General features: G+C 43.4%; 1 protein-coding gene across 1 annotated transcript; it reads right to left on the bottom strand.

The window, feature by feature from the left end:
* Positions 1 to 27,372: 27,372 nt before the first annotated feature.
* On the bottom strand, positions 27,373 to 71,596 carry LOC121531894 (multiple C2 and transmembrane domain-containing protein 2). The gene is made up of 23 exons (XM_041837437.1): positions 71,493 to 71,596; positions 66,734 to 67,835; positions 64,331 to 64,390; positions 64,137 to 64,233; positions 59,685 to 59,827; positions 59,376 to 59,452; positions 59,172 to 59,283; positions 59,045 to 59,065; positions 55,754 to 55,954; positions 54,908 to 55,038; positions 54,489 to 54,675; positions 54,219 to 54,312; positions 53,980 to 54,082; positions 53,778 to 53,880; positions 53,553 to 53,654; positions 53,320 to 53,394; positions 52,857 to 52,976; positions 39,531 to 39,650; positions 38,424 to 38,465; positions 33,393 to 33,502; positions 33,095 to 33,204; positions 30,530 to 30,627; positions 27,373 to 28,275 (listed from the first exon to the last, which is right to left on the bottom strand). The coding sequence occupies exons 2-23, from the start codon at positions 67,790 to 67,792 to the stop codon at positions 28,216 to 28,218; spliced, it is 3,225 nt and encodes a 1,074-aa protein (XP_041693371.1). The 5' UTR covers positions 67,793 to 67,835; positions 71,493 to 71,596; the 3' UTR covers positions 27,373 to 28,215.
* Positions 71,597 to 72,089: the final 493 nt, after the last annotated feature.

The following is a 72,089-nucleotide window of genomic DNA, read 5'->3' as shown; positions in this document are numbered from 1 at the left end:
TATTATCTCTAGAGGGCAATCATATATCCACATCAGCTCTATTAGACTCAGGAGCAGCCGGGAACTTTATGTCTCACGAGTTTGCCCAACAACAACAACTCCCATTAATCTCCTGTAACTCTCAATTGGCAGTGGAGGCGCTAGATGGACGGCCTCTCGGCGATGGGAGGGTCCTGCACACCACCGTGGACCTTCAACTACAGACCGGTACCCTTCACACTGAGGTAATTCGTTTCTACGTCATCTCATCACCTCATAACCCGGTTATTCTTGGACTCCCCTGGCTACGTCAACATAATCCCCTCTTCTCATGGAGGGAGGGTCGTATCATCAAATGGGACCCGTCATGTCACTCCAACTGCTTAACTGGCAGCCCTTCACTCTCCATTCAGACCGTCACGCTAAAGGACGAGCCGGTCCTTTTCCCCACTCTTCCCATTGAATACTCTGACCTCATCGAAGCTTTTAGCAAGACCAAGGCGATGGAACTTCCCCCCCACCGATCAAGCGACTGTTCCATCGAACTATTACCAGGCACAACACCACCTAAGGGCCGAATCTTCCCCCTATCACAACCCGAATCAGAAGCCATGAACAACTACATCGAGGAGGAACTTTCAAGGGGGTTCATTAGAACGTCGACATCACCTGCAGCCTCTGGCTTCTTCTTTGTTAAAAAAAAAGACGGTGGCCTACGCCCTTGTATCGACTACCGGGGTCTCAACGACATCACCGTCAAGTTTCGATATCCTTTACCGCTGGTACCAGCTGCCCTAGAACAACTCCGCAAAGCCAAGTACTTCTCCAAACTGGACCTCCGCAGCGCCTACAATCTCATTCGCATCCGGGACGGTGATGAATGGAAGACAGCCTTCTCTACCAGCACTGGGCACTATGAGTATTTGGTGATGCCTTTCGGGCTGTCCAATAGTCCGTCCGTATTTCAGTCGTTTATCAATGACGTCTTTCGGGACATGCTTAATCGTTGGGTAATTGTTTACATCGATGACATTCTCGTCTATTCCAACACCTATGAGGAACACGTGCAACACGTGAGAACAGTATTACAACGACTCATTGATCACCAATTATACGCCAAAGCAGAGAAGTGCGAATTTCACCAGACTTCCACGTCTTTCTTGGGCTACATCATCAACCAGGAGGGAGTCGCCATGGACGAGAAGAAGGTCAAGGCCGTTCTAGACTGGCCACTGCCAGTAACCTTAAAGGAGTTACAACGCTTCTTGGGATTTGCGAACTTCTACCGACGCTTCATCAGGAATTTCAGCTCGGTAGCCTCTCCCTTAACCTCTATGACTAAGAGAAATGCACCACACCTCACCTGGTCAACTACAGCACAGGAGGCTTTCGCAGAACTCAAGTCACGTTTCACATCTGCCCCCATCCTCCACCACCCTAATCCTGAAATCCCGTTTACAGTTGAGGTGGACGCTTCTAATACGGGCATTGGAGCCATCCTCTCACAGCGGCACGGATCCCCACTCAAGCTCTATCCGTGCGCCTATTACTCCCGCAAACTTAGTCCAGCCGAACAGAACTACGACGTCGGGAACCGAGAACTGTTGGCCATGAAAGCAGCGATGGAGGAGTGGCGTCATTGGCTGGAGGGAGCTAAACACCCGTTTGTGATTCTAACTGACCACAAGAATCTGGAATACTTGCGATCTGCCAAGAGACTGAATCCCAGACAAGCGAGGTGGGCTCTCTTCTTTACACGATTTGACTTCACCGTTACCTATCGTCCCGGTTCAAAGAACACCAAAGCAGACGCATTATCACGCCAACACGACGGTGTAGTTCCCACTGAATCCAAGGAAACCCTGCTTCCTGAGTCATTAATCGTGGCCCCTATTCAGTGGGACATCATGACAGAGCTCACCCAGGCCAATTCACAAAAGACCCCTCCTCCCGAATGCCCCCCTAACAAAACTTTTGTACCTCAGGATCTCTGTCAGAAAGTACTACAGCAAGTTCACTCCGTACTCAGCTCCGGTCATCCTGGAATCGCTGCCACTGTTCACCTGCTTCAGAACAGCTTTTGGTGGCCAACCTTGCCGGGCAGACACAATAAAATTCATTAACGAATGCACCACCTGTAACACAAGCAAACATCTCAGACAACTACCATCGGGCCTACTGCAACCACTGCCAGTTCCCCACCGACCATGGTCCCATCTTGCCATAGACTTTATTACCGATCTTCCCAAGTCCAATGGGAACACCACAATACTCACTGTCATAGATCGCTTCTCCAAGGCCTGCCGGTTGATTCCACTTCCCAAACTGCCCACAGCATTGGAAACAGCCGAACTCATGTGCAACCTTGTGTTTCGCTTCTATGGCCTGCCTGAGGACATCGTGTCGGACCGGGGGCCCCAATTCACATCCAGAGTATGGTCAGCATTCTTCCAACAACTCAACATCAACATTAGCCTCACTTCAGGATATCACCCACAATCTAATGGTCAGACAGAACGCCTCAATCAGGAGATTTCTCAGAGCCTACTGTCATCAGAACCAAGCAGACTGGAGTCGATTCCTCATGTGGGCGGAGTATGCACAGAACTCACTCCAGAAACCCTCCACCGGTCTAACTCCATTCCAATGTGTAATGGGCTTCCAACCTCCCCTATTTCCATGGTCAGGGGAACCCACCGAGGTACCCTCTGTCAACGACTGGCTCCAGAGAAGCGAGGACATCTGGAGTCAGGCTCACACCCACTTGCTACGTGCTGTCAGGAGACAGAAGTTGCAGGCCAATCGTCACCGTCGCCCCAATCCCGAATATACTCCAGGTCAATGGGTCTGGCTATCCACTCGAGACCTACGCCTCAGACTTCCTTGCAAGAAACTCAGTCCCAGGTATGTAGGTCCCTTCCAAATTGTTAAACAGATTACACCAGTTTCCTTCCGTTTGGCATTACCCTCTAATTATCGTATCTCTCCCACTTTTCATGTATCACTTCTCAAACCCGCTGGTGGTCCGAGAGCGGAGGAGGAGGAGCAGACCAGTGATCAGGGCCCCCCACCCATCTTGGTGGACGGCGAGGAGGCATATCAGGTTCGAGATCTACTCGATTCCAGACGCCGGGGCAGGCTCCTCCAATATCTGGTGGATTGGGAGGGGTACGGACCGGAAGAGCGATCCTGGGTTAATACAGAGGACATACTCGACCCCGCACTCATGACTGAGTTCCATAGGACGCACCCGGAGAAACCGGGCCCCCGACCTCGAGGAAGACCCCGGCGTCGTTCGCCTCTTCGCGTCAGGAGCCGCTCGCAGGGGGGGGGCTCTGTCACAAACGAGACTCCCGCTGTTCCTCCTGCTCACCACCAGAGGGAACCCTCTCCTGAGTATTAAACCCCTGAACTACATTTCCCACATACCTGGCTCTGATTACCGTTGCACCTGACTCCCATCAGTAGACTATTTAGGTGCTCTCAAACTCTCTCCCCTTGCGAAGTCTTGTTTACCCTGGTGATCATTTCTGTGCGTTTTCGCCTGTGTCTGTCTGCCCGTGGATTTACTCTGGACTGTTTTTCTCTCCTTGATTCTTTGCTGCCTGCCCTGGACTATATTCTTTACTGGACTGATTTTGGTAAGCTTGCTGCCTGCCCTGACCTTATGCCTGTACCTGGATTACGAGTTGCCTTATCCCTACTGTTGTGTCTGCTGGCGATTGACCCTGTTTGTACGACCCAGATTGTAATAAAACTGCAAATGGATCCTCACTCTCCTGGAGCGTCATTACAAATGTGAAGCAGATGAACATTTGCCAACATTTGTCAAGTTTCAACTGTAGGTCTGATTTGCCACTCTTGACCTCCGTGGGAATTTGATTAACCATAAAATGGTGCATTATGTCACCCCTATTAGGGCCATTTAGTATTGCCAGAAGGTCAGAGCAAAAAATACCTCTTTTTCACTTTTATTGAGATGTCTCAGCAATAAGGGCACTGTTTCAGTACAGCTGTATGCCAAGAAGACACAATCAACTACAATGAACTCCTCTGTGCCATCACATTTCAGATGTTTCACTGTGTCCAAAAGAATATGTGATGCGATATTATAAAATAATACAAAATAAAATAGGAAGGAAGGCAGAAGAAGAAGAAAAAAGGAATGTTGGCCCATGTTGCCAGTCGATAATCTCAAATAAATTATGTTTAGTTTGAGTAACATGATTATAAATTAATTTGGGTTCATCATGTTTACGTATGCTGTATATTTTTGGGGGTAAATGAAAAATTATCCAATTTTAAGGCTGGAAGAAAAACATTGTTTTCCTTTCTTTAGTGTCTCTGATTTGGAGTGTTTGTGAGAACCTGATAAACTATTTATTTTTCCCACTTACAGCGGTACTGTTGAACTAAGACTTCAGAGGCTTGCGACAATGCATTATCTATTAGGCTGAGATTATAGTTGTGTATAGATTTACTGCGGTGTGTCTGTATGTGTGGGGTAGTCCAAATAATGTGTTGTATTTCCTGCTAGACCAGGGTCCTGACCTTACTCTCATATGCTGCCGGTGTGCACCAATGTCCCAGGTCTTAGGGAACACTATATGATTATGATCCCTATGCTTTTTAGAGCCGTTTGGAGAACAGAGATCTGAGCTGACCCTGTGTAAATGCAGTTGTTGCAGAGGGGACCTGCTTGCAAATGAGGGTCATGGTTCAGGTGCTAGAGGTCACAGGGGTTGGACCTCTTTGTACATGAGGGTGCCTCTGTGCCTGCCTCCTCTTCAACCCCTTTTTGCTGAACGTGCATTTGATTGTGTTAGGGCCGATAACGTATGGCGCTCAATGGCAACAGAGTCACCTCTGGGCCCAGTGAGATGTGAAAGGTGACAGGCAGCAGGATCTAAGCCAATAGACCTCAAAGAGCATCTGTCAGATGTCAGAAGTGTGTGCTCAGCAGTAAAAAAGCACTCTTTAAAAGAGACATGGAGATTGTATGGATGGACAGGTGGTACCTCACTATTGTTTAGCTCTGAGTTTTGTTTACTTTTACTACATTCCATGTTACTTTGTTCTTTACTTTTCCCTCATTAAGTTTGGGAGATCTTTCAAACACTCATTTATTCTTACTCTAAAGTTTCAGCTTACACATTTCCATGTCATTTATCTATTGTTTCCTTCGTATACCTACCTACCGGTCCAGGCGTTCGGTAGGAAGAGCTTGAAGGAATTGCCAAAGGACGTGTGAAAGTACTGCACCTCTGGCCGCACAAGAGAATTTCAGAGCAAAGCGTCAGGACTCACAGCACTTAGGCCCAGTCCCAAAGGCCGTGACTGGTGCAGTGGGGCCCACATTAGCTCAGCCACAGCTCTCTGAAATGGACTCGCCTGAGCGGGATGAAGCACATAAGGCACCTTGCACACCATGCCAAGGGCTTTATCAGGCACAGATCAATGGACGCCTGCATTCTCTCAGAGCGCCCGAGCCACAAGGGCAAATACAGTATCTTGGGGGGTGGCGGAAGTCATACTGTATTTAGACTTAGGGCTGTGTGTGTGTGTCTCACCTGCTTTAATCAGGTGGTCCAACAGCAAACACTGGGCTGTCAAGTGAAGCGTTTCAGGCGTCAAGGCCTTTCAGTCAGGACAAAAGGTGGGAGAAGCTATGGGACTGCATGGCCCAACCCTCTCATTCGCTGAATGCTCCTCAGTTCTCCAGTGGAGCTTTGCCCTTCCAGCTGTAAAATTGGCTGACAGGGAGCCTCTAAAGCCCCCCACTCATAGATGAGTCCACACAAACTGCAGCATTTACTCAGGCTGATTGAGTCCTAAAGCAACCAAGCTTTTCATCAGGATGATATTTCACACAGGTAGCGACCATTTTTATTTGGCAAATGTTGTGATGATCATGATTAGATTATAGTGGCATTGTAACCAAAGCTATCCATTGTTACATAGTTTATGCTATTAATTAAATCGCACTAATTGAGGTGATGTATCTACAGGACCAAAGATTAGTGATACATTTCCCTGGAAAACACATTGCAAACATATTGATTTCCAGTTTTTATTAGAGCAGAAGGAAAATATGTATCTCTGAAACCATCGGGATGGCCTATTCACAGAATGAAGAGGAAAGAAAAATCAATGGTAATGTCCAAGTAGATTCCGTCTTCTAGCTAGCTATTATAATAGTGTGGAGCCTGCAAACTCTCTCAGCCTGGCATGTTGGTGGCTATGTGAAAGCAAACACAGCCATTAGTTTCTCATAATGTTGATATTTGGTAGCATCTTGTTAGCATGTAGTTCCTAGAAGGCCTTTAATTCTGTGATTTAGAATCTGTGTGTGAAAATACACTAAAGTGCATCCTTTGGAAATTGACACTGTTAAGAAAGATTACAACAAAAGGACTGCTGATTAGAATAGGAGGTGGCCTCCTCGAGCCATTTGCAAATGTATGAAATTAGATAACGACAAGGTTGTGGCCGTGGGCTCCAGGACACGGAGCAGTACAGAGGAGGAGATCTGCAGTCGGCACAGAGCACCAACAGTCAGGGCCTCGCCATGTTGTAGACATGATTCCTAGGACTCTCCTTTCATCACGGCCGCTGCCACTCTCTGTCAGGAGGAAAGAGAAAGGATTGTAACTTTGGCCCTATTGTTTAACAGCTCCCAAAGACGGAGGACACAGAAATTATTCTGAAGAGCAGAAGACACACGGTGGAAAATGACCTTTAACTGCACTTCCTTAGCTGAATCTCATCCAATTAGAGCACTGTATATTTTCCCTAATAGTGGCTGATGAGGCAGGGCCTATGAGCAAGCACGCCCGACCGGTGTTGCTATGCAGCGAGATGGCTGCTTAGCACCGGAGGAGCGCTGGGGAATAAGTGAGCAGAGAGCTTTAATTTGATAGGGTTAGAATCCTGCAGGCTCCAGGGTCGTGGGTCATCAGGAGCTCGTCTCACACTGAATATGAAGAAATCACAAGTAAATTGCTTACATCTGCTGCCGGTGGCTGGGAGGGCTATGATTGGTTCCCAGAGGTGTGCACCATCTCACGCGGGCAGCGGAGGGGGGCCTTGGTGCAAAGAAGGCTTGTAATTGGAGTAATTCTGCATTAATAGATGTAAAAAAAATCATTGGAGCAGCTGGTTTGAAAAGCAGAGCCTTTATGAAATGCTTGTGGATCACAGGGGTGTTTTTTCCCCTTCTTCTTTAAATGTCTCTGCTATTATCACTACAGCCTCCTGCAAGTGCTCGCTCTCTCTCTCTCTCTCTGATGGAGGAGATGATGTGGTGCATGTGCAATATGTCAGACAGGAGAGTAGATAAATAAGGCAAACAAAACCGCCTTGTGAAAAGGACTATCCATCAACATTGTCCAAGGCCTGGAATGAAGAAAAACAGCTTGTAATATTACTACTCATGAATAATGCTACTGGGGTTTGAAGTTCAAGATGCAGCATATTGTACTCACCACGTTTGTCTTTTCCACGTATAGAATGTATAGGTACCCAACCCAACCACCTCCTCCGTAATTTCTAACCTATTAAATGTGTTTTGTTTGTGTTAGTAACTTTGATAGATACAGGCATGCATTTAGTGAGGAGTAGTTACTTTAAAAATTGAATTTGGATTCAATCACAATCAAGATATTTTGTGGAGCTACAAATGTTTTTTCTCTAGCCAATATAACACTCGCCGGGCGTTCATATTTCTCATCATAGCCTTTACTTTGGGATTGTGTCCAACAGAAAATTAGACAGGCTGTGAATGATCACAAATGCTCTGGCAAATGACACTCCATTGGAAGGTCTTTGTCACCAATTATGTGTCTATTAAGAAACAGTCAATCAGTCAATGTGCAAATAGCCAACCCTCCAATGGCTCAGCCATAGACAGGATGCTGTCAATAAACCATCTGATATGATTTAACTGTGGAGGAACTAGGTGCTCACCTTAGTGGCTTCACAATCCCATTCACCATTGGGAAACCATCCTCTACTATTACTGATTTATCGACCTTAAACAAAGATTTTTTATGAGGAAATTGAGAATGAGAATATATTATTTACATCAGACTCGTAGAGCCTCTCTCCTTATTTGGTCATTATGACTGCCTGATCACCACTTTGTAATATTCTGGAGAATGGATATGGGATTGAATTGCTTCTCTCTCTCTTTTTGCCCAGCCTGGTCTCATAGACATAGCAAACAAAAATCCAGGACACTCAAATTAGTATGATATGTTACGTTTGGTTTGGTTACATAAGACAGAAGATTACTTAAGGCAAAAACGAAAGGAGGGTGGATGGGCGGGTGTATAACGCGAACGTCTACAATCCAAATGTTGCATGTTAGAATCTCATCACGGACAACTTTAGCATTTGCAACTTCTTAGTACTATTTTTAACTACTTTGCAACTACTTAGCATGGTTGCTAACCCTTCCTCTAACCCTAATCTTAACCCTTTAACCTAACTCCTGATCCTGACTTTAACCTCAACCCTAACCTTAACCCTAACCCCTTACCCTAACCCCTAGCCCCTAGCCTAGGTAATGTTAGCCACCTAGCTAACATTAGCGTTAGTCACCTAGCTAACGTTAGCCACAACAATTTGTAATTCGTAACATATCATACGAATTGTAATTCGTAACATACACTACATAAAAAGTATGTGGACACTGGCTCATCGAACATCTCATTCCAAAATCATGGGCATTAATATGGACTTGGTCCCCCCTTTGCTGCTATAATAGCCTCCACTCTTCTGGGAAGGGTTTCCACTAGATGTTGGAACATTGCTGCTGGGACTTGCTTCCATTCAGCCACAAGAGCATTAGTGAGGTCGGGCACTGATGTTGGGCGATTAGGCCTGGCTCGCAGTTGGTGTTCCAATTCCTCCCAAAAGTGTTCGATGGGGTTGAGGTCAGGGCTCTGTGAGGCCCAGTCAAGTTCTTCCACACCGATCTCGACAAACCATTTCTGTGTGGACCTCGCTTTGTGCACAGGGGCATTGTGATGCTGAAACAGGAAAGGGCTTTCCCCAAACTGTTGCCACAAAGTTGGAAGCACACAGTCGTCTAGAATGTCATTGTATGCTGTAGATTTCCCTTCACTGGCACTATGGGGCCTAGCTCGAACCATGAAAAACAGCCCCAGACCATTATTCCTCCTCCACCAAACATTACAGTTGGCACTATGCATTCGGGCAGGTAGCGTTCTTCTGATATCCGCCAAACCCAGATTAGTCTGTCAGACTGCCAGATGGTGAAGCGTGATTCATCACTCCAGAGAACACGTTTCCACTGCTCCAGAGTTCAATGGCGGCGAGCTTTACACCACTCCAGCCGAGGCTTGGCATTGCCCATGGTGATCTTAGGTTTGTGTGCGGCAGCTCGGCCATGGAAATCCATTTCATGAAGCTGCCGACAAACACTCATTGTGCTGACGTTGCTTCCAGAGGCAGTGGTTTGGAACTCGGTAGTGAGTGTTGCAACCGAAGACAGATTATTTTTACGCGTTACGCGCTTCAGCACTCGGCGGTCCCGTTCTGTGGGCTTGTGTGGCCTACCACTTCCCGGCTGAGCCGTTGTTGCTCCTAGATGTTTCCACTTCACAATAACAGCACTTACAGTTGACCAGGGCAGCTCTAGCAGGGCAGAAGTTTAACAAACTGACATGTTGGAAATGATGGTGCCACGCTGAAAGTCACTGAGCTCTTCAGTGAGGTCATTCCACTGCCAATGTTTGTCTATGGAGATGTCATGCCTGTGTGCTCTATTATATACACCTGTCAGCAACTTATTTGAAGTGGTGTCCTCATACTTTTGTATATATAGTGTATCATACGAAATGGATGATGGACATCCACAAATCAATACATACTATACCAAACGTAGCATATCATACTAATTTGAGTGTCCCAGATTTTCGTTTACTATGTTACGTCTATCCCTGAGTCCAGGTTGTTCTGCCCTATAGCATTTGAAGCAGCAGCAGCAGTACATTTGACTAAATAAAAATGCAAATTGGATGTCTGGCGGACTAATTTGATTTCCGAAAAGCTGAAACCGAAACCCTGTTAGCTACCTCAAATGATGGACACTAATATTATGTTCTCACTTTGTAACTGCAGTTTTAGTGGGTATCCCTTCCCAATCAAAACAACTGCCTCCAAAACATTATTGCATTATGTTACCATTTTGAACCAAATGACTGTGAACTGGCTCCGCTTCATCGGAGAAGTCCATGCACAAACACATTACAATTACTGCTGCCTGACTCCTGTTTCATTGAGTCCAACTGTCTGTGTTAGGTAACTCACAAACTCTAGATAATGGACTGTGTTGGAATATCATCTTCATACCTGTCACGTCCATTACTAAAGATTATTGACAGTGACATGGAGTTAGACATTTTTATGCCTATTTAAACTAGAATGCAAATGATTTCAACCCAGTCTAATTCTTCTCTCATAGTCATAACTCATAACTCAGAAGTGAAAGGTGCTATTTATACATTTCACAATTATTTGTTGTATTTTTAGAAAGCATTATTCTGCTGCGACATTTGTCAACAGTGGCACGGAAATGAGAGAAGAAAAGAAGTCTGGCTCCTTCATAAGAGTGCTGATGGGTATTAGCTGCAGCTTTCACATCTTCTCCCTGTCAACAACAATATATTTGCCTTATTAACCACTGAGCTGGTAGCCTTTATTCAGGTTCTGACATAAACCAACTAGATTATCAAATATGGCAACTCAATTTGACCATAGGTCACACTGATAATGTGTTTTGTAATACATGATTTCATGACGTACAATGCATTTGGTTTTCCTCAGCTAAAGCGCTTAGGTAGATAAAGTACTGTATGCATTTTCAATATTCCAGTGCTCAGGAGACTCTTTACGTCCAGTATATAGATTAGTGTGCCTCTGCGCGAGCTGAAGGAAGACCTGATAGTCTTCACTGTTCTCCATAATTGCTATGACAGACTCACTTAGGCTGCTCCTCCGTCCAACTGCATTATTGACATGGATATATCTCAGCATCTTTGTGGTGGGGAGAGAGAGCCTTCCAGTCCACCATAATGGCTGGATGTGTACAGTGTGGAAAGGAAACCATCTTTTTATAATGACAGGTAGATAGTATTCCACTGGGACAGCTTTTAAGAAGGAAAGGGATTAGATAAATTAGTCACATACTCCAAAGTCAGGCGACCATTTCGACGTTTCTTTGAAAACATTTACTGTATGCAATATTCATGAAACAGTTTGTGAGAAAGCCAGATGATAGTAATCATCAAATAAGAAACCGACTTCAAAATATCCCGTTCAAATGCACAAAAAAGGATTTTGACCAAAACTTGTTTTCCTCCATCTGTCAAAGGCTCTCCCTATTAAGCAGAAGGCACCATTACTCTGATTCCCACTTGATATACATTTTTTATGTCTAAATGTTTCCCATAACCTTGTTGCTTAAGTGATTTGTTAGGGAAAATAAATACATAATAATTAAAAGAGGAGGTTTGTTTGGCTCATGAATCAGTAGTGGGCTGTGATGGCTGAGGCTGAGGTAGCTAGCTAGCTCAATAAGCTTGCTCTCCTCTTCAACGTTGGGCCATGGTAATGAGAATATCTGGAGGTCAATGGGGGTTACTCAGTCTTCTTCAACAGGAAATTAGCTTTTGGTGGGCTGTGTTCCCAAGGTAATGAGCAATGTGTGTATATTTAATCTTAGCTAATATTGTTATAATAACTAAATGAATTATTAAAAACAAGCAAATAGCTACATTCTAAAGACCACCAATGTGAGAGGGATCCATGGATGCTGCATTACCCTACCAGTTCTATCAGTATAGTGAAGCTTGGCTGTGAAGTAGAAGAATTATGCTCATTTGGAGAGCAGGGTCAGACAATGCCTACGTTGATCAAATGTTACCGTGGATATACCACAGGTCTAAGAATGGGGGCCATGGTCTCTGAGGAACTAAAACAAGACCTCCGTTTTCTGGGGTCAAAGGTCATGGTTATGTTGGCAAAGCCCATCTTTACTCTTTGTTATTCTTTAGGTTTAGAAAATAAATAATCATTACCAGAGAGCAATTTAATTGTAAATCAAATCAAATGTGGGCAGTTATTTTCAGTTTATTCATCTTTCCTCCCACACACATATAACCAGTCCAGTTATAAACTGTTTCTTCTTTTTGGCCATTGCAAGGTCATCATTTCCTTAGCATCTATTGTCACGTAGTATAGTGAAGACTATGAATCTAAAGTCAGAATATGCAAATGTATTCTCCATTTTGTATAACCACATGCATCTGGCATGATTGGGTAGTGAGGGACAATTGTCCTCGGCCAAGACGTTTTGCGACTCAGCAAAAGCTAATGCTGATGTTCTTAATAGCACAGCTCTGTTCACATCTCCATGATAAAGGTGAGCATAAAAAGAGAGGAGGTGATTGAATTGCAAAATGAAGAGCCCCCTTTTGCACTGAATAATATTTTCTCCTTTATGCATATGGAGACGAGCTGGACACACTTCAGCCATAAATCACAGATGAACAAATGCAACTGTTTGGTCCAAGACAGTGTAAATACTTTATTCATATGATGCTAATTTCACCCTGTCATTTTGATTACGTCATTCTCTCTGGAAAATTGCAATTAAGTTTGGAGAGATAAAACATGCCAACTGCTCTACATTTCAAGGCTTGATTGGACTATCAGCTAGTCAGTATGCCGCTGTGGTTTTCATCACTGTTAATTGATCCTTTCTTTAATTAATCTGGAAAGGAAAGCCCATATCTCTATCCTGTCTGATGGTCTCCTCTGTCTGTCATAACATAATAAAGGCCCTATCCTACTGTTAGTAACTCTGCCTTAGCCCCTCACTCTGGCACTCTGTCAAATGTCCTATTTATGGAGCACCTATCTAAAGGCGGGCTCTGCTATATGCACTCCAACGTCTGGGTTCATTAACAATGCTTTAGCTGGTTACTTTTCATTTACATGCAGTTGCCTTAGTATGCCTTTAATAAGGATGTGTGGGTTAGTGGTATTCCAAGCTTCAGACCCACAAACCGTTTGATCACTGGGCTTCCAACTCCTCTCTATTTTCATCTCTCTCTCTCTCTCTCTCTCTCTCTCTCTCTCTCTCTCTCTCTCTCTCTCTCTCTCTCTCTCTCTCTCTCTCTCTCTCTCTCTCTCTCTCTCTCTCTCTCTCTCTCTCTCTCTCTCTCTCTCTCTCTCTCTCTCTGTCTCTCTCTCTCACCATCAGATCCTGCTTCCTCTCTTCTTCCGCACTGCGTTTCTCAGCCCACAAACTTCATGTGTTAGAGGCACCAATTTTTCCAACTGGTTTCTTTGTTCAATGTAATTGTCTCAGTACTCACAATTCAGCTCTACTATGATTTTGACAGAGCTACCTGCTATAATGATTACTCATAGGAGGTGTCAAACAAGGTCTTAGCACTTGGGCTTTTTGCAATGAAAGTGTGGTTCTTTTTTTGTGGAAGCAGTTAAACTTACAGTAGGACCATAAAGCGCTTTCCCCCAACAAACTGTAAAAAAATGGATGGGAGGCAGCTGAGAAATGAACATGTAAGTATCTGTTTCTGTCTAGTTAAATCCGAGGGCAGTCTCAAACCTGCTACTGCCAAGAGCTGTATCCACAGAGCTGTTGGGTCTGCTACTACTGCCTTTTATGGTAGCATACTGCCACCTATAGCTCAAACCACAATACTCATTGTAACCACAAACCTTTGTCTGTCTGTCTACTGTCAGATTACTGAGGAGGCAAGTTAGGTGGTGACAGATACCTGATGTCAGTGTCATCACTCAGCTGGTAAGATAAAAAATTATTTTAAAGATCACATATCTCTTTTGATGCTTCTTTATCAATATTTATACAACATACACCTGTAATAACACTAATAATCAGAACAAGGGATAATGCAACTTTAGCTCCTTATCTGCTATGATATGAGAGTGAATTGTGTTTTCTTATTGTGGGGTTTTGTGAAGCCACATTTGTTGTTTGCTCCACCTGAGAACAAAGGAGAAGAAGAGGCAGCTGGAGGAGCAATTGTTGTCCATCAAGGGCTATTGAGAGTTCAATTATTTATCTTGTGAAGTGTTCCAAGGATGTGGTCAGCTCATCAGGGTCATAATGCACACAGAGAGTGAACATGTGCATGAGGCAAGGGGAGTAGGATGTTGTTGTAGTTAGTGAAAAAAGACAAAGTGTTTCCACATCCCAGATCCTCCCACGGTTCATGCAGTGGATGTGAGGAAGTCTTGGACTCGCCACCTACACTACTCATATCTCAGCTGGTGAGCTGTAGCAAGACTTTAGTGGTTATCTCTCTGACTTTATTCAGCTGTTTAAGACTGCAGTACAGACAGGCAGACAGTATCACTGTACTAACATACCACAGCATGCTGTACACCCAGTCATTTAGAGGATAGTCAATGTGAAAAGTATAATCAATGCCATATTGGGTTTATTGTCATTATTAGATCATTTGTTCTTTAGGCCTCTTTGCTTGTATTTGTAGATCAGTGGTACAACACATTTTCCTAGCCAGGATTCTGAAGGTTTATGAAAAGTAGCCTTTGTAGCTACCCTACTTTCAAAATGTTCAAAGCACATCTGAAAAATGAGAGTGAATTGTATAGGAGTGTTTATGATTTTATCTGTTTCAGAATCCATCACCAATCTGTTCATAGCAAATTTCACCTTCAAATGTACAGTTAATGTCCATCTATTGCTCTCAGTGAAATGGACTGGGAGATTTAAGAGAAGTGGCAGCTTTTACACTGAACTCAATAATCCATAAAGCCGTTTTTGCTTAAGTCATTGTGCAGTGCTGTGGGTATGTTAACACCATTAAATCACCTCAAATGTCTTAGTGATTCAATCTTTTTCACAGTGGACGACAAGTGAATTGAATTCCCCCAAAGTGCCTGTCCATTTCCTGTCTGTGTGTGACGAGGAGCAAGGCTGCTGGGAGAAGCTCAGATTCACTCTGTCTTTCAACACATGTTTTACACAAGTACAAAATGTGACAGCACATATTTCTAATATAAAGATTTGAAACTTCACTGACCAATTTGTGTCTCTGCAATGCTCAAAATATAATATTTAAACCTTCAATGACTGCAGCACCAAACGTGATTGAAAATGTATTACAGAATTAACACCATACTTTCATCAACCAATACACTTTACTATAACTAATTAATTTTAGCCCAGAGCAATTTATTATATTTTCTCTCATCCAGACAAGTAGTATTTATCCTCTCAATTTTTAAGAGCAGACAAGATCCATGCAATCCCCAAATGCTGCTCCTCACCCAGCCACCCAGCCAGCTGCTGCCCCAGCCTTGGCCCAGCCTGTCAGTGGTACTCTATAGCACGGCTGCGCTTAGTGGCCGTGACTCCTTGACCTGCTTTCCCGCTCTGCTGTGGCGACTCCTGCGTGAATAGCTGCTGGCGCCTCTCTGTGGCCTGTCTCCCAGATCAGGACACAGTCTGAACACATAGAATGGGCTCTAGCACCACGCACTGTGGATAGTCTTTGATTGGGTTATTTTACTATGCGCTTCTTTATGTCGGCCTGTTTCTGCTCTGCTTGACAATGCCCTCCAGGTCAGGTATAAGAATAACAATAGGCGTCTCCTTCTATGTTCCTCAAAGACAGTATTGTTCCATTAGCATGCTTCATTCTCTCCATGCTAACGGTCGGCATGAAGAAGGTATAGGCCTATACTGTTTAGATTTCTTTTCAGAAAGAAGTGCATCAAATGCATCCCTTTGACCATTGTTTATACAATGGACTGGCAAACAGGGATGGATGTAAGGAATGTATGCATGAGAATGAAACAGAAATCGGCCTCATAATGACACGGGGACAAAGCATGCAAGTGTTTGAAAGCCTATGTAAAGGTCCAGTCAGTGACCTCTAAATGCCTAACTAAATATGTCTGTAGCCATAATAACTGTGATAATTTGAATGATGATAATACCATTGCAAGTCCCTTATGCACGAGCACTTATCATCTGTGAGGGAAAGCTATCCACTATCTCAGTACCATATACATGGAGGGAGGCAGGGTAGACTAGGCTTTAGGCTGGGGAGCACTGATTCACTCTGACAGTCTGGCTCTGTTTGCTACCTGCCTAATCCCTGGCTCTTTAAAATTGTGTTTGGAATAAACTGACTAAAGGGAATAGGGCTTCAGAGAGCTGAAAGAAATGGAGAGCTCTTTAGGTTTGATTGACAGCTCTTGTCAGTAAGTCTCTCTCAGTAAGAGGCACCTGCCTCAGCCCTTGTGGAATCCGCATTCCAAAGCAAGGCGCAAAGGCGTTGTCTTAATTATCACCAGAAAAAAAGAAACACAATTAACAGTAAAGCGTTTAGGGTAGAGAGATTATTTACTGGGGCCCGTCCAGTGGAGACAGACGCTGGGCGCTCCTGGGAGACGGACATGTCCGTCAGCATGGGATGGCCAACCAATCCAATTCAATCTCAGATCTTTCAGCCGGTCAGCGCTAGCCAACGATGTTCATCATCCAACAATGACATTCCTTTGGTTTTTCATTTAAATCCAATGTGTTCTCAAGACAAAAGGGTTCTATTCAGTCCAAGACTACATGGTGAGTTGCAAAGCTATGCAAGAACAGCAATAGTTTTCATTGATAAAGAATCCCTTACAATACACTAAAACACATGATTACATTATGTTTATCCAAGGTTAAGTATGAATACAGTATTCATGAAGGTTGTATGCAAAAGGTTCAGTATGGCTGTGAGTGGCTGGTAAAGAAAGGATCCTGTAAGAGCCTGTATGTAGCCTGTATATTAGAAGCTCTTGTTCTCAGTCTTCTACATGTGAGGTACGTCACTCAGGGTCATGGACATGGGGATTCTGATTAAGACGTTGATGGACGTAGCAAAGAAGATGGGGGCTGTGACAGAGGGAAGATGCCAGTGCTTTTCTACATTAACTTTGCAGAGCAGACCCTCCAGGCAGTGGCATGCTAGAGAAAGAAGGATTGTGGTGAGCCAAAGAACAGGTCTTTACTTCAGGAGAGGCAGACCAAATGAAAGCCTGGAGCACTGGGTCCCCAGGTCAGCTAGCAGGTGGGAATAAGATGGAGGAGAGGGGGGGAACAGGGTGTCGGAGCAGGGACGTCACATCTGGCCTGAATTAGGAAGGTAATACGGCGGGCCCTGAAAACTGTTTGAGGATCTCGGAGGTAGATCTCCTTTCCTAAGTAACACCAGGTTAGTGTGTCACCGGGGGGCCCAGATCAGAGTGATTATAGCTGGTCTTTGAGGAGCAGGTGCCTCTTCTACCACAGTCTCATATGCACCGCTGCTTAACTGGATGGACTGTCATTAATCTAGCATTATCATAGGATATCTACGCAGAATATATTTTAGGTTTTACTTTAGTTGTACTAGATCTTGTTCAGTATTTCTCATATTGTACATATTTTATCAGATGCGCTATATCACTTTGAAGACAACAATGGCTGTGGTGAATGTTGAACCAGAATTTTACCAGTGCACTGTGGGGGCAAAGCAGAGTCCTGTGTCCCATTTAATCATAGTAAGTGGATTACCTCACCTCACATTACCTCATCCTCTAATTTTAAGATATCACAATATAAAACCCCTTGGCCAGCTGATTAACATCCCCTGACCGCCCACTACCAACTATTAACAGGGAGATACATCTAGTGAAAAAATCCTCTGTGAAGCCAAGAGTAACAAAAGCGTCTCCTAATTGTCTCATAATTCCCCCTATGGCTCTATCATATTCAATGTCTCACATGGCTTCTCTCCCCCTGCTACCATAGCAGGGACTGACATTTTGGAGAATTGATTCATCGCTACATTAAGTAATGCAGTAATCAATTACTCAAACAATTTCTTGGGGAAAACAGAAGCATATTAAAAGAGGCATTAATGTCACTATTGGTGGAATAAAATGGTTTGGTTGCAATGTGAGCTATATCTGACTGGGAGCGCTCTGAGCCCCTGCTCAGTCGGTAACTTACCCGAGCAGCACAGTGAAGTGGAAGGTCTCTTTTTCACGCTACTATTTCCATCCCATTTAATCGAATTCCCCATTATTGTTATCACATCTACAAAACAATTCTGTGGTGAGGTTACCCAGAAAGTGAGCTTGCATCTGCTCTCACGGGGGAGTGGGAAGAGCAGCTGTGGACAAAGACAGTGTGAGTACCACAGAGTAGGAGATGAAAGGCAAAGATACTGCTATAACACACTTTTACTGGCTACAGTGTGGAACTGGAAAACACAGCTTTGTTATTCAAGGTTTCGAGAGGATGTGGGTCACTATCAATACGCTTCCATTGTTGTTGTACACTTTATTACAGTATATTCCCCTCCACTTTACTAGAATGCTATTTTTGTTGTTGTTGCACAACATAGTTAGACCAGGTAGTTATGCGGTAGCTTCAGGGAGACATTGAAACACAAATATGACTTTGTTATCCTGTAAGTCATCTTAAGTGTCTTAATAAGAACTGTATGGTCTCCACAGCTCACTGAGCTACCCTAAACCTAGCCCAAAGACACAGAGCTGGAATCTGAGCCAACAGCATTTAAACAGCTTTATAGGCTTGCCTCGAGTACATTGTGCACCCTTGTGGTTTAACAGGACAGAAGAATTACAATTATCTAGTAATGGTCTGTGCAATACTATTGGATCAGTTTAGTATGCAATAATCAGTCCGTAAGGATGGCTCATTACCGATATAAAAATATACAGTATCATAACAATATTTAATTATGTAGCATTATGCATAATTTCCCCAATAACCTGTCCTATGAACATGTAAAATTGTAGATTATTTATTTTGCCCCACCACAAAATTCCTCAACCACAAACTTCCTGGCCCGTCCTTGGGAGTTCACTGAACTTTTGCAATGTATTATACAGCAGTGTACCCATACTCATTGGGTGATGCTGCAGGGCCGGGTGGTTGCAGCGCAGTAATGATTTACAAATAACAATAAAGTAAAGAATGAACAAATCAATAAATCAGTAGATCTCTGGATATTTGAGAGGCAACCTTATTTCTTTATTTATCTGGGTCTTTTATTGTTTTCGGCTCTCCAAGGCAGGAGCAGGAATCCCAAATTATCCGGCGGGTTAGGGGGCGCGGCGCCCCCGAGCCGCTAGCCCCATAGCGGAGGTAACGTATTCAATGGCCTGGGGCGAGTGGTGGAGAGGAGCAGCCCTGCTGCATACTGATGGCAGGGAAAGGAGGCAGTAATTGGAGCTGCAGAGGAGAGGGGAGAGGAGGGCAAGCACTGGGAGATGATGGCTTTGTTTTCCCTCTCTCTGCCTGTCTGTGCCACTCAAACTCCTCCCCCCACACCTCTCTCTCTCACACTCACTTACTGCAGATAGGGAGGAATAGAAAATAGATACTTGCTAATTGGTCTCTTGCTGCTTGCTTAAAGATCCATAGGCTTATTTCTAGGGGTTTTATGTCTATTGAAACTAATAAATGACTTATGTACTTGTGTGTATGGTAATTCAAGAATTACATAAACGTATCATATATTGTTATCGGTTGCATAGTGCACAGTGGCATGTGTTAAAGATGGGTATTGAAGTAATTAATTTGTCTAAAAAAAGACCATGTGTATGTGTGAATATAACAATATTCTACATCTATATGTCCATGCAAAATAACACACAACTTAATGGGATGTGGGAGCATGAATAGATCATTTTACGCTCTATTTGTATCTCCTGGCTATAACACACATGCCTGGAGTCTATGGAAGGCAATTTAAAGCTGCCTGGCAGGATGTAAATTGGTAAATATCAGTTTAATCAGTGCACATCTCAGTTAATTAAGAAAATTACTCTGACAAACCGTCTGAAGCTGATATAAGAACGCAAGCCAGCATGGCAATCAGAACCATCCCTTATGGTTCAGCCACACAGCTCCCTCATGTAGGTAAGACACCGTGCTCACACAGTATGTTGCAACACTGTACAGTAGCTTAACATCACTATCTAAGAAACAGTACAGTAGGTACCCAGGCATGATAGTACATCTAGACAGTAAGACTGCTTGTGTCTTATGAACTTGCCCTGAAGAATTGTTTTCTTAAGACATTCACATCATCGCGACTTTCTGATCTGTTGACACAGATCAGTGATGTGAAATGCTCGGCAAAAGGCCGGAGTCAGAGACGACTAAAGGAACTAAAGGCTGTCCTGGTGGCAGCGTGTTACAGGCATTGCTCCCCGCCAGCCCAGACTGCAGTGAACAGGTTGAAGCCAGAGCCTGGAACCTGCGGGTCAGTGGAAGGACGTGAGCAAGTGGAGCTTTCATTTCCTGTCAAAGAGGAGCAGTGAGGAGCTTTCAGAGGGATCAGTCGCAGCCTAATTGGGCCCCGGTGGGTGACACGGCAGCGTCGTAAATAAAACAAACACAGTTTTAGTGTCTCTGCCACTGGACTCTAAACCTTCATCACAGAGCAAATGCTTCCAATGAAAGACCACATCTAATTACTTTTAATTTATAATTTTTTCCATATGCATTTATGTTTTTGAATCAGAAATGAGAGCATACATTTCCTCAGTGCTGGAGGACCTGGTAGGGGACTGTAATTAGCAGGCCTGGGCCTGACGGTATCTGCTGCTGTTTAGTACACTGGTCTAGTGTCACTCTGACAGTACTACTGCATGGGGAGAAGGCTGCTGTTGTGGTGGAGGTGAACTCCATGGGGGTATTCTCTTTATTGGACTGCCCAGCCACACAAACACACAATGCCCAGGCTTAAACTCCACTTCACTCATAGTTCAAACTCAACAACAAAGGATTGTGCCACAGAACCTTCACGGTCATGTATGGCCTAATTGCAGAGTCATTTCACTGTCGGTCAGTTTTAGAAGAGTGATACACTACATCTATAAAGCTATGTTTATTAGGATTCCCCACTTTGGCTCAAGCATAAAATGAATAAGCAAGAGTATATACCAACTGAAAATATACAAGGCCAAATGCAGTATGCATTGTGCTGGGGAAGACGGAGAGGCGTGAAACACACAAGTAGCAGTGGCAGTGCGGTGGCCCAGCCTGAAATACCGTTGGTTACTCTATAAGATGAAAGTAGTATGGCCAAATTATGTTTGTGTGAATGTGTTATTGTGTGGCTGTTGATATTTCAAATGTGTAGTGTATGCTAATTTGCATAAATATACTTGCCCTGGGCTGTGAATTATGAATATGGCTCATTTCAAACTTTTAGTTTTTTGCGTCTTTTAAATTCACAGCAGATCAAAATATATCAGCTCCTGATTGTCTTGTTGGGGGCTTCTTTATCCTACTAGGTTTGCCCACCGTCATTTCACTTTGTAATTCTGCTATGTCTCTTTCCTAAGGACTGCATATACAGTTGAAGTCGGAAGTTTACATACACCTTAGCCAAATACATTTAAACTCATACATTATTCACAATTCCTGACATTTAATCCTAGTCAAAATTCCCTGTTTTAGGTCAGTTAGGATCACCACTTTATTTTAAGAATGTGAAATGTCAGAATAATAGTAGAGAGAATGATTTATTTCAGCTTTTATTTCTTTTATCACATTCCCAGTGGGTCAGAAGTTTCAATTAGTATTTGGTAGCATTGCCTTTAAATTGTGTAACTTGGGTTAAATGTTTCGGGTAGCCTTCCAAAAGCTTCCCACAATAAGTTGGGTGAATTTTGGCCCATTCCTCCTGACAGAGCTGGTGTAACTGAGTCAGGTATGTAGGCCTCCTTGCTCGCACATGCTTTTTCAGTTCTGCCCACACATTTTCTATAGGATTGAGGTCAGGGCGTTGTGATGGCCACTCCAATACCTTGACTTTGTTGTCCTTAAGCCTTTTTGCCACAACTTTGGAAGTATGCTTGTGGTCATTGTCCATTTGGAAGACCCATTTGCGACCAAGATTTAACTTCCTGACTGATGTCTTGAGATGTTGCTTCAATATATCCACATAATTGTCCTTCCTCATGATGCCATCTATTTTGTGAAGTGCACCAGTACCTCCTGCAGCAAAGCACCCCCACAGCATGATGCTGCCACCCCCGTGCTTCACGGCTGGGATGGTGTTCTTCGGCTTGCAAGCTACCCCCTTTTTCCTCCAAACATAACGATGGTCATTATGGCCAAACAATTCTATTTTTGTTTCATCAGACCAGAGGACATTTCTCCAAAAAGTACGATCTTTGTCCCCATGTGCAGTTGCAAACCGTAGTCTGGCTTTTTTTATGGCGGTTTTGGAGCAGTGGCTTCTTCCTTGCTGAGCGGCCTTTCAGGTTATGTTGATATAGGACTTGTTTTACTATAGATACTTTTGTACCTGTTTCCTCCAGCATCTTCACAAGGTCCTTTGCTGTTGTTCTGGGATTGATTTGCACTTTTCGCACCAACGTACGTTCATCTCTAGGAGACAGAACGTGTCTCCTTCCTGAGCGGTATGACGGCTGTGTGGTCCCATGGTGTTTATACTTGTGTACTATTGTTTGTACAGATGAACGTGGTACCTTCAGGCGTTTGGAAATTACTCCCAAGGATGAACGAGACTTGTGGAGGTCTACAGGTCTGAGGTCTTGGCTGATTTCTTTTGATTTTCCCATGATGTCAAGCAAAGAGGCACTGAGTTTTCTGGAATTTTCCAAGCTGTTTAAAGGCACAGTCAACTTAGTGTAAACTTCTGACACACTGGAATTGTGATACAGTGAATTATAAGTGAAATAATCGGTCTGTAAACAATTGTTGGAAAAATGACTTGTGTCATGCACAAAGTAGATGTCCTAACTGACTTGCCAAAACGATAGTTTGTTAACAAGAAATTTGTGGAGTGGTTGAAAAACAAGTTTTAATGACTTCAACCGAAGTGTATGTAAACTTCCGACTTCAACTGTACATATTCATTCTGATGCTATAAAATGTGTCAGAGGTGTCCTAATTGTGTCCTTGATGAAAGGCTATTAATGTTGAACACTTTTGCAGTCACCCATGTGCCAGCCACCATGGAAATGTGTTTTTTCCCTCCCTCTCTTTCAGTGAAACCAAAGGTGATCTGTACTTATCTCTAGTGATACCTGATTCTCCCAGCGTTTGCAACGGTGAGACTATCAGTGGCTTTAGCAGATTTCTCAAACCAAATATTGGGCTCATTCCTCAGGAGGCTCAGACTCACATTGCATTATATCAGTGTTAATTCAAATGAAATATGCAGTTAGATTATTCTGTGCATTGTTGCCTGACGCTCACACTAAGTACAGAGCATCGAGGTAACACAAGAAGTTAACAAAGGCTTTATAGTTCTATTGCTTTTCTTTTTTTAAAGTCAGACCTGAACTCTGTTTTTCCTGCAAATATGTTCAAGTTTCTTTGTCAAGGATATAGAGCTTTAGTTCAATTGTATTTGTTTATCCAGGATAAACTCAATAGCAATTGGCACTGTTTTTCAGGGAGTCTTGGGAAACTATTTTGAAGAATAAGAAAAAAAGTTGAAACCAGTGTAGAGGCATCTTGATGACAATGTCCTAGCTTGCAATACAAATAACATTTTGAATTACTGACCATTGAAGGTTCTCTCAGCAACAGTAACAATTTGGTCTGTCCTGATTGGCTGTGAGGCCCTGGTTTCTGTTCACATGTGACATTGTTCCAAGGTAGGCAGTACAGTAGCTATCCTGAGGCCCATGTCAGTACCCAGGACCCCCTGATCCTAGAGCAGTGCCTGTCAGGCCTGCTCCTGTAACACAGAGACCTTGTGGCCCTGCATCCAGCACGTAGGGCCGTGCTGGGCCACCGCACTGCCTCAGACATGCTTTGCATTCAACCACCACTCACGGCCCAGGCAATGCTCCAGAGACCAGCCGTGATCCCAGCTGTTCGCTTCATTTTTATGCACTCTGAATAATATTAAAGCAGAATCAGTTGAATTTATTAATGCAGGCTGCCCCTCGGAGAGATGCTTTTAAAGGCCAATGATTTAATTTAAGCTCTTAAACCCTCTATTTTTGATATGTTACAAATAATTATGGCTTTTGCCATGTCTTTACACCACAGAGTACAGTGGGCCACTGTACAAATTATTACCAAACCATGACTTCTGGAAACAGCCACCATTAGCAGTCATCCCCCCCCCCCCTTATCCTGGAGACCATATCAGTCCCTGTTCTTGCGTTTTCTAGTATTCCTGTCATTAGAGTTGGTTCTTGAATAAAGAACGACACTGTCAGTATAAAATCTATTTGCATGGCTTTTTTGTAGTTGACTTTGAGGATAAACCGACTCCTACAAAGCAAACTGGCACCTGAATATAGGCCTGGACGTCTTTTCAAAAGCTCCCAATGCTGTCTCCTCAGGTACATGCTTATGGAGGGAGATCAATCTGGGACTGTAGCAACACAACCTGGCCTGTCATTTGGATGTCGTTACTGAGTTGATTCCAGGTAAGCCTTCCACTTTATTGGTGTCAAGGTCCTCTTAGAACCCTGACCTCTACCGTTTTAATTCATGGAAGCCCAGACTCAGGGCACTAGTGATAATCTCATTGGCCTGTTTCAAAATTGGTACCACTAGAACAAATAACTAGAACCAAAGAGATTTGACACCTGTAAGTATAACCAAGAGTAGTGCCTCTGTCACTATGCTGCACTGTGGTAATATAGTGTCTCTATGATGGGAGGTCAGAGAACCATCATGAAATCACTAATGTAACAATTACTAAAAAGAGGTGTGGTGTGTAGTGGCATAATAAAATGAAGCCTTTGCTGGCATCATCTGAAAGGCAGGGTGGTACACCTGCGAAGGAGAGAAGGGATCAGATCAGTGTTCTCTGTGTTTGCGCTTGCTAGTTTGACGCCCGCTTCAGGGCTGCACATCACAGGAGCGACTGCTGAAAAAACAGGTTGTAGGGGTCCTTGCGCACAGCCTGCCTGTGGTGCTGCCTGAAGGACTACCATGGAAACAAGGAGTGTGACAGGCTCTGGGGGGATCCACCACAGCTGCAGGCACTTCCATTTTGACAGACTGATGAAGACATCACTGCCACGCAGTGCACAACAACAACAACAACTAGTGAAAAAAAATATGATTCAGGCAATATTAACTGCTGTGTGGCTCAAATGTTCATTAGCGAGCTTGTAAAACATCCTGGTAGTTTCTAATGCATTCAGGGACCAGATTGCATGGTGACTTCATCTGCTGAGATTTGGGCTTTTCCCTGGAGGGAATACATTTATATATTATTTCTTAAATATGATTAACTCTCTATGAAGAAGAAAGAGACATAATGCTTAGTGAAATTTCTATGGCAGTCCTAACCCTGTCTATATCCTCTCTTTAACTCATTGACTGAATGACTCAACATTAACACAGAGGGCGTCCAAGCCCAAAAGCTCAGAGCTAGTGACTTGACAGCTGGGAAGCAGACAGCCTATTCACCATGACCTCTCTTAATGCCAATGACGTCATCTGCCTTGATAGTATCTCCACTGATGACAGCTCCAAACTCTTAGTTCCCAGGGGTCCCCAGAGCCAGGCTCAATTAATCAATATTGGCCAACGATGCTCATATCAAACATTATGGCACATGTAGTGGTTGTAACTTCAAGACAAAATGTCACTTGATAATTATTTGGTCCTCTCTTTCAGAAACAATGCATCATCAGTAACCAGCTGCAGTTATATTTCTGTTTGGAAAGTTCTGTCTTGTATTTTCAGAAGTTTTGAATCCAAAGAGTCTCTAGGATCAAACATATTGCAGAGCACATCACTGTATGTGTGAGATACAGATGTCCTGTTGTAGCAGTATTGGAGTGTGTTAAAATATGATGATTAACAGTACCCTGGGAGTGATGCTTAATTGGTTTCACCTCTCGTGGACACCTCATTGGTTCTTCTCAGTGGTCTGTGGGTACCCCACCCCCTCCTCCTCCATGCCACCCCCACCCCACCCCCAGTGGAGCCCAGAATGCAAAAGGGTTTCAGCTTGTGTGTGGGATTTAGCTCGTCAGAAGCTCAGGGTCACCTCCACTCCCCCTCACTTTGAAATGGACCCCTGGTGGCAGCTCCTGGGAGAGCCCAGTGATGTCTCTATCAGCCTGTCAAAAGAGATAGCCCGGGGCTCCACTAGGTCCCCCTGAGCCAATCAAACTCTTCACAAAGCACAGATAGATGCTCTTTCACCAGCGTGCAACTGCAGTGGAAGGAGAGCACCCGTCCTTTCGCCCGACTGGGATGCTCAGCACACCAATCAGTTAGAACAAACTCCCAGTGCTGGGGTCCAGGGCTCGCCTCAGCCCAAACTCTGCTCAAACTAGGGCTATTTTTAAGTGTTACTTGTTTATTTACTCTTTCTTTGAAGGAGCTGAACTGAGAAAACACACCAACTTAACAAAAAGTTATTTCAAAGGCCTACTGTGTGGAGATCCAACGATAAAAAGGACACTCTCTAAGAACTCTGATAACATGTTATATGATTAAAGTTCCACTGGTATATAAGTGAGAAGTATTCCATAAGGATTTGATCCAATATGTGCTTAGTCTGGAAATGTCATGAGGAATTGATTTCCCATTAAAAAGAGATAGTAATTTGTCAAAGGCAATGAAAGAGCCAGTTAATGTAGGCCCATCAAGGATAAAACTGTTTGAAAATCATCACATTCAAATCTAATACATATAAGATCTAAAACAATCTTCTAAACACACCAATAATCATCTCTAAGTAACATCACATCAATGTTTGAGGCTAATCGTTGTGAATAACTTGAAGATGTCTCAAAGCAAACCGTGAAAGACCCTCTGAGGATTATGTCTGATGGAGTAGGAAGCATATGTTAGTCTTCCAGGAACTCCATCATGGAGAGAAAGACTATCATGGACCTGTGTGTGTGTGTGTGTGTGTGTGTGTGTGTGTGTGTGTGTGTGTGTGTGTGTGTGTGTGTGTGTGGCCAACATTAGGCAGTGGAGGTGATTTTAGTGGAAACGTGAAGCAGTAAGTGCTGAAGATGGAGAGTACTCTCTGTGAGAGATGAGCGCTCGCTCATGTGGACCCTATTATTGTGAGAAGGCAACAAAAGCACTGCATTAGCCACTGCGCCGGACCGATATACAGGGCTTTGATGTGAGCTCAGTAACCAAGGCACAGCGGTGGCCGATGCATGAGCTCTGTTCCAATGGGTGTGTTGTGTAATCAGATGTATTTACTGTGTATTCAGGGAGAGAAGTGGTGTAATCCATTCCCAGTGCAGCACAGTTAGGAAGAAAATCAGTTTGGAACAACTACAGTTTGAGATGGGATTTTTCTAGGTTTTACAATTCATCACATTTTTATTTGAGAATTTACAAATAAGAGACACCAAAACAGGAAACCTGAGAAGTTGCACAGCACACTAGAGTCTCAAAGTTACACGTATCTAACTTTCCTTTGTCCAGAAAATGTATTCTTCATAATACAAAATATTTTGGTCATTGATAAAAAGGATTGTACAGAGAGTTGACATTACAAATAAAATAATTATATGCACCTTGAATATAAAAAAGCTTTGTAGTAAACAGGTATGAGCATTGGCCTACATAAAAAGAAAGCTATAAAAATACAATTGTAATTCCTGTAATACTTTACCTAAAGTCGATATTTGAGAGATCAAATTAAATTGGTAGGAATGTAAGTACAAAGTAATAACAGGATTTAGCACACGTACAGTATTACATTTAGCCATTTGTCCTATATGAAAATAAAATGTACATGATTCAAAGCATTGCAGTGGTTCAGTTTTACTACTCAAACCAATAAAAGCAAAACAGCAGAGGTCGGAGTTAAACCAAACTCTCTAGCTCTCATTCTTTTTCTAAAATGCATGAATGGATGCAGGCTGGGCCGGGGCGGGCAGACGGTGTATCTGGCTCTGTGATTGACAGCTCCATGTGCTGCCCTCCTAGCCGGTGCAGTGCACAGCCCCTGTCAGGGGGGTGGCAGACACACAAGCGGGAGAGCGGCTGACTGCACCCCGCAGCAGGGGGCACAGGAGAGGGGGGAGCAGGCGGTGAGGGGTCGCAGGTTCTGCTGGCACTGGAGCGTTGCCATCGTAGCGGACTGGGCCGTGCCATTTTCAAAAGGAGCCTGGGCCTTTCATCCAGCATGTCCGAGGGGCTTACCTTCTCCTCCGTGGCGGGCTCTGGACGCTGGGCACTCTCAGCTCGCTGTACTGCACCTGTAAAAACAAACAGGAGTTTGGTCGGAGGCAGGTAATCTGAGCTCAGTGGAGCACACGGTAATGGCTCCCCCGAGGAGAGCTGGTGCAGGGGAAAGCGAGGCGGGCTCGCCTGTAATGAATCATTTTTTAAACACAGGAGCAGAGGGGATTAATCACAGGGAGGAAGGATTTGAGAAGTCAAGGGTTCCGTACCAGCGCACTCCCCCCTCCTCCGCCACAATCGCAATATTAGAAACAGACATCAACTGTTGAGAAGACCTGCCAGTGAGGGAGTTGTAAAACTGCATAATCGCTCATTGCAAGTTGTGTCCTTTCTGAGAAAACTTTGTACGAAGCCAAGAATAGCCTCAGCCAGGGGTTTCTTAACTAGAGTAGCAACTGGCATCAATGGGATGTCGACTTTTACATGCTTCAAAGGGAACTAAAAGTTGACTTTGATTTCATCCGAGAAAAGAGACCTGCCACTTTGACATTTGAACTTAAACCACAGTTTCCTTTCAGTTATGTTTGCAGAATTATGAGGCTCAACATCAAAGATTGTCTCAAGTTTACACAATTTCCTACATGTCCAAACATATTTGTAACAGAAATGTATGCTGAAAGTCTAGAATTAAACTTCCAAATTGGAACTTACTATGGCAAATGGTTGAAAAACTGTAAGTATCTAAAATATCTTTGTCTCTAGTGAAAGTAACAGGCCCCCAAAAATATGAATCAAAAGAACCATAATGTGAAACCGATTGATAGTTGGAAAAATATTTAGAAACTCGACAAAATTAAGTTTGAAGAAAAATTGCTTTCAAAACCATTTTTTGTTGTTGCTACAACAATAACATGGCTCTGTTGAATCAAGGTAGAGAATCCATACTAATTACCAAACCCTGATTATTAGAATGGGAGATGGAATGAATGAGGGAACAAAGTGACTGCCGTCTACATCAGAACATGAAACTGTTCTCAGAACTGACAGATGCTTCTTATTTCAGGACAGACACGCTCCTGTCAGAAGTCCCGGTTTGGGGGGGCTTTGTAGATTTGCACAGGCACTAATTGCCAAGTCATTTTGCTGTCAGACAGGAGCCTGTTTCCAGCCTTTGTAATATGGCTTGACTGTGTCCATACCTAGGCCTATCTAAGGGTTGGAGTTCTAAGGCAATAACAGGAATCTGTGGTCTATTGTTATGGTTCATGTGTTTGTCTTGTTCAGCAACATTATTATTCACAGAACTTTATCTACTGATGAGTCATTATGAATGTTTTGTTTTGTTATGTAGCCATCATCCATGACATAGTTAATCTGTAAACTAGACTAAAAAGTATTGTCCCCATGGAGTCATTTTCAAAACTTTAATAACGTGTCACATAAAATATGTGAGACATAAAATATGGCAAAACTAAATGTATTCATCTTGTTGTTTTGCCAACTTACTCAGCCAAAAAATCACATAGGCTTCTCTCCAACATCACTGAACATTTGGCAATAACTCTCAGAGTGACAACATCAAGGGGGCAGTGGAGAAAGAGACTGGGGTTCAGTGTCTTTCCAGATCCAGACAGATACGTATCCTAGCTGAATACTGTCTGTGGAGTACTGTACCTGGGAGAGGAAGACACTATTTGCTGCTCCGTTTCCTGCCCACGCTCAGCCTCTCTGTCACAGAACAGAACAGAGAGAAAACAGGATGCACACCCAGTATCACGTACAGTACAGCACCCTGCCCTGGCAGCTATCTGCTACCAGCCCTGTGATGTAACCGCAAATGACATGTCAGCCATGGCTAATATATGATCACATATGGCAGCCAGCAGGATGTGCCGGGTCTCACGACTACATTAATTGACTCCCCCACCCTGATGTGATGGGGACCACGTCAGAGTGTCTAAGCTGACATAGAGCTGGGCACACCAGCCACAGACAACCACAGACGTCAGGGGCCCTCCGCCGGCCCCTGGCCAATCACAGGCTCCGACGCCACAGTGCTTTTATCACAGAGACAAAACTGCTAATCAGGGACAAGGCTGGAGCGATATGGCGGAGGACAGATCAGAGTAGACCCCATCCAGGCAACGGGACGACTGCATCAAACTACCGCCAGAAATAATTGGGCCAGGGATGCTTTAAAGGCCATTAATAATCAAACAAAGCCAGAGGATATATTTCCCCAACACTTGGGAATTCTGTTAGAGCAAATAATGCAGATATCTTCAGGGAATTCCCTCCCTCTGTCTGTATGGAAAATTGGACCCTTACCTTTTGAACATCAGAAGGCACCCTCTTGAGGAAATCCAGTATTTCATTATTGTCAATGGCATACGGGTTGCGTAGCTTCTTGGTAAATTTGTTAACGCCTGTGAAAACAAGGACACTTTAATAAATAAAGGTGTCATCGAGACCTGCATATTTTTACAAGGAGAAAACAATCTTGCGACCCAATCCCTAGCTCTTTCACCGCTGTATGAGAAATTGCACCTTGTGACGCTATTTTGAATTGATCCACAGGAACTAAATTGAATCTGTATATCAATAAGATGGTGAGGTTGTATGGACAGTGCATTGATATGTATCATCATAAATATACACTACATAACCAAAGGTATGTGGGGACCTGCTCGTCGAACATCTAATTCCAAAATCATGGGCATTAAAATGGAGTTGGTCCCCCCTTTGCTGCTGTAACAGCCTACACTCTTCTGGGAAGGCTTTCCACTAGATGTTGGAACATTGCTGCGGGGACTTGCTTCCATTCAGTTACAACAGCATTAGTGAGGTTGGGTACTGATGTTGGGCGATTAGGCCTGGCACGCAGTCGCTGTTCCAATTCATCCCAAAGATGGGGTAGAAGTCAGGGCTCTGTGCAGCCCAGTCAAGTTCTTCCACACTGATCTGGACAAACCATTTCTGTATGGACCTCGCTTTGTTCATGGGGGCATTGTCATGATGAAACAGGAAAGGGCCTTCCCCAAACTGTTGCCACATAGTTGGAAGCACAGAATTGTCTAGAATGTCATTGTATGCTGTAGCGTTACGATTTCCCTTCACTGGAATTAAGGGGCCAAGCCCGAACCATAAAAAACAGCCCCAGACCATTATTCCTCCTCCACCAAACATTACAGTTGGCACTATGCATTCGGGCAGGTAGCGTTCTTCTGGCATCCGCCAAACCCAGATTTGTCGGTTGGACTGCCAAATGGTGAAGCGTGATTCATTACTCCAGAGAATGCTTTTCCACTGCTCCAGAGTTCAATGGTGGCAAGCGTTACACCACTCCAGCCGACGCTTGTCATTGCGCATGGTGATCTTAGGCTTGTGTGCGGCTGCTCGGCCATGGAAACCCATTTCATGAAGCTCCCGATGAACAGTTCTTGCACTGACGTTGCTTCCAGAGGCAGTTTGGAACTCGGTAGTGAGTGTTGCAACCGAGGACAGATGATATTTACACGGTACGCGCTTCAGCACTCGGCAGTCCCGTTCTGTGAGTTTGTGTGGCCTACCACTTCGCGGCTGAGCTGTTGTTGCTCCTAGACATTTCCACTTCACAATAACAGCACTTACAGTTGAGCAGGGCAGCTCTAGCAGGGCAGAAATTTGACGAACTGACTTGTTGGAAAGGTGGCATCCTATGACGGTGCCAAGATGAAAGTTACTGAGCGCTTCAGTGAGGTCATTCTACTGCCAATGTTTGTCTATGGAGATTGCATGGCTGTCAGCAACGGAAGTGGCTGAAATAGCCGAATCAACTAACTTGAAAGGTTGTCCACATACTTTTGTATATATAGTGTATATGTTGGCAGCTCAACAGTACAGAGAATGCTGTAATGCAGGCAGCAGGTGCACAGTAACACAAACATCCATGAGAGCTTTTGAACAGAGCCTGGTGGCTGACTGCAGAACATACATTTCAGTCCGTGTCCAAGGGCGACTCAGGTCCTCTGAGTACACATACAGTACTAAAGCCCGGAGCAGAGATTACCAACCTCCCCTCGCCCTATCACCACTCCACCCCCAACTACCTTTCCATATCATTCAAACAACCAAAACATTTCTTAGGTTTCCTTTCAAATAACTTTATTATTTCTCTAATTTTCAATAGTGTTATTTCCCCCCATTCCACACTATTTCTAGAAAGGAAACAGATACCTCTGGGGTCTTGTTCTAATGAGACCATATATTCACTGCTAGTTACAGCGCTTACCTCGACATGTACACAAAGAACCTAAGGACCTAAATGTGTGCAGACTACATGAAAAGCTTGCATCACAACCAGAGATGGGGGTTAACTGGGGAGTGAGGAGAGTCTATCAGTGCTTTTGTTTGATATGATTTTGGTATTGATTGTGTTGGAGGCAGTGTAGAAGTACAGTTAGTTGTGGGCTAACAGCTGGAGGAGGAGTGTCTGTTTCCCTCTGACCGCTGAGACGACTGCCTTCCTCTGTTGGACTGGAGCAGATAATGAGGGTTTCCACCAGGAGCCTACACTGCCCAAGGACATCCTGTTTTATATACAGCATGATGCTCTCTGCCTCGTCGCTCGGCTTTGTTTTCTCACAGACCCTGAGCCTAGCCTCAGACTGGTCTGCTTACATCCCCCACTGAGCAGAGCTCTGAGCACACTGAGCCTCTGGAGCTAGCAGCCTGAGCTCTGGTGTGAGGATGGATGAATGTTCAAATGACTTCAATGAAGAACATGTTATAATGATAATGGATATAAGTGCTATTCACTGTAATTGTCTTTTTACAACAATGTTTTGCAGAAGGGGAAGCTATCCATTCCAAAACAGTATTTATTATTCAAATAATGGTGTATATTTGACTTACCCCATATCAAGATAATGTAGCGCAGTGGGATGTAGTATAATGCTGCTGTTGCCACAAAGAGAACCAAGCAGGCCAGCCAGGACAGGAAGGGCACAGACCAGTTGAACGTGCTGTGGATTAAATATTACATCAAATAAAGTCAGAATATCATTATGACTAAGAGGATACAAGATACTGCACAATCAATAATGTAGTTGCAAGCCAAAGCCGTATACACCCACTGTTACAGAGAATATTGAACTCCAGTTTACTGTAATGGGTTATGAAACATTTCCAAAACTTAAAATGTAAAACTTACTTCTTGACTCTTTCCCCGATGCATGCAATTTCATCCAAAATGTTTTGGACAATGATGACGATCTCTTGGACCATATGGATTTTGTCCATCAGTCCCTTTTTCCCTGATTCCTATAAATACACAGGCACTGATGAGGTCTACTGTACTGTATGTCAATTGTTTGAAGAAGCAGACAAAGCCCAGTTTATCTCTGCTGCGCTATCATGAGTAATTCATCTATTGAATTGCCTATAATGAGCAAACTATGTCTCTTCAGACTATGCTTTTGAAAATGAGGCAGATTCAACGTTGAAAAGCTGTCATGAGGATGGCTGTGAGATTTCCACTTTTGTCCGCCACAAACAATGGAAGTGCTCTACATCAAAATCACAGATTAACTGGAGGATGAGACAGACATAAAATGGCCATCAGCAATCAGGCAGCAGCCCAGATGACCCAGACAGGAAGAGCAGACAGAGGATGTATGTTGTAAGGGAGTCGAATCCCACAAGTCTCCATAGGGTGGGTTTGGACTTGTTCTGCCAGTGCTATCCCACCTACCTCTATACTCATTCTGTCTGTCTGTCCTCACACCTCTGTGTGTGTGTGAGGGGGCAGTGGCTCAGCCACCCTAGAACACAGGGTTGTAATCATTGGATGTATTCTCACTCATATATAACTCTCATATCATGTGAATGGGCTATGGCTATGTCCACCTTCATCACCAACAAAGTGTATATATAGTGTTATAGTGCTAATTTTGTATTGATATATAAATATCATGGTGTATATGGTGCAAAAGCTGTGATATGATACAGACATCTTATATAGACCAGATGGACATGTTATGGGAAGGTGTCTGTCTATATCAGTGTGGGGAAAATAACAGATCTTCTCTGGCTTGTCTTGAGTTGAACTAGACATGATCAGATGAGTGCTGCTAACAGCAGAGAAGAAGCAGCGCTGGGAAGCTTTCCAGAAGGAGAGGCTGGAGATGATAACACCAGTAATGCAAGCTAAAGAGGGCTGAGAAGACTCACATCAAAAGGAGGACATAATGACAGGAATGATGACAGAGAAGAGCGAGGGAGAGAGAGAGGGAGGTATCTGATGGAGTCTAACAGGAGGCTTGACGATGTCTATATGTTTGTGTTAGAAGGCAGTTCCAGCCCCAGCCTGGGCTCAGAGACAGTGTCCAGACAGAATGTTTTTATCAGAGTCTCATGAGGCAGCCCCTGGGAAAACACGCTGTCTGCCAGGCAGCACAGAGCAACGAGACTCCCCACTGTCAGTCCTCAGTCTCCTCCACAACAACCACAGGAAGAGAGCAATTCCCACCAGGCCGCTGGAAATATCTCAAATATGCTCTCTCAGAGATCCATGAAGAGATTATTATCCCATAGTATGATAAAATAGAGGGGAGGGATAGTACTGTACCCTATCATCATATGGAAGAGATTACTATCCCATAGTGTCATACAATAGAGAGGGAGGGATAGTACTGTAGCCTATCATCCTATGTATCATTGTTTTATAGAAGAGACACGGCACTGTCTACAGCAAGACAAAGAAAATCTCCAACCTCAGTCTAATGTGAATGCAGAATGCATATCATTTACTTCACATTAGGTGTTAATTTAGCTCTTTCTCCTGAGCTCTGATTCACAGCAGAGGAAACTGTTTGTGCCTGCTAAAAGCCATTAAGATCCATGTCTGTGTGCTCCTGATGGACAGAGAGCTGTGCACGGGGAAATGAGAGCTCACTGGATATGGAGACTCATCAGTTAGAGATATGAAAGGGAATCTGAGCCTATCTAAAATTGATTAAGGCCCCCTAAACATGAATTAGGATTCAAATCTGATAAGAGATATGAACTCTTATTTAAAAGAGATAGGACTGTGTGCACAAGGTAGATGTAGCCAAAGAGGCAAAAAATAGAAATACAAATAATAATAATAATAATTGAGCTTTCATTTGAAAAAAGAAATCCAAATGATATGTTCTATAAAGTATGCATCAATAAGCTCTCATGATTATCAACTTTAATTTCCCTTAAGACCCTTGAAGTCCTCCATCTCCTTAGTGATGAGCATTGGAAGTCCTTTACTACATCACTCATTTGATGATATTATTTATCTTCGTTCATTTCCCTTTTCAACCCCCTACAAAACTGTTCTGTGCTGCTGGTAAACAGAAATAAATGAAAGGTATTCTCCTGAAGTGTAAGGGATGGGTATACTGGTGGGGATGGACCACATAAATCATAAATGTGTACTGATTAGAAAAACCTGTGTCAAATCATATTCTCATTTCAGATAAAATTGTAAAAGTTATACCTTTAAAGGGAACAGATTTGATCTCCTGCACAAAGGTAAACAGAAAATGTGGTTTCACAGGCATGTTGGGCATAATCAAATGCTGAAAAAAGCTCATTTAACATTGCTTTAATTTGAATAAATGGAACCAAATTTGAATATTCATTCAAAGCTTGACTGAATATTTTCTAGTGACTTATTACACAAAGGAGAGAAACGTTCATCTTAATGTAAAACACCTGTGATTTTGGCATGGATTCTTTTATGATATTAAAACGAGCTAACAAGCAAATGGATACACAAACAAACGTGTGGGCAGTGAGCAGCTCCCAGAGGCAGTACGTGTTAGAGGGTACATACCTCCAATAATGCACATCACTGACCATGACATCAGCAGTCTGTCTGGCTGGTGTGCTGAAGGTGACCCAGTGGTGACTAGGGTCTGAGGGGGTAAGGGAAAGCACCCCTTCAGCTCAGTCTGTCACCCCCTCAACCACCCTCCCCAACCCCCTGCTCCCCTGGGCAGTGCTTGAGGAGCAACGCTCCCCCCATTTTCCCCTAGACCAGCCTTACCAGCCAGGGGCCATAGAAAACCGGTTTTATCTTCTCTGTTCATTGTGATGGAGATCTATGGGCTTCTTTTACTTTTCTAGTTTTTTTTATGTTATCTAATAAATATTATCCGTCTGCACAATTGATACCTAAGGCCAAAGGGAAGTCACTTTGGCCACACATCATTTGTAAGCTGTCTCTTTCCCTGAGGACAGATTTGTTCACAGAGAGAGAGATCTGTTGTGTATTATCCTGATGTAACGTAGCCGGGCCTTTCGTCTCTCTTTAACATCATGCCTTCACATTCCTACTGCTCTATCGGAAGTTTACATATCTCCTTCCTCCAGGGGAAAACAGGGAAAAAACATTTGAGTGGCAATGGTAACCTTCTCAAAGGGAATAACCTTTATTCAGTTCTTAGCGAAAGGACTAGAAGAAAAAGTAGTGCCTTTGAAGTCATCAAATTGAACACTGATCACTCTTTAACCCCAAATAGTTTAAAAGAACACTTTGATATGAAGTGTAAAGCTACACTGCTTGGTCTGTCTGCATGATATTACATTTAAGTGACAGCAAAACCATAACACGACTTTCAAATAAGCCACTTTAAATTAAAGCTGACATCTTAAAACAAACACAGGAACTGCTTAATTAGTAAATGAAAGCAGATATTTCACAGAGTGTGAATGGGCTTACTGGGCTCACTTTAAACCTTTTAGAGAGGACTTCAAGGAACAGGAATTATTTGGTTTAAGCCATTACACTGAGCTCTGCAACACATGGACATGTATTTAGAAAAATCTACTCCCTGCTTTTTTTTAGACGTACCTATTTTTTAATCTAAAGGAGAAAACAAACGGAATACATTTTAAAAAGAGCCAAATCATTGAGGTTGAGTGAAATTATGAAGACCTGCTACTAATGATCCTATTCAGCAGTATAATTATTAAAGGCCACAAAAGCAGCAAATCCTCATTCACTATTCATACAAACACACAATTGTCATATCATTACTATTTGTTTGGGGACTGGGTTGTCTTTTCTAAGCCATGATTACAAATGCAGTGCAACTAAGCGTAAGCTGTATTATGTGTATGCACACATATCATGAGAGTTTCATCCATGAATTAGCCTGTGCTTTCAGACAAGATATGGAGGACGGGCCTGTTTTCTAGCAGAGGGTGTTCCTCTCCATAAAGTTAGCCCCTGGTCATCACAACAGAATATATTGAGCACATTATGGATATGATTCCTGGGCCAAGACGCACTGCAGAGGGGTCATTGCTTGGAGGCTTTGCAGCAGCTCCACACTTCCCCACTTCTCCACCATAAAGCAATAATACACATCCCATTAACTCTTGCCTCTCCTAACTAAAACGAAGGGAAATGTCTAGATAAGAGGAACAAAGAGTAAAGGACATGACACTTTTGACTTCTTCTTTTGGTGTGGAGGCTGGTGGGAGGAGCTATAGGAGGACTGGCTCATTGTAATGCCTGGAATGGAATTAATTGAACGGAGTCAAACATGGTTTCCATATGTTTGATAGCGTTCCACTCATACCATTCCAGCCATTACAATGAGTCCATCCTCCTATAGCTCCTCCCACCAGCCTCCACTGGTGGGCAGGCATTCAAATAATTGTTTTGGGATTATCACGTTCAGATTAACAATTATACATTTGGCATCATTATGAATATAGAGATCCAATTGTTTAAGTGAGTGATAATCTTGATAGAATAGTAAGTACATTTTCTTAGCCTCATTTGTTATTGTAGGGAAATGGTCAATCTCATAGTAACCATCCCATTTAGAAAAGTCTGGTGAAAAAATCTTCACTCGCTGCTAATATCTCCAACGGCAGACAAACTTCAATTAATGATGCAGTTTAACGTAGATTTTGAGTTTAAAAGGGCTGGGACAATGCGGCAGAGCACATTTGTAGTGATACTGAATACTCAATGAAATAGAAGGAAAGTGCTGAAGGAGATGTGTTTGTTCACATGCTATTACTGTTTCCTACATTCTGTCCTAATTTTGAATGCATAAAATGTTCTCTTCTTGGGTAAAGACAAGCTTCTGAGAGATGATTTCCAGTGGAACTATGCAAAAGTCGCAACTAGAACTTGTATAACTGGCATACATAATATATTATACAATAGTCAGAAATAAAGGAAATAAAATACCTTCTCATCTTCCTCCTCATCATCGGTCATGTTCATGTTCACCTACAAGAGAATGGAGAGAGGTAGTGAGTTTTCAAATGGACAGGGACACACGCGGGCACTGGAGCATTTTTAACAAACACCTAGTAATGAAATTCTGCTCTAGTACATATACCCCTATTGGGAGAGGCCTGTTTCCATAGAGACTACATCACAGGGGTGACCTCACACAAAAGGAGAGGTGAAAGAGGGCCTTCCTCACAAGAGTACTGTCACAGCAAAGCAATCTAATTTCTTCACAACATAAACACAACAGAAAAACAGAAAGAGGAAAACAACTTTTAATTTGGATGCTGTTGCCTAGATCCCTTTACATCAAGTCATCCCTGACCCCTGCATGGTGCACACTGTGACATTGCCTGGGAACAGGGTTGTGTTACTGCCGGGCACAGGGTCACAGAGAGGTGACAGAGGCGCCACACTGGATATGAGGGTGAATCCAGGCTTTAACATTGCCCGGGGACTGCATCTTTGCCAGCAGCCTCAAACACAATCAGTGGGCTGGGGATGGGGATGGGGATGTTGCTGCAGGGAGGGGATGTTTGCAGGCCAAGGACCCGGCCGTCGAGATGGCTTACAACACAGTGAAATTGGAGGGCATTGAGAAGTGTGAACAGCATTAACCTTTACAGACCTGGCTAGGAGAGACTTGATTCCCATAACCTAGGCTTTGATACAGAGGAGATAGCTGTGCCATCTTGAGAATGTCCTCAATGCACTTCTACAACAGTATCTACACAACATCAATACAATGTTGTATGTTGAAAGAATACTGTATATGTATCAACATGGTAAAAAAAAAAGCATTTTGCAAATATTTTGCTAAAATGATGGAAATGGCATACTCTTGATTATTGTAGGGCATTGCGGGCAGTTCAACTCAGCTAGTGGGAGTGCAAGTCTATGTCCTGGGTTCTGAGAGAGACAGAGTCTAGCACAAGGAGTTGGTGCTCAGCTCTGCATGCTCCTGACCGGTGAGTGGGCGAGGGGGAACATGATGAGCTGCTGTGACATGTGTAGTATAGACCAGAGCTATATGGAGTACAGTACAGTAAAGGAGACACTCACCAGGTCCTGATTGCTGCTGATCCTCTCTGTGGTGATCTGGAAGTAGTTCCAGCCAATGAGCAGCAGCAGGAAGAGAGGCAGCATGAAGAGCTCCCAGGTCCACACCGTCACCACGAAGATCTGGAAGGACAGGAAGGACAGGGTGGGGCAGAGGGTGGGAGACGGTGAGACTCATGAACAGCACGGATACTGCACGGTGGGTGGCACTGCCTTCATACAACATGGGCCAGAACCCAAGCCCAGATGTCACGGACACAATGTCCTGCTCCCACATCCCAGCATTCTCCACTCAAAACAAAATGGGATTACCCACCACCCAAGCCCCATGAGCAACACAGCAGACCGCAAAGCTACACCACTACAATATACAGCAGGGTACCCCAATTGGCGGCCCAACTTTTCTGGGCATTATTTGTTTTTCATTCTTGGACATAAAAGACTAAAAACACCAGCAAATCGTCTCCAAGTGAATTTAGAAAATATGTTCCAAAGTATTCCCACGCATAATAGAGAGATATATGTGATCGTATACAAATGTAAGCAAGGTTTGAAATGATTATGTTTTAGTCAAATATTATATGTTTGGGCTTCTTGTGATCAATTTGCAGTCTACAAATTATTTTTTATTATGTTCCGGCTCCCTGACCATCCGCTCAAGAAAGAAATTGGCCTGCGGCTGAATTGAGTTGATGATCACTGCTATACAGCATCAGAGCCCCCTCTTAGTGGCTGGGAAGTAAGAGACCTTTGGGAAGGATTTATTAATATTCCAAAATCCAATTTATTTACAGAGATAACATGTGCTGTCAGTGTGCCTTTCTGCAGAACAGAAAGTCTGACAAGGGTAGGCTGTCTCTTATACAGCACATCCAACCCTCTTAGATTGGGAAGCATTTGGGCTGTCTGACTGTGACAAGGCACATATGGCAACTGGAGGAGCATTTGCAACGTTTACCCCTCCACAGCGATGATAGTGAGAAAAGCCAAGACCCCTGGTTGAAATAAGATGGATCACACTGAATGAGTAATCCCTCATAATTCTGTAAAGGAGCGGCGCTAAGAACAGCGAACAACACCCACTGCACTTCACAGCAGAGCACTAATTGGACGGCTGCATTTAAACCCATTTAGTGACAGTCTAATGAGGCTGGCTCTAGCTGAAATGATCCACTATGTGTGAGGAGGAGCGCACTAGCAAGTTGACAGTGAAGAAATAAAAAAGTCCTCCAAGTTTTTAAATCTATTACTGCGTAACACTTGGTGTAGACATTCATTTTACCCATTCTATAACTCTACTGTAAGGCTCTAATCAAATCAAATCAAATGTTATTTGTCACATGCGCCGAATACAACAGGTGTAGACCTTATCGTGTAATTCTTACTTACAAGCCTTTAACTAACAATGCAGTTTTAAGAAAATAAGAGTTAAGAAAATATTTACTAAATAAACTAAAGTAAAAAAAAGTAACACAATAAAAGAACAATAACGTGGCAATATAGAGGGGTTACCAGTATTGAGTCAATGTGTGGGGGAACAGGTTCGTCGAGGTAATTTAGGTAATATTTACAAGTAGGTTTGTGTAAAGTGACTATGCATAGATAATAAACAGCGAGTAGCAGCAGCGTAAAAAAAGGGGGTCTATGCAAATAGCCCAGGTAGCCATTTGATTAGCTGTTCAGCAGTCTTATGGCTTGGGTGTAGAAGCTGTTAAGCAGCCTTTTGGACCTAGACTTGGCACTCCGGTACCGCTTGCTGTGCGGTTGCAGAGAGAACAGTATATGACTTGTGTGGCTGGAATCTTTGACAATTTTTAGGGCCTTCCTCTGACACCGCCTGGTATAGAGGTCCTGGATGGCAGGAAGCTTGGCCCCAATGATGTACTGGGCTGTATGCACTACCCTATGTAGTGCCTTGCGGTCGGATGCCGAGCAGTTGCCATACCAGGCGGTGATGCAACCAGTCAGGATGCTCTCGATGGTGCAGCTGTATAACTTTTTGAGGATATGGGGACCCATGCCAAAACTTTGCAGTCTTCTGAGGGGAATAGGCATTGTCGTGCCCTCTTCACGACTGTCTTGGTGTGTTTGGACCATAATAGTTTGTTGGTGATGTGGACTCCAAGGAGCTTGAAGCTGTGTTGTTGCCTACCCTTACCACCTGGGGATAAAATACAATTTAATCTTTGAAAGGTTAAAAAAATCCTCTTTCTTAAACTTTGTTTTCATGAGAGGAGGAACTTAACCAAAAGGCTGAAAGAAAACAAACCTATTAACTTACAACACCCAATGGAATGAGAGGTGGGATGCCTGCACTACAATAGCTCACTACAATAGCATGCTGTGCAGTCTAGGTGTGGACTGCTGGGGGCTTGTTACAGTAGAAACAATATGTTTAACTTAGTCCTGAGACAGGATGTGAACTGCTGGGTCCTTCAGGCCTCCATTTGAGCCCTGTAAACAGCAGACTGGTCCTGTCATATCAGCCTGTTTCCAGCCCTACTGGCTCTGGGGCAGTCTACCTACTGCCACACAAGGCCTAGGTTCAATGGATTCAAACTGCCACCAGGGAAACGTGAACCATGAGTAATGCTGTAAACACTGGGCCCTCACAGCCCTAGGCTTCGTTCAATAATATCTGAGTAATGTGAAGTGTAGGAACAAGCAGAAACACGGTGGGATGACCAAGATGTGAATACCTAATATTAACAATATGTTACTGTAATTTCTCCATAACAAATTAGTTGAATTATGCAGCCACAGCTAACACTGGTGGGAAAACCTAAAGGTAAAAAATGAATATGCATGATGTGTGGAGGTAGCTTCAGAGTGACTCCTTTAGGTTATGAATAACCTACGTCATATGTTGTCACCTCTATTCGCATGAGGCTATTCTAAAGCGACACTCTTTTCACCCCACAGGAATTCAGCAGGCTGGCAGACAGGTAGCCTGTCATATCCAGAGTATTCCCTTTAAAAGAAAAAGAAAGGGGAAAAAATGTGCCTGGAAACTGACATGAGCCCAGCAGGAATGTTGAACCCCCTTGCCCTCCCTGCAAAAACTGCTACATAAACCACTAAAGTCTAATTGCCTGGTCTCTGTCTTCCTGTGCAAGTCAACAGAGGGAGCCAATTCATTTCCTCCCAGGGAGCCGGCAGAGAGAATCTGTCACAGGTATTCATAATCGCCCACTAATGCAAATTTCTTCTCATCGCGCTCTGGCTTGGTGGACAAGATAAAAGCATAGAGAAATACAATGCCTTTTGTATAAACTCAGCGCCTAAATGAGGGTATAAACCAAAACTGTCAGAAATATCTCCTCAATTCCTCCCTCTCGGTTTTTAAACACTAATACAAATGTAGCTATGAACATCTGGGAAAGCCTCTCGGATTCCATCGCTCAGGCGCACAGAGCTGCCTCTTAGACGTCAGATATCCCTCATTAATGAGCAGAGGTATACTTTTCTCCTGTCTCCTCACATTCTCTGCTGCTTCTGTGAAATGGAGACGGAACTAATTCCCTGCTAAGTGGTTTATGTTTTATTAGCGCCAAGCGTGAGTGATTAAAGGACGGTGTGGACAAAGTGCAACCTGTCAGGCTTAAGTGTAAATTTATATTGAAAATAATCCACCTTTTAATTGGCCTCAAAGTTGGGCTCTATTTCATTTCAGTCTTGAGAGCCGTCCTACCGTATTTTTATCCTGCTACAAATTACACATGACAACAGGAACCTTAAAGTCCAAAACACTACAACACTAATATGTTACATGGGCGGTAAAGCAGTCATTTATTTCACCAAAAGTACACAAAGCAACAAACAGAAAGCAGGGGAGCTAATAATTAATGATCTATCTGAACGGTACGTTTACACACAGCAGAATTGGATAATGAACGACTTGTAATTGAAAGTGTTAGTATGTCTGAGAGGAGTGTCTTTCATGTAGGAAACCTCCCTTGACAAACACCATTTAGCTGAAAAATGCCTGCATGATAATGCATGGGGTGTCTAGGGGGAAAATAATTAATTAATTAAACTATTAGCGCGCGGTGGAGTAGGTGATGGAGATGTACTCTCCTTAGCCACCTGTAAGCGCCTGGAGAAGGACCGACCCTGGGCAGCGCCACTCTGCCAGCAGGGTTAACAACAGGCTGACAGATTTGTTTTATAGTGCCATTAATATGATTCCAGTAAATGCATTCTGCGCCGTCTCATGCAGATTCCCTGGCCAGCAGAATCCAGCACCTAATAATAAAGCACTCAGCGATTAAAAGTGTGAATAAAATAACTCTTAAAGCTGAGCAAGCATGGCAGCTCACACCACCCACACTCTCCCAGGAGGGGAAGAGGGGACCGCAGCAGGAACAAAAGGACAAAGACGCCCTCTCCAAGAGTTTCTACCATCCTGCAAATTGATTAATGGGAGAGAGGCCCAGTCTACCACCCCAAACTACTGACTGACAGACCCTGCATGTCTACACAGCTCCATGTAAACATATACTACAGTATATACTGCATGTGCCAACAAATGAAATGTGATATAGAGAATTATATTTAATCCTACAATTATAGCAATTATTACCAATAGTGTATCACTCATTAACTGGACATTAAGCATGCATTAAAGAGGACACAGTAATTACAAATACAATACGACTGTAAACAGCTCTAATGGGAAATGTTTTATCTCTTCTGTGTTTATCTCATATTTATCGGTGGTAGTGCTTGGAAAGCTACTCTAGCTACGAGAAAAACAGAGCAGAGAGAGAGGAGAGAAGAGAGCCAACTAGCATTATGGGGGTCAGTCAGTGGGGATGTGGATGGATGCCAGATTACATGAACGTAGCTGAATAAGTTTAACAAGGCTGACTACAGGCTCCAGGGGTATCTGTGTGAGAGTGAGTGTGTGAGTGAGTGTGTGTGTGTGTGTGTGTGTGTGTTGTGTGTGTGCGTACTTGCGCATGGGACAGAACAAAAAACCAAAATGTAAAGGGGGTAAAAACCTTGCATAATCGTCACTCTAGTACTTTTTCTGGGTGAAATCAAGGGCAGTGGGAGTAATCTGCATTGCATCCTCAATTAAAATACAAAAAAACCTATTTATAATTAATCAAAGGCCCCACTGGCAGCTCGGCTCACGCAGGCATTTTTTTCAGCCAGGCTGGAACAGAGAGTCTGGCTGAGGGCTAATGTTGGGGACGCTAGTCGGCGGCAGGCTTTAAAGCATCTGTAAACCCAGAGCAATGAGACATGTAATTTGTGGTGAGCTCGGGCCAATACGGGGACAGGCATTCAGGGGGTGTCGGAGGCAGAGAGGAAGCACAGATAAGATTTCTCTGCAGGGCAGGTAGAGTGTGTGGGCAGCAATGGTGCTCGGAGCTAACGCTGAATAAATATTTCAAATACGCTCAGCTCAAGTCTTATCGACTAGGGAGAGCGAGAGAGAAAAAGAGGGAGAGAAAGAGAGATGCTGCATTCTACTGAGAGCGATAAAGGGGAAATCTCACCTCCCTCTTGAGCATGACCATATCAGCTGTAGCAGCTCAGACTCCACAAAAGAATGTATACACAGTTCACACAAATAAACCATTGGTATACATAGAAGAGTTTCTGATAATCCATGGCCATATATTTTTTTTTTTAGTAGTTTTACTTACTACAATGGCTTTTAAGTATGCCATGGAACAATAGTAAATATAACAATAAATTGCAATCTAAACTCCATAAATTGTAATCAAATTCCAACAACTAATCTGGAAATGAATGTAATATTTATTAATCTAATTTAGTGTAATTAAATAATGATGAATAAACAAGGAAATTGAAGATTCGCAACTCAATTAATGTTAGCTAAGAAAATTCTGCGGCTAGTTAGGATGCCAGTACTACAGTACAGTAGTGATAGTGTGCTCTTTATCAAAGGGAAGGGAAGACAAGAGAAGGGTGGCAGGGTATTAGCATTAGCTTGCAGGCCCGGTGTTGGCCATTGTCTCCCTGTCTGTCTGACACATGCCAAGGCTGGAGCATATCTGGAGGCAGGGTGGAGTGGGGCTGGACCAGGGTTGGACCAGGGTGGTCAGCAGGGGCCCTGTGGTGCCTGTCAGTGGTGGCCACTCCGACCCCAAGCTCCAGCACTGGCCACGAGTGTTTAATCCGTGTCGGGAGCGTTAACACTGAGCGACCTCCTGGGTGACAGATCCGCCATGCGAGCCTTTCCCCCAGAGGAGGTGGGGAGGGAGGGAGGGAGTGGCGTGGACTCTCTTTTCCTTCCCTCCCTGTCAGCTCGACTCACAGACACATTAGCACGCCGGGGCCGAGTCCTGCCCAGTCACAGCCACACACAGGGGCGGTCAGGTCGCAGGCTCTGCAGTGGCCGCCTGGGGAGGTGTGTCCTCTGTGACTGGGAAGGTGGTGAGCATGTTAGAGGCAGTCATTATGATACAGCACACACCACAGGGCCAAAGAGCTCTATTTCCATGTCATTTAACAAATCAAATCAAATTTTATTTGCCACATGCGCCGAATACAACAGGTGTAGTAGACATTACAGTGAAATGCTTACTTACAAGCCCTTAATCAACAATGCAGTTGTAAAATAAAAAATCAACAGAAAAAGTAAAATAAAAAAAGTGTTAAGTAAAGAAATAAAAGCAAATAACTAAAGAGCAGCAGTAAAATAAAATAACAGTAGGGAGGCTATATACAGGGGGGTACCGGTACAGAGTCAATGTGCGGGGGCACCGGCTAGTTGAGGTAATTGAGGTAATATGTACATGTGGGTAGAGTTAAAGTGACTATGCATAAAAACAAATAGAGTAGCCGCAGCGTAAAAGAGGGGGATTGGGTGGGGTGGGGGGGCAGTGCAAATAGTCCGGGTAGCCATGATTAGCTGTTCAGGAGTCTTATGGCTTGGGGGTAGAAGCTGTTGAGAAGCATTTTGGACCTAGACTTGGTCGCTCCGGTACCGCTTGCCGTGCGGTAGCAGAGAGAACAGTCTATGACTAGGGTGGCTGGAGTCTTTTACAATTTTAGGGCCTTCCTCTGACACCGCCTGGTATAGAGGTCCTGGATGGCAGGAAGCTTGGCCCCAGTGATGTACTGGGCCATACGCACTACCCTCTGTAGTGCCTTGCGGTCAGAGGCCGAGCAGTTGCCATACCAGGCGGTGATGCAACCAATCAGGATGCTCTCGATGGTGCAGCTGTAGAACATTCTGAGGACCCATGCCAAATATTTTCAGTCTCCTGAGGGGGAATAGGCTTTGTCGTGCCCTCTTCACGACTGTCTTGGTGAGTTTGGACCATGATAGTTTGTTGGTGATGTGGACACCAAGGAACTTGAAGATCTCAACCTGTTCCACTATAGCCCCGTCGATGAGAATGGGGGCGTGCTCCTCTTTTTTTCCTGTAGTCCACAATCATCTCCTTTGTCTTGATCACGTTGAGGGAGAGGTTGTTATCCTGGCACCACACCGCCAGGTCTCTGACCTCCTCCCTATAGGCTGTCTCATCATTGTCGGTGATCAGGCCTACCACTGTTGTGTACAAATGTAAACGCCTGGAGTTTGCTAAATGGCATTGGCACTTGGATTGCAGCTGGTGCTGTGGTAGGATGACATGAAAATAGAGCTCTTTGGCCACGAACACCAGTGGTGGGTTTTGCGTCTAAATAAAGTTGCATATGCAGAACCCATATCTACTGTAAAATATGGTGGTGGAGCTTTGATGTTTGCTTCCACTGGTCCTGGGGCCCTTTTTAAGGTCAACGGCATCATGACCTTTACCCAGTACCAGGACATTTTTGACAAAAATATGGTTGCCTCTGCCAGGAGGCTGAAACTTGGCCGCAAGTAGATCTTCCAGCAAGACAATAACCCCAAGCACACATCAAAATCCCTCCCAAAATGTTAATTGATCACAAAACATTTTGCAATGGCCATCTCAGGAGCACTTATTCATCTTAAAACTGCATTGTTGGTTAAGAGCTTGGAAGTAAGCATTTCACGGTAAGGTCTACACCTGTTGTATTATGCGCATGAGACTAATACAATTTGATTTGATTTGAGTCTCCGGACTTCAACCCCTTTGAAAATCTGTGGTTTGAATTGAAGAGGGCAGTCCATAAGCGAAGACGAAGGATATCAAGGATCTGGAAAGATTTTATATGGAGGAACGGTCTAAGATCCCTCCCAATGTGTTCTCATAAAACATTTTAGAAAAAGGCTCAGTGCAGTTATCCTTGCAAGGTGAGGTATTGAAACAGGGGTGGCAATAATTTTGACCCCTATCTTTTTGAGAGAAAAAATCTCTCTGAGCAATTGTATTAGTATAAAATAAGAAAATGTTCAAATTTTCTTGAGCATACAATATAGCTCAGTTTTTGTATTATTTATTTTATACAGTCTTTTTTGCTAAGGATGCCAATAATTTTGGACCTGACTGTAAAACCGCTACAGACAAAGCACCACAGCAGATGCACCAACACAGAGGGCTGCAGTGTTAATCATAGCAACATCATCTGGCTTGTTTATCCTCTGAAATTATAATTTCATGCCACTTTATCATATTTCAAAAAGTGAATGAAAATGAATATATTTTACAATACAAGCCAATGAATTATCAAAATAAACTTGAATATAACGTTTATTATTTTGCAGGAAATGTGTTATTTTAGCTCTCTAATTGAGAGAGGACAACTGTCCGCCAGAGAAAGGCTCTCTGTATAATAAGAGGAAGCGTCTCAAGGTTACGGTTACCAGCTAGCCCCAAGAGCTGTCAACTGACACACTGCCATCCACTGTGGCGACTCAAACAACAATACTGATTATTTAAAAATGGAAGGCATCGCTCAATGTTTGCAGATACTAATATCCTATTCTTTAAAAATTAATATGTCTCAGACTATTTTCTAAATCATGCACACACACACACACACACACACACACACACACATCACCATCAAGGGCTGTCTCACTCTCCCTCCCTGCCACATTCCCACTGCAAACTCTGTGAGAACTCCCACAGCCATAGAGTTTAAGAGTGTAACCCCCCTGAGACTGCAAGAACCCACTCCTTTAAGGCCAGCCAGCCGAGCCACACACAGTCCTCCAACTTTTTCAACAGAAAGAAAACAGATGCAGAGAAAGGAACAAGAGGAAGTTTCTCAGGCATTTACGCAGTTTGACTTTACACTCCTCTCACACTCTTCTGGTCATACATACTGCATTACTGCATTGCAGTAAACCAAAATGGAGCAGATCAGTGCTCACCAAACATGTCATTTTGGGGGACGGTGTTAACTAGAATAATTATAACAGCGCTGATTATGCCTTTGATCCTGGCCGTCCTGGTATTCTGGGTAATGGCCCCGGCCGGCGTGTAGGGGGGCGGGTGCAGCAGCACCTCACAGGTGGTCCCCCGGGACCACTGGATCCAGATCTGACCCTGTCCTGCTCTCATCTGGGAGACAAGGATTCTATCAGCCCAAAAAAGAAGCCTTGGCAGCTGCCAACTGTGTTTACAGCTGCACTGCATAAAACATTCATCAAATGCCATCTTTACAGTCTGTGATGTGAGGCAATCAGCATTTCACAGGCTGTCAAATGATGTCTAAAACAGTTGCTACCTGGCAGTGTCAAAAAGAAAACGGTTCAAATACTCACATAAGGTACACAGGCTTCTTTCTAGTCAGAACTCCTGACAGACAAGACTAGCTCATATGTTAAAATATTAATTATACTGAAATACTTCAAGCGCTCTAATGACAGCAAAGCTCAAAATCAGCTTTCAAGTGTTAATGACCCCCTTTTCTTTTTCATACTTACATTAATTTCTTCTAAATCAAAATTGTTCTAAACTTTAAACTTCTGAAACAGATTAATATGGCCGGCTAATACATGCTCATTTAGCATGTTTGAGAAACTTCTGTTCTGTTGGTCCAGTGGATCAACAGAATGGAGGATTTCACTTTCACAGTTTTTTCCCATGAAGGATTCTAGTTGGGAGCAGTAAGTGATCTCCCATCAGGCTCTACACTACATAGTTCAGTAGTGCTATAGCGCCATCTACAGGCACTGAAAATGTCTGCAGGAAAGAACTCTGGGTGACCCCTCTCTCCTCCGTTGCTGCTGACGTATGGCACATTCATCTAGCTCAGTCTTGGGGAGAAGCACATTTAAAAGGGAGTTATTTTATGAAGATTGTAGCTGTCACGCTCTCTCTCTCAGAAGAAGGGAACATGTCATTGTCAAACTTTAGAAAAAGGCACTTCCTAGGCTCATTACTGTAGCATAAACAAGCACTGAAAAAAATATAAATTTATTGTTTGCATTTCCCTTCACTGATGAGGACGTTTATGAGGCTTTGCAGGAGAAAAATTTTTTATGCGTGAGAAAGATTATTTTAACATGACCTAATTAGAAAGTACCCATTTTAAAACAAACCTACAAGTGGAAAATCCAAGGTATAACTTCAAACAGTATAGACTCCACTTATGAAGGAGATTACGCAATCAGAATCAGTAACCTCTAGCCTTGCAAAACATTACAGTGCTGCAGAAGTTTGCATTTATTCGAGGCTTCCTCTTCACATTATAATACTCTATGGCAGCAGAATGCCTGATGAGCCATCAATCTTGATTTCAAAACAGTGTACATTATATACCCAATTTAAATAGTCTACTCAGAACACATACTTTTCTGATTGCCACAGGGAAAAGTTATGTGCCTGAGAAGTTTATATATCTAATATATAGTTTATATACCTCTGTTAACATAGACCAGACCTGATGCTGCCCAAAGGGGCAAAACATTGCCAATGCAGCTCATGGGAGATTAGATTGCAGTGTACTTCTTGTCAGACAAATCTCTCATACAAACTAAAAATACTTCACACATACCAAAAGGTATTTTATAATGCACACACGAAGATCCACATTCCCTGAACTGACTGCTTCATCTGAGCAGCAATGTATACTGCATGTTGTGAGCAGGTCAGAGTATTAGCCTATGGGACTTACAGCAGCTTGGTGGCTAAGGCTTCCTGGTAAGGCACTAGCGAATGATCCCACAGTCCTGGGATGAAACCACATCAGCGGTAATGCATTACAGGATGCATATGGAGTAATACAGCAGGAATGGTCTAGCTGGCTGATAAATAATGTATTGTAATGTATATTAAAGGCTGAGCCCACACTGCAGCCGTTCCTAGCGGCATATTCTGAGAAGCCGGAGAAGCAGAGGCAGAGTGCTGCTGTAGAAAAGAGCAGACCGTCTTCTAATTATGCACATCTGAGAGGCAAGCAGAGGCCATCTGTCAGTGTCTGAATCAGTTACCTTATTACCAGCGCCTAAAGATATAAATATAGGAGAGGGAGCTGCTTTCATTAAGGCACACGGTGGCATGCTGCTTCAGACAGCTCCAAACACAAACTTAATTGCAAATGAGGACTTGTTGTGAGGAGGAGTGGCCCTAGTGTGGCTGTGCTGTGGCTGACCCCGCTGAGGGCCAGGGCACAAGCATGTGTAGTGGTACGCCACTGGGCTTGTAATGGCTGTCAAGGCCCCTCAGCTGCCCTCTCGTCTCACATGGCAAGGATTTTGTCTGTCTGTGTTTTTACTCACGCCCAGGAGTTCTCTTTGACTGTCGATCCGAAGGCCATATTCAGGCTACAATTGTTGCTGCTCATCATGCAGTGAGGTGTTGCGGATGCGATGCCTGATTAGAAATCAGAACTTTTCTCCGGTCTAACTCTATCTGCTGGTGAGTGGGTGATAAACACTACTTATTTATCAGCAGGCTGATTCACTCTCTCCTCAGGCAAGTCTCAGCAGACACCTTTGACACAAGCGCTTTGGGAAGCACACCTCATTCCAGAGGAAGCCATAGGGCTCAGTGGACTGCAGATAGCCAGACTGCTCTATTGCAGTGTGTCTGTCTCTAAATAGAACTGCCTGGGTACCAAACTGTCGATCTTCCTCACAATGAAGATAAGACAACACACGGAAAACATGTCCTTACTTTCAACAGGAGCACTGTGCTTATATACAAAATCAACAAAACATTTATCTACTTACAGTATATATATTTAGATCTATGTATACTACAGTAATGTACAAATTTCTGGCAGAGGTATGCCAGAGAGTAATCCCTGTTTTTCCCTCCCCAGATCTCCTATTTGTGGGCTGGTCTTGAACAGCAGGTGTAGTATAAGTGAAAATGAAAGACCACCACACTCTGGTGGCCTGCACAGCATCTAATTATAGGTGGGGGCCAGGAGACGGCCCTATCCCGCTGACCTGTCACCTGTCAGCTCGCCTTCCCTCCTGCTTTCCTGACTGCCTGGCCGCCCGCATGGCTGACTACCTGCCTTTCTCCCTCCCAGTCTCTGCCTATCTGTCTATGCGCCTGCATACAATATACTCTACCTTCCTTCCTGTCTGTCTGTCTGTCTGTCTGTCTGTCTGTCTGTCTGTCTGTCTGTCTGTCTGTCTGTCTGTCTGTCTGTCTGTCTGTCTGTCTGTCTGTCTGTCTGTCTGTCTGTGTCCATACCTGTACCATAGGCTCTGATATGGTGAGCCTGGCCATTGCCTGAGGGGATATCCACCTGAGGATCAGTGAGCAGGGTTTATAGAATACACCAGGTATGAAATGCACGTCGCCCCGAGACAGAACATAGAGAGGAATGAAGGCTGTGAAGACAGGGATCTGTCTGTGACCGCTTCCTCACCCTGACTTGACGCTGCCAGGGGTTTATGGCAAGAGGATGCTCTTAATCATGACATTACATGTGCTTTAAGGGGAATTCATGGGGTGAAATAAAGATTATTTCAGCTTAGTGCAATAGATCACAACGCCTCATTAAAACTGCTAAACAGAGACATTTATACAAGGTTCAAATCTCCCAGGCCGACTGTCAATCCTCCTCCACACAGAAGAGCAGAGACTGTGATCCTCCGAACACCGTCCCCAGGGGGAGGGCTTTACCAGGAAGTCAGATGACCAAACCGAAGCCCTTCACATAAAGCCATAGTGCCAGAAGAACACTGAAGGAAGACAAGTGGGGTTTGAATTAAAGGATAGAGCACATCTTCTACTTTACTTTCAAATGCAAAATGGAGATGAAGACAGGAGCTTCGATTCTTTGGAAGCATGTGACTGAGAAACAGTAACAAGAATCTAGATACGTATACCTGACTAACCATAATGTCCATCATCTATTTCACATAGACAAACGAAAGAGTTAAAATGTTCTGCAGTGAAATAGGACAGAGATACCACTTGCACAGCCCAAGGCTTAGCGCTAGTTCATTAACATGGGGCAATGACTTACCAGGAAGGCTATTATACTCTGTCGCTTGCTCTCCCACTGAAAACAGCTTTTAATGTACTGTAACGTATGCAGCACTGCCATGGTGATTTTCCGAACTCTGTAGATATTCTGGGCAAGGACCTAATGGGAAAATCAGATGGCAAATGGCAGTTAGCATGATTTGATAAAAGCTTTATGTGTATGATTCATAAGCAGGTTTATTCAGGTTTACTCAAGGCCTTATTTGCTACTGTATGGCTTTATTAGTTTGATGTCTGGAGCCAATAAAGCCAATTAGTTAGACTATGACCAATCAAAGCTTTGATGCTGCTTGCCTGTGGCAGCTTTGTTTCTGTTATATGAGGGACATGTTCCAGTATTCACGTTTCACTCCTTCATTCAACAAACTGTATCTACCATGCTTTATGTGTATAAATGATGTATTTTAGATTATATAGGCCTAAAATTCATTGCTAAAACAAACCTTTTTGGCAAATTTTGGGTTGTCCTCCAGGAACTTTTCCTCTTTTGGTTTGAAGGTTCTTATGCCAGCTCTAACCTGAGAAAGATATTACAAATTGTCAAAGACAAATCCAATCCAAAACCAAAAGGAAACTCAATGCAATGGGAAAATTCAGTATACAGTGAGTATGGTATATGATTGGGTCATCTGTCAAAGAGCATTAGCTAGGCTAGAATCAGCCAGTGAATTCTTACTGGGTTATAGTGGACTTCCATCACCAGTGAGATGGTCCCTTTGGCCGGACCCCCCAAGTTCGCTTTCTTCAACCCCCGGGTGACCTGCTGTCCATTCTGAACCTGTAGCGTTGGAAAATGTATTACAATCAATAGCCCTTCTCTGATCCATTACATGTTTTACGACTTGTCAATGTCAGTGAATGAACTATAAGCCCATTATGAATCCAAGGATCCCCAACTTACAGTGAGTAATGGAATGGCCACTCTGCCCAGAAAGTTAGGGGCTTTGTCTCCGTCTTCACCAAAGACCGTCATCTCTAAAACATCATGGATGTCCTTTATTGGGCTGTCAACAGATAACCAGTTAGTCCAGATTTGAAGGAATACATTAATTTGCATCAATGTATACAAAGTACACTATAAGACCAAGTAAAAACACATTTACAATGTAAAGACTTTGTTCCACTCAGGGTTGAGTGTTTTGTAGAGGGTCTGAGTCTGTAGCCTGCTGTTCCCCAGCTCCAGTACACAGAATGGATCACTTTTCCCTGCAAAGAAAGAACAAAGCTGTGTTAAAATGTGTGTGCAAATGTAGATGAACTTAGCCATACATCTGTAGATGAACTTAGCCATACATCTTAACCAGTTAAAACGGTAATGGTTAAAAGTGGAGTGATATATCACCATTGAGGTCAGTTGATGTGAGATCTGTGGCACTGACAACCTTGACTTGAAGGAAGCCAACCTCCCTCAAACTTTTGTGAGAGTTCCTCAAACTCTGCAAAAGTAAAATGATACAAACAGTCTTAGTTAAATGTATTAATGCAAGTTAGTATTCCTAGAGAGCTTTTGAAATGTACTTACTTATCTGCTAGTAGCACTTATATTAATTCTAGCATGTAAAATGTCAAAAGTGGCATGAATAAATAGTAATATGTCACTAAAAGTACTAACATATTTCTCCAGTATTTGGTCCCTCTCGTCTGGCTGTTCCAGGGGAGGTTTGTTGATTTCGTTGATGGACACCCCACAGCAGGGGTTGAGGGTGGCCAGGAACACCAGCCTGCCCTTGTCTTCATCCAGGACGTGGGTGTAGAGCTGCTGTGTGGCTACTGGCAGCCTGGACAGGTCCACCTCAAACCTAGATAAAGATGGGATCAGTCTTCAATATCACTGCTTAATAAGAATCAAAATTAAATCAAATCAAATGTATTTATAAAGCCCTTTTTACATCAGCAGATGTCACAAAGTGCTTATACAGAAACCCAGCCTAAAACCCAGAACAGCAAGCAATGCAGATGTCTATCTGAAAGAACAGCAGTCATTCCACAAAAACAACACTAACTATCAGAATCAAGCAAATCAATACTCACATTCCCCAGGATTCCTCGCTCTTCCTGCCTCTCTTAGCAAACACCTCCACCTGCAGTGGCTCCAGACAGTCCTCATACTTGTTGAAGTCAAACATCTCCCTCCACTGAGGGTTGGCTTGAACGCACAGGTTCTGGGGGAGAGAGAAAGAGCAGAGTGCTTATACAGTACTGTAGTGTGAGTGGGCACTGGCACAAACACACACAGAGCCTGGTGTGGAGCAGTGTCAGGTTTAATGCAGTGTCACAGTGAGCAGAGACTACATGACAGGTGGATTAAGTCTTCATTCAGTGCGACCAGGACGGGGCGGGGGAGAGGAGAGGAGGGTTTTTTGTGTGAGTGCACCTCAGCCTCCTCTCTGGGATCGTAAACACTGACAGCATCCAATTAGAATTAGCTTTGTTCAACAAACAAGCCGAAACAAAACCAGAGAGGTTTACAGAGAAATGACATGAGAACACAAGACTGGCGCACTGCGGAATCATCAGGGGGGAGGCCAACAAGTAGAGGTAGATGAGCAGGGCATGCTGGGTATGCAAATCAAGTGAAGCATAGTGAAGCCCTCTACCTGAAGGAGAGCGTAGTGGGGAGATTGTACAGTGGCAGAGATACCTAGTCTAATGAGCTGCTCTGCAATGCCCCAGTGAGCCAAGGTGGAGGTGAGCCACTGACAGGCACCTGCTGGGAGAAAGGGAGGGAGAGAAGGAGAAAGGGAGAGACAGAGAGAGAGAGAGAAAGTGGGGGATGAAAGGAGGGTGGAGAGCATGTGCAAAGGGTAGTGGAAGAGAAAAGGAAGGGAGGAAGCAAAAAAAACAAGGAGAAATTGCTAGATAGAGAAAGAAGCTCACCTTGCTCTTGTACCTCTGCTCTCCCAGCCTGTAGCGCACATAGACGTCCCCCTGGCCATTTTCAGGCATGTCCTGTCCCTCTACCAGAGTGATACCAAACACTCCACTCCACAGCTGGCTGTTCTTGGTGGCCTCAGCCGAGTGCTGTGACTGGGCCTTATCTTGGGGCTGGGTTTGGTCCCCCTTTTGGTTCTGGCCTCCCTAAGAGACTCAAACATGGACACACAGCTGCATTAGGACACCCTCCATGACAAAACTCTCTGAGTGGCTACCCCACTCCATTCACCTGCCCCTCAAGTCTGGCACCTCATTACATCTATGGACTGCATGAAAGTACTGTAGGACTCCGCTAGGTTCCAGACCCTCTCTCTGTTTGTGCACATTAGCCCATCTCCAGTGACAGCAGCAGAGCCACACCAGCGAGGAGAGGAGAGGTTCCTGAAGAGAGGGAACGTCAGTGAGCAGAGCAGAGCAGCCAGATGTCCCTGGCTGTGACAGTCCCACTCATCACAGACCCAGAGACAGAGTGGGGGGAGGCAGGACACTTGGCATACTGCACAGGAGACAGCAGGCAGCAGTGAGTAATGATGCAATCCAACCACACAACCCTCTCATCAGCAAATTATGCATGGATGTACATACAGCCTGGGAGTGATTTATACAGCATACACACTGGACTATTCTTCACTAAATCCCAAACCGAAATGTCGACTGTCTTCAGTGATATCTCTTATCTCAATTGTCCAATCAAATCTCTAAAATCAGCTATTAGGGTGTGAAAGGAACAAGATATCCAGGATGTCAGAACACTGAGACATCAAGGACAGCCCCTCCAAAATGATCCAACAGTCCTGCCGTGGCACAGCGGGAGACAGAGGGGGAGAAACAGGCCTTGATACGTGTCCATGTGTTAAAGTTCCCTTGAGCCTGTGCAGTGATAGGCTGTCTCTTTCAAAACAAACAGCAGAGAGAGAGAGAGAGGTTGTGTGGGCTGACTAATTAAAGAGCAGGGCTGTAATCTGCTCTGGCCTCTTTGATACTCTGTCTCCCTCTGCTGCCCTGGCCGGCACAGCTTCAAACGGCTCCCCTGTCACCCCGTCCCTCCCATCTCCTCTCCCCTTCTCTCCAGGGTCTCCACCCACACCGCAGCCCTGGGACCAGGCCGCTGGGGATCAAAGCCTGTACATTGGTCTCAGGGACCTGCATTAACATGGAATACCACGGCACAGCGCTGCTCGGCCCAATAAATACCCCTCCTCTCCTCGCTACAGAGGAAGGAACACAGAGGAGTGGAGGAGCGACATAAAGCAGGGCCCGGCCAAGTCATTCCAAGTGTTTATCTTGGACACAGTTCTATCTCAGCGGCCAATAAAACAATTCCACTTAACTGTAAGTGGCCCCTAAAGAGAGTCTATTCCTGGTCCTAAAAGGGGTCTGCGATTGCTTCCATATGGTGGGACAGCATGGGGACGACCAGGATGAGCTCAAACCTAGGTCCATTTGGCTGGTACCTCGGCTCTGTCCATCCACAGCTGTGATATTACATCCTAACATCTGGGTTATTGCCCGCTATGCCTGGGAATTATCAACCTCGCGAATCTTCGGCATCCCACACTGGCAATGTGCCTCGAACAGCAGAGCCAGCCCCCCCTCTCTCCCATACGGCCTCCTCCAGACAGAAACACTATCACGCAAAGCACAGAAACAGAGTTTTACTGGGGCAGTTGCCATTCACTGTCTCTGTGGTAGTTGTGTTGAGAGTGAACAGGAGTGAGGAATAGCACTGGGAGATGAAGAATGACTAGGAGCTTAGCGCTCAGTCCCGGCCACCAGGATAGGTGTCAAATGGAACAGTATTTTAGAGAAATCATATTTGTCAAAAATATGAATTCAAACATCACATTAACATTGTCATGCGGCAACCAAAATGTATTGGCACTGTCATCTGCCTCTGCAAAATGAGAGTGTAAATTTGCCCCATGATTTTATGAACATTTCCACATTTTCTTTCTGTCTGTCCATTTATCCATCTGCAGAGCATACAATGGGTATGTGAATTGTGTTTTATTTCTTACCTATTTAACATCAAACTCAGATTTAGAGAGAGATTAAACAGTGGCAGATGTAGTGACTGAATATGTAACGATCCCGGCAGTCTGAGTCGGGTTCTGTCTGGTGACTAGTTTTTCTGTTCACGATCTCCAGTTTCCCGAGGGTTCGGGAACGCTCCGGGGAGCTCTCTTGATTTCCGCACCTGCATCCCATCAGCAATCTGCACACCTGGTCCTGATCATCACCCTTCTTAGGCTCTGGCCTAACATCCAGTTCCTGCCGGATCGTTAGCCATGAACAGTATGTTTGTCCGTGTATCAGCCTTGGAACATCTAGCGTTAGTTTTGTTGTTTTGCACCTTGTTGACTTGCTGTGTACTTACCTCCGTTTTGTTCTGTCTGCAGTCTCTCACCCGGAACCTTCACCCAACCTCTGCCTGATGGTCGGCGGCTGCCGAGCCATACTGGACCTACCACTGCACCCTCAACAACCCATCCACGCCACCCGCTCTGTTCCCTGGATTATTCAGCCTCACTCGGGAATCTACTAAATAAACACTCACCTTTGTCTCAAAGTACCTTGTCCTGGTCTGCTTCTGGGTTCTGGCTTAGTAAACCGTGACAGAATAGGTGTGAGAATAAACCCACAAGCACCATAATGAGAAGAGCACCAGTCCAAAACACAACAACACTAACTGCATCCAATTTCAGCCTTAATCACAATGCTTCAAAAGAGAGAGCTGTATTAAGGGCTCTACTCCAAACTGTGCTTAGTCAACATGTAGATATGATGTTAACATGTTTAGATCACTTGTAATGCATTGTTTAGTCTGACACTTGACTCTACACAATTCCAAATAGAAAATGCAACTTGTCATTGGCACTGTGACAAGGAAGTTAACTATGAAACCATGTTTACGAAATACATTATTTAAGGTTGAAAATGCATGCACAAAAACAAAGATCCTGGGACTATACTTCGCTCATTGTTATGATCATCATATATAATACAGTGATCTACTGCCCCCTGCTGCTGGATATCAGGCACAATATCAGCCATATTTGGATTTCTCTGACTAAAGTAAAGGCTATACTGTTAGTAGGTCTAGTATTGTATGTCTATTCTAGCAATAGACATTGGCAGATACTGACATTGAACACATTTTAGAATTAGATTTACACCACAAAATTATGCAAGTAGAAAGTAGACCAGTACAAAATAGACATTTCAAAATCCTACCCTCTTTTTCTGGTGCCATTTCTGTAAAGGAGAAAAAAATTCAGGAACATTTTAAAATATTGAAAATATTGACATTGAAAATTAGAGATGTAACATTCTATAGAGACTCCAATCAAATGAGGCTTACACGTCTTTTGATAGTAGCGTCTCTAAAAGTGAGGCATGTGTCCATGACGATGACCCCCATGTCATCCTCCAGACTGTTGGGGTCCTCCAGACTCAACACCATCTCACCGGTCCTGGACAGAGAGAGAGACAGAGACAAGAAGTACTGCAGTTTACTAGATAATACACAGGCTGAGTGATTAGTAGCTACATGTGTATTACTCACTTGTCTAATTCAAGGTTTCTGATGACAATCGTGCTGGAACCCATGAAGTCATCAGTGGTTAGGTCCTTATCATAGACCTGCAACAATTATAAACACCATACTCAATATAAAAACAGTTACTGTATGTCAATCAGGTTTGGAACAATTAACTAATATTGCATGCCAGTTTTGTATCCTATGCAGGCCATAGCTATGACATGATCAGAGTGTCAATCTGTCACTTTTATGACAATATAAGTACATTGTCGTTCATGTGTAGGTGTTACTTAGACAACCTAAGTAAAAAAAACAGATCAACGTGATACTCACCCTCACGTCAACAACCTGCTCTCGATCCTGCAGGGGGAAGGAGAAGGACTCGCTCCATTTTGGATTCAGGTTCTTATACACAACTTTGCTTTTGTAAATTGTCTTCCCTTCCAGTTTGAACTTGACATAAGGATCACTTTTACCTAGAGTTTCAAAAACAAAACGGAAGGTTCAGAAAATAAAAGCATTATCAGATTATCAACACAATCAGTCATGATATTAGGCAAAATCCTACTTGCAAATGGGTGTCATAACAATTGTATAAAAAAACACTTACAAAATGTAATATATATGACACAAGAAACAAGTCAGATCCACACAATTTAGAACACACAGACACACACACCTTCCTCCCCAGCTAGATACAGTTGAAGTCGGAAGTTTACATACACTTAGGTTGGAGTCATTAAAACTTGTTTTTCAACCACTCCACAAATTCCTTTTTAACAAACTATAGTTTTGGCAAGTCGGTTAGGACATCTACTTTGTGCATGACACAAGTCATTTTCCAACAATTGTTTACAGACAGATTATTTCACTTACAATTCACTGTATCACAGTTCCAGTGGTTTTACATACACTAAATTGACTGTGCCTTTAAACAGCTTGGAAAATTCCAGAAAATTATGTCATGGCTTTAGAAGCTTCTGATAGGCTAATTGACATAATTTGAGTCAATTGGAGGTTTACCTGTGGATGTATTTCAAGGCCTACCTTCAAACTCAGTGCCTCTTTGCTTGACATCATGGGAAAATCAAACAAATTAACAAAGACCTCAGAAAAATAATTATAGACCTCCACAAGTCTGGTTCATCCTTGGGAGCAATTTCCAAACGCCCGACGGTACCACATTCATCTGTACAAACAATAGTACGCAAGTATAAACACATGGGACCACGCAGCCGTCATACCGCTCAGGAAGGAGACGCGTTCTGTCTCCTAGAGATGAACGTACTTTGATGCGAAAAGTTTAAATCAATGCCAGAACAACAGCAAAGGACCTTGTGAAGATGCTGGAGGAAACAGGTACAATAGTATCTATATCCACAGTAAAACAAGTCCTATATCGACATAACCTGAAAGGCCGCTCAGCAAGGAAGAAGCCACTGCTCCAAAACCGCCATAAAAATGCCAGACTACGGTTTGCAACTGCACATGGGGACAACGATCGTACTTTTTGGAGAAATGTCCTCTGGTCTGATGAAACAAAAATAGAACTGTTTGGCCATAATGACCATCGTTATGTTTGGAGGAAAAAGGGGGCTGCTTGCAAGCCGAAGAACACCATCCCAACCGTGAAGCACGTGGGTGGCAGCATCATGCTGTGGGGGTGCTTTGCTGCAGGAGGGACTAGTGCACTTCACAAAATAGATGGCATCATGAGGAAGGAAAATTATGTGGATATATTGAAGCAACATCTCAAGACATCAGTCAGGAAGTTAAAGCTTGGTCGCAAATGCGTCTTCCAAATGGACAATGACCCCAAGCATACTTCCAAAGTTGTGGCAAAATGGCTTAAGGACAACAAAGTCAAGGTATTGGAGTGGCCATCACAAAGTCCTGACCTCAATCCTATAGAACATTTGTGGGCAGAACTGAAAAAGCGTGTTTGAGCAAGGAGGCCTACAAACCTGTCAGGAGGAATGGGCCAACATTCACCCAACTTATTGTGGGAAGCTTGTGGAAGGCTACCCGAAACGTTTGATCCAAGTTAAACAATTGAAAGGCAATGCTACCAAATACTAATTGAGTGTATGTAAACTTCTGACCCACTGGGAATGTGATGAAAGAAATAAAAGCTTAAATAAATAATTCTCTCTACTATTATTCTGACATTTCACATTCTTAAAATAAAGTGGTGATTCTAACTGACTTAAGACAGGGAATGTTTACTAGGATTAAATGTCAGGAATTGTGAAAAACTGAGTTTAAATGTATTTGGCTAAGGTGTATGTAAACTTCCGACTTCAACTGTATATCAAAGAGCTGTGTGAGAGACTGAGATATGCAGGGAGGAGGTACACCCCACATTTATTTAAGAAAACAGAGGGATGTATCTGTTTAATTGTGAAAGAAGAAACTCTCGGCAGCATGAGGCAACCAGCAAATAAAGTCCAGAAACCAGGAGCAACCGGTGTTAATCTCCCAAGCCTGTTAAGAAAGTCGGCCTGGTGGTGGCGTGGGGGGACGGGGCGTCTTTGTCTCAGCCATGGTATGAAGATTGGCTGAAAAATGAAAGCCAGTCCCATGCCTTTATTTGTATGGTGGAATAAAAGGGTGCTTGAGAGAACCTGCAGGGAGGCTTGAATCCCATGACAAAGGCCCTGTGGGGATGGGCTGTCAGACCTGTCAGCTTCCGACTCCAAATGAACATCTCCCAAAAGCAGGCAGGACCCACAGCAGCTCCGCCCTGCCAGTCTGACAGGAAAACCTCCAGGCAACTTGACAGGAGGAGAATGTGGCAGCCAGTGAGGAGAAAAGCTCTGGTGTGACAGAACGGTGACCATTGAAATTAACCGCGAAAAAAGGGGAGAACAAAAAAGAGAGGTGGGGGCTGGTGGCTGGTGGCTGGTGGCTGGTGGTGAGGGTCCTTTCAGAATATGTAATGACAGTGGATGGTGTTGGTGGATCTCTGGCATCGTGTTGATTGTTGGGCAAACAGTGGAGAGGCAGGGGGCGTATGGGGATTGCATCATCATCATTGTGACATCCTGTCAGGAAAAGTAAGTTCTCAACTAGCAGGGAGCTGTGGCCCGAGACGACAAGGTTAGTGAAGCCACGGCGACAGTCACATAAGAAACCTTAGCACAAGCTGAGGGTTACATAGAGAAAATAATATAGCCTACATATGGCAGCAGCGGTCAGTCAGGCAAAGAGGTGGAATTTAAGATTGCAGTTTTAAAAATGTTTGATTGAAATTCAGCCAAAAACCTCCAACTGATATGTTCATAAAATAAACAAAATGTTCCAGAGATGTTTGGTTTTCAATCGCAGAGGAAAATTAATAAAGGCCATGTTGTTTCTTTCAAACAGCAATTCAGTCTATGGACAGGTGAGGTCACTGCTTCCCAAACTAATTGCATTGCATCCCTACAAGCCCACAATGAGAATGGGCAGATGACTGAGGAAATGAAAAATGTATGTATGCATTTGAGAAACATTTTAGTTGTATTTTGGTGAGACTAGATAATTCATATCCAGCAAATATTAAATATAACAATCAATCATTTTGGGCATACAGACCCCAAACAGTCAGTAGTATTCCACAAGCCCTGTGTATCTTATCTGCAGTATATAACGGAATGCCATAAACTGAGCGTACAAAATACCTTCCTAATATTGAGTTGCACCCCCTTTTGCCCTCAGAACAGCCTCAGTTCATTGGGGCATGGACTCTACAAGGTGTCAAAAGCGTTCCACAGGGATGCTGGCCCATGTTGACTCCAGTGCTTCTCAAGTTGGCTACACTGATTGAAGTGGATTTAACAAGTGACATCAATAAGGGATCATAGCTTTCACCTGGATTCACCTGGTCACTATGTCTCTATGTCATGGAAAGAGCAGGTGTTCCTAATGTTTTGTATAACCAGTGTATATGACATCCCAACAAATCAACATCTACTGTCCTATACAGACCAAAATAATAAGTATGACATAAGTAAACATTTCCAACCATTGTGATGTAAGATCAGGGATTTCCTTTCACGTGTTCAGAACACTATGAATTACAGTAGAAAGGACCACATTTCTTAGGATGTATTTTAGGAAACCTCCAGCAGGTGGCAGCTTGTTATTTGTGGCAGGAAAATGTTATTTAACAGTAACAGTGAAACATTGCATGAACTCTCCAACTGACTAAACAATTATAGCCTCTAAATTTGCATTGGTTATGAAAACCACACCACATAATTTGTTTCTCCACACATGTTGTTTACAAAGAAACAGCCAGAGTGCATCGCAATCTATTCAGCACACCACTGAGAATACTGTGGTGGAGCCTGGCTGGCAAAACACACTTTTGCACTATACGAGTTATCCATATTTTTCAAAGTCACAGAAATATATCTAAGATATACCAACCCCATGTAAGCTTTTCTGTAGTGTAACTGCTCATATGGAGTTGGGCAGGGTTTGCTTCCTTAAAGGAAGGCTCCTGGGTGTGTTTTGGCGACAGAGTCTGGTCTAACTGGAATCACTGTCAAAGATACATTCCACACAGTTATGGGCCCTTTGTAATGTGCTTCAACTAAAAATACTTTCTTGATGAAATGTTCAAGATAAAGATCAACAAAGTAAATATGATGAATTGCTTTGTCATCATCCTACTCACAGCATAAGACACTCCTTCTCAAGTTGAAAGTATGTATCTATCAATATACCCAGCATGCCTCAGACATTACATTCATCCATATGTAGACCTCCAGAAGTAGCAGGTTCTTTCCATCCACTTACCATTGCGGTCTCTGATGACCAGGTTCCTGCCCTCCTTCAGGTTGACGGTGAGGAGGTACTTCTGGATAGGACCAGGTGGGCCCCCTGCTGCCATAGCCTGTCAAGGAAAGGAATCACATTAATATGATGCTTTATAGTCTACAGCCTTAGTGTTGTCCATTATTGTTGACAAGGTCTGGAAGTCCAGTACTCACATTGTTGCCTGATTGACCCTGCAAGGGCTGGGCATTGAAATCATTGTGCTCATTGGGTAACTATGGGAGAAAAAAATGTAAGCTTATCAAAAAGACATCTACAAAGTATGGAACAAAGTTAGATGTTATCATGTTCAGTCACGTTGTTGACCACTGTTGACCTCAGGTACTATAATTGTACCGGCAACCAGTAAGGCAGGTGTGTGGCCTCAACAATGTCTGGCCTTGTAATAAGACAGATCTACATTTAATACAATGGAAGTGGCTTCAGGTCTGCACAAGAGCTACTAAAATAATGTTTATTCTGCTCAGCTTATACATTATATGAGTATACGAATTGCTATCTGCAACGAGATTTCTGACAAAGAACCACTGAAGCATTGTCTTAAAGCTAGAATCTTTAATTGAAACAATAACAAAGAGGCCACCCGCCTCTGTTTTGTAACCGCTCTCTATGGATACAAGGACTGACCATCCATAATATAAAAATTATAATTCTAACCATGTTTTTATGCTATACAGTGTTTTAATCGAGTACTCGAACGGACGTCAAAACTCGATCTTTAACCAGAGATTAAAAAAATATATAATACTGTAAAACTATTTGTCTTATTAATTTCTTAACTCTGGTCAAAATGAAAAACAGGGTGGCAGGTAGCCTAACGGTTAAGAGAGTTGGGCCAGCTCAAGCTCTCCTATCACAGCACAACTAGCTCCATGAGTAGGGCCCTGTGTTTTGGTTAATCATGATGCATGACCTCGATTTTAACCTTTATTTAAAGCTTTTCATCAAACTGTCCCATTTTCTTTTTATGTCAGATGGTCCAGCACCATTATCAGACAATTCATTTTGGGTCTAATTCCTATTTCTGGAAATGGCTTAAAATAAAGGTTCAAATCCAGATCATTTGACATGATTAACCTAAACACATAGCCCTATCCACGAGAAATCATATGCTTATCATGCACAAAGAAACATTCTCAGAGGGGGACAAGAAGCAACAATCTCGCAGTACATCCTTTGCCACTGCAAAGCGCCGCTGTGACCCCGCCAGAGGCAAGCAGGTAACACAGCTCATTACAGTTTCGATGAATGATTCTCAACTGGCACATGTGTTTTATTGATTGAATATACACTGAACAAAAATATAAACGCAACATGTAAAGTGTTGGTCCCATGTTTCATGAGCTGAAATAAAAGATCCCAGAAACTTTCCAAGCTTATTTCTCTCAAATGTGTGCACAGATTTATTTACATCCCTGTTAGTGAGCATCTCCATTGCCAAGATAATCCATCCACCTGACAGGTGTGGTATATCAAGAAGTTGATTAAACAGCATGATCATTACACAGGTGCACTTTGTGCTGGGGACAATAAAAGGCCACACTAAAATGTGAAGTTTTGTCACTCAACACAATGCCACAGATGTCTCAAGTTTTGAGGGAGCGTGCAATTGGCATATCCACCAGAGCTGTTGCCAGATAATTTAATGTTAATTTCTCTACCATAAGCCGCCTCCAACGTCGTTTTATAGAATTTGGCACATCCAACCGGCCTCACAACCGCAGACCACGTGTATGGCGTCATGTGGGCGAGCAGTTTGCTGATGTCAACGTTGTTAACAGAGCGCCCCATGGTGGCGGTGGGGTTATGGTATGGGCAGGTATAAGCCACAGACAACAAACACAATTGCATTTTATCAATGGCAATTTTAATGCACAGAGATACTGTGACGAGATCCTGAGGCCCATTGTCGTGCCATTCATCCGCCGCCATCACCTCATGTTTCAGCATAATAATGCACGTCCCCATGTCGCAAGGATCTGTACAATACCTGGAAGCTGATAATGTCCCAGTTCTTCCATGGCCTGGATACTCACCAGACATGTCACCCATTGAGCATGTTTGGGATGCTCTGGATCGACGTGTACGACAGCATGTTCCAGTTCCTGCCAATATCCAGCAACTTCACACAGCCATTGAAGAGGAGTAGAACAACATTCCACAGGACACAATCAACAGCCTGATCAACTCTATGCGAAGGAGATGTGTCACGATGCATGAGGCAAATGGTGACCAGATACTGACTGGTTTTCTGATCCACGCCCCTACCTTTTTTTTAAAGGTATCTGTGACCTACAGATGCATAAACTGTATTCCCAGTCATGTGAAATCCATTGATTAGGGCCTACTGAATTTATTTCAATTGACTAATTTCATTATATCAACTGTAACTCAGTAAAATATTTGACATTGTTGCATGTTGCATTTATATTTTTGTTTTTATGGGGCAATTTGATTTCAGTTTATATTTAATTACTTAACCTACCTTTACATAGATTGACCGATAGTGTATATATGTGGAGGGTATTGTAAAGTACAATGTTAGTGTGGTATCTGACCTCAATGTCTTCCTGGGGCTCCCTGCATAAGATGTCTCTGATGTTTGTGGAGAGGGAGGGCTCCCTCATATCCAGGTCCTCAGAGTCAGTGGGCCAGAACGAGTAGGCTTGTTCCTCGAACGGGGTTCCACACACAGAACTGTCCCCACTGTCCGCAGGGGTGCCCATCCTATTCGGGGAACCCATCCTGTCTGCCCTGTCCACTGGCAGAGACCATCTATCTGGAGGGATGTTCAGTCTGTCCAGTGGATTTGAAGGAACAGACCATCTCACTTCTGCTGGTTGTTTCCCTCGCTCCCTGGAAGCAGCCAGTCTCTCTGTAACCAGGTTTGTTTGGTCTGAGACAGAAGAAGCAGATCTTTCAGCAGATGCACTCACTCGTTCCCTAAAAGTGACCACTCTGTCTTTAGAGAATAACAATTTTTCTGTAGAAACATTAATTCTCTCCACTGAAGAAGTCAATCTTGGTGTGGGCATAGGTATATGTGGAGCATTTGATCTCTGGGTAGGTGGGTTCCCTCTGTCCACTGTTGTTTTTACTCTGTCTGCTGAAGAAGAAGAAACAGAAGAGGCAGATCTCTCTGCAGGTGTGTTACATTTGTCTGATGGCATGTGGATTCTGCCCATAAAGGTCGCCATGTCCTCCTCTTCTGATTCTTCATAAAGAGTTTGTGTCTCCACAGGTGCACTCATTCTAGATCCAGATACCTTCATGTTATCTATGAAGGCCGAATCATACACAGTCTTTCTACCTGAGGGGCCTGCATCAGTTGCAGTCAGCCTGTCTGTGGATAGAGGGACTGAGTTAATAGAGGCGTTATCACTGGAGCCTGAGGAGCTGCCAAAGAAGATGGCATCTGAGGCTGTGGAGAAGGTACTGTCTGCGGGAGACGGTTCAGCCTGAATAAACCTCAGGTCCGGCACTGACATACTGCGCCTGTATTGCAGGGGCTTCTTCTTGTCCAGTTTCCCCGGGGTCTTCTTCTTCTTTAAGTTGTTGAACTGGGTCTTGGTCTTCTCACGCAGGTTCTCCCACACAGTCTTCTTCTTTGGGTCCATGCTGAGTGGTGCAGGCGTCAGGCCACACCCTTTCACACAGAGACTGCAAAGACAAGATGAAATAGTATCAGCATTATTGTTTAACATCTATGGGATCGGTGTTCGTATACGGGACGGTTGCGCTAACGTGCGCTAATGTGATTAGCATGACTGTTGTACAGTGCCTTGAAAAAGTATTCATCCCCCTTGGCGTTTTTCCTATTTTGTTGCATTACAACCTGTAATTTAAATTGATTTGAAATGAAAAAAAATAACTTGTTTCAAAAAATTCTAAAAAATAAATAACGGAAAAGTGGTGCGTGCATATGTATTCATCCCCTTTGCTATAAAGCCCCTAAATAAGATCTGGTGCAACCAATTACCTTCAGAAGTCACATAATTAATAAAGTCCACCTGTGTGCAATCTAAGTGTCGCATGATCTCAGTATATATACACCTGTACTGAAAGGCACCAGAGTCTGCAACACCACTAAGCAAGCGGCACCATGAAGACCAAGGAGCTCTCCAAACAGGTCAGGGACAAAGTTGTGGAGAAGTACAGATCAGGGTTGGGTTATAATAAAATATTAGAAACTTTGAACATCCCATGGAGCACCATTAAATCCATTATTAAAAAATTGAAAGAATATGGCACCACAACAAACCTGCCAAGACAGGACTGCCCACCAAAACTCACGGACTAGGCAAGGAGGGCATTAATCAGAGAGGCAACAAAGAGACCAAAGATAACCCTGAAGGGGCTGCAAAGCTCCACAGTGGAGATTGGAGTATCTGTCCATAGGACCACTTTAAGCTGTACACTCCACAGAGCTGGGCTTTACGGAAGAGTGGCCAGAAAAAAGCCATTGCTTAAAGAAAAAAATAAGCAAACACGTTTGGTGTTCGCCAAAAGCCATGTGGGAGACTCCACAAACATATGGAAGAAGGTACTCTGGTCAGATGAGACTAAAATTGAGCTTTTCGGCCATCAAGGAAAACGCTATGTCTGGCGCAAACCCAACACCTCTCATCACCCCGAGAACACCATCTCCACAGTGAAGCATGGTGGTGGCAGCATCATGCTGTGGGGATGTTTTTCATCGGCAGGGACTGGGAAACTGGTCAGAATTGAAGGAATGATGGATGGTGCTAAATACAGGGGAAATTCTTGAGGGAAACCTGTTTCAGTCTTCCAGAGATTTGAGACTGGGACGGATGTTCACCTTCCAGCAGGACAATGACCCTAAGCATACTGCTAATACAACACTCGAGTGGTTTAAGGGGAAACATTTAAATGTCTTGGAATGGCCTAGTCAAAGCCCAGACCTCAATCCAATTGAGAATCTGTGGTATGACTTAAAGATTGCTGTACACAAGCGGAACCCATCCAACTTGAAGGAGCTGGAGCAGTTTTGCCTTGAAGAATGGGCAAAAATCCCAGTGGCTAGATGTGCCAAGCTTACAGAGACATACCCCAAGAGACTTGCAGCTGTAATTGCTGAAAAAGGTGGTAGATAAAGATAGTTACGCACGCTCAAGTTTTCAGTTTTTTTGTCTTATTTCTTGTTTGTTTCAGATATTTTGCATCTTCAAAGTGGTAGGCATGTTGTGTAAATCAAATGATACAAACCCCCAAAAAATCAATTTTAATTCCAGGTTGTAAGGCAACAAAATAGGAAAAATGCCAAGGGGGGTGAATACTTTCGCAAGCCACTGTAAGTAACAGCAAACTTTCCAGGACATAAACATGTCTTATATGGGCAGAAAGCTTAAATTCTTGTTAATCTACAGTGAAAAAATACCATGCTGTTGTTTGAGGAGAGTGCACAACAACAAAATACTTATCACGGCATCTGGTTTGATACATTCACCTCTGAAGGTAAATAATGTACTTACATTCAGTAATCTTGCTCTGATTCGTCATCCTGAGGGTCCCAGAGATAAAATGTAGCATAATTTTGTTTGATAAAATCAATTTTTATATTCAAATGTAGGAACTGGGTTCTACAGTTTGAACCCTTGCTGTCTCTGGCTCCACACCCACCCCGCCCGTCCATCTAGACGTGTGAAAGTTAGTGTATAAGCTAATGATCCATCATGTATGACATTCCTTGGAGTGTGTAAACTTACAATTTGTATTACCATATCATTTTTGTATGTTCTCTATAGTTATGCACTTGAAAATGTATCAATTGACCAATTCGGCACATTTGGGCAGACTTGATACAAAATAGTCCAGTATTGCAACGCTTCACTGGATCAATCTGAAACTTTGCACACACACTGCTGCCAAAAACTAAATTGCGCCTAAACTGCAATATTATATTGTGGCTTTTCTCTTCTATTTCAAAGATTCTGGGAATTGAAAAAAAGGGTCAGATCTGGTTAAGTAGTACTGTTTACTGGACTCTTACACAAAAAAAGCTTCAGGCCTGACAAACATGATTGCACAATTGTTTTGGTTCTCATCATAGGAGTGGCATTCACTTAGGGCACTCAAGGCATTGTGCCACTCTATACTGGCACAATGCCCTGAGTGATACTGTAATGATGTAACGATACTTGCCCTGCTTTTGGTACGCAAAAACTTTGTTATTCAATTTACTGTAGGAACTGCCGTTTACTCGTATCCGTTTCACTACTCACTCCTAATGATGACATCGGGTAAAGAATGCCACAGAGCCAAAAAGATACATCCACAATATTAGGCGTAGCATCTTGTTACGGCAGAGAGAAAGCTAACACAGCTTATATGATGAGTTTGTGTAGATAATATTATGCCCAGTGCAGTCAAAAACATGATTTTTCTGTGTTTTATATACATTTCCACATGGAATAATACTGTGAAATGTTGAAAATTATGATAAGCCCTTTTAGTGTAAGAGCTGTTTCTTATTGCTTGAGAAATTGCTCTTTGCTAAGAAACTATTTGTTTCTTTTTCACCATTTTCATTGAAAACAATCATAGTAAGGTAGATAAATTGTTACCCATAAATGTGATATTGAGATAAAAACAGCTGCATTGGACCTTTAAGGTAAAGAAATCCAATGTCAATAAGAGACATCCAAATAGGCCATTTATAATCTGACCACATCCCTCTCCTCTCCCACTCTCACTCTCTCAAAAACAAATGTTCTTTACCTGGGCCTAGGCTATATCACCAGAATCTACACTACCGTTCAAAAGTTTGGGGTCACTTAGAAATGTCCTTGTTTTCGAAAGAAAAGCATTTTTTTTCCATTAAAATAACATCAAATTGATCAGAAATACAGTGTAGACAACATAATTGCAAAAGGGTTTTCTAATGATCAATTAGCCTTTTAAAATTATAAACTTGGATTAGCAAACACAACGTGCCATTGGAACACAGGACTGATGGTTGCTGATAATGGGCCTCTGTACGACTATGTAGATATTCCATTATAAAACCGCCGTTTCCAGCTACAATAGCCATTTACAACATTAACAATGTCTACACTGTTTTTCTGATCAATTTTATGTTATTTTAATGGACAAAAAAATTGATTTTCTTTCGAAAACAAGGACATTTCTAAGTGACCCCAAACTTTTGAACGGTAGTGTATGAGGGGCCCACATCAGACATAGAAAACTAAAAACCCAGATCATTGTAAGCCTATCCTATAGAGATTGGTTAATAAACGATCATAATATAACAGCCTCGGAATTCAGATAATTAAATATGATGAAACATCCACATACTTGCTTAGACAGTTACACCGCTGCTCCACGACCTTATAGAGAAGAAAGAGAAATATGTTCCAAGTCTGTTGTCTCAGGAAACTTCCAGAGAGCTAGTCAGTGGACTGCCCTCAGATAATAGTATGGTGAATGAGGAAGTCCCTTTCAAAGGAACTTATAAATACATGCTCTTGCTTCTAGACAGGCTTGATGATTGGGTGGAGAGCAACAGCAGGGTGAAACAGGCCACACCAGTCCCACCAGGTGAGTTTCATTACATGGTGATATTTTCTGTCCACCAATAGCAGGTTGAAGTGATGGATTATAGCACAATGTATACCTTTCCTGTTCTTAGCATATTATTTAGAAAAGTCATGGAAATCCTCAAGTTATGGTGCTTCATAATAAAGGAAAAAAGTAGGTCACTGGCATAATGCTCCCAAAAAATACCAACTAGCTGCTGACAGACGGGAAAGCTTACTTGTTTGGATTGTCGGTTTGTTTGTTTACGTTGTGTTTGTTTTATCATGAATAGTCATATTTTCAAGTATGCTGTTGTTCATAAGTATTACAAGAAACAATGTGCATATTTATCTTATTAGTCAAACAATCCCAGAT

The sequence above is a fragment of the Coregonus clupeaformis genome, chromosome 19 (genome assembly GCF_020615455.1).
Source record: "Coregonus clupeaformis isolate EN_2021a chromosome 19, ASM2061545v1, whole genome shotgun sequence".
NCBI lineage: Eukaryota > Metazoa > Chordata > Actinopteri > Salmoniformes > Salmonidae > Coregonus > Coregonus clupeaformis.
Note: the sequence above shows the minus strand (reverse complement) of the source record. Positions and strands in the feature narration are given on the sequence as shown.

Excerpts from the sequence above, each read along its gene's own strand:
- LOC121531894 (XM_041837437.1), bottom strand. The coding sequence starts at position 67,792 with ATGGACCCAAAGAAGAAGACTGTGTGGGAGAACCTGCGTGAGAAGACC. Across the intron at positions 53,881-53,979 it reads TGGAACAAAGTCTTTACATT|CCCAATAAAGGACATCCATG; the intron begins GTAAATGTGTTT and ends ATCTGTTGACAG. Across the intron at positions 30,628-33,094 it reads CTACATTATCTTGATATGGG|GCGTTAACAAATTTACCAAG; the intron begins GTAAGTCAAATA and ends TTGTTTTCACAG.